At 42.0% G+C, this 53835-nt stretch overlaps 2 protein-coding genes across 2 annotated transcripts; one reads left to right on the forward strand and one right to left on the reverse strand.

Annotated features, from left to right (window-relative positions):
• The first annotated feature begins 7656 nt into the window (after positions 1-7656).
• foxe1 (forkhead box E1) lies at positions 7657-9866 on the forward strand. Its single transcript, XM_084319343.1, has one exon. The coding sequence runs from the start codon at positions 8031-8033 to the stop codon at positions 9156-9158; it is 1128 nt and encodes a 375-aa protein (XP_084175469.1). The 5' UTR covers positions 7657-8030; the 3' UTR covers positions 9159-9866.
• Positions 9867-16085: 6219 nt separating this feature from the next.
• Positions 16086-50956, reverse strand: spag5 (sperm associated antigen 5). The gene is made up of 25 exons (XM_084319333.1): positions 50772-50956; positions 50513-50585; positions 50248-50379; positions 47660-49998; positions 47332-47515; positions 43693-43809; positions 43484-43576; positions 41928-42062; positions 38433-38552; positions 37919-38011; positions 36928-37062; positions 36306-36399; positions 36069-36216; positions 30991-31041; positions 30651-30825; positions 28739-28872; positions 28216-28384; positions 26458-26599; positions 24190-24445; positions 20702-20834; positions 20404-20484; positions 19789-19938; positions 18321-18395; positions 18070-18150; positions 16086-16408 (listed from the first exon to the last, which is right to left on the reverse strand). The coding sequence occupies exons 2-25, from the start codon at positions 50549-50551 to the stop codon at positions 16337-16339; spliced, it is 5148 nt and encodes a 1715-aa protein (XP_084175459.1). The 5' UTR covers positions 50552-50585; positions 50772-50956; the 3' UTR covers positions 16086-16336.
• Positions 50957-53835: the final 2879 nt, after the last annotated feature.

Genomic DNA, 53835 nt, shown 5'->3' on the forward strand with positions numbered 1-53835 from the left:
TCACTCACTCACTCACTCACTCACTCACTCACTCACTCACTCACTCACACACAACAGACTCCTCCTATGAAATAAACAAAACACAAAAGCATACATTCAGACCCTTGAGACAAACACAAAGCATAAACCATGAAAACAACTCCATTATCAATGAGAAGGCTTTCCCTCTGAGGACGTGCTGCTATCTCTGCACAGACCCTGACCACAGCATTTCTATAGGTGCGATGTGGGCATTGTTCTCCAACCCGCTGCGCTCATAAAGCCATATCCCACCTGTCTGAGCGCAGCCACCGAATGGTTAAAAGTCAAGTGTTCAAATTCAAATGTCTGATTTGTTTGCCATTGTTTGTGGAGAGCCGTTCCTCTCTGGCGCCGCCAGCAGTGTGTGTGAGACACAAACTGAAGTGCCCTTCATTTGCCTCGACTGCTGCCCTGGTCTCGTGTGCAGCTGTGCCGGGCTCCAGCGGTCACTTGGGTCTCCAGGCTGCTCTGTGATGCACGGCAGTGTGCAGATGGAGGCCCTCTCAAAGTTGCAGCAGTCCGTGGCTCCAGGGCCCTCGACAGTGGGAGCACTAATGTAGAGCCAGTGATGCTGAACCAAAGTACACTTCACACAGAGAGGACTGAGGGCTTAATTTGCAGCCAGAGGCAGAGCCATTGTGGTGGTGGTGGTGGTGGGGGTAGAGATTTTAAAGGAACATGTCAATAATATGGGGAAATCCCCAGAGTCAGGCAAGAAGATAGATACCAATTTCCTCTCTGTGCGTTCAGTAGAAAGCTATCCTGCTGCAAGCTAGCCTAGCTTAGCACAAATGAATGGAAGCAGATATGGACCAGCTAGCCAAGCTTCTCCCGGAATTTTAAGCTAGCATTAATTTGTGGTTGAGAGCTTTCTACTGAACACACATAGAGGAAATTGGTATCTATCTTCTTGTCAAGTTTCTTTATTAGTTGTCATACAGAAGTACAGAATACTTTTATACAAAATGTCTGACTCTGGAGACGATGGTAATTAGCGAATTCCCCCATAATGTTGGAAACACTTTTCCACACAATTCCACACTTGTCATCTTGCCATGCGATATCCCTTTCAAATGAGGTTTGACTTAGCAGGCTACATACATTTTAGATTTACAATCAATGATTTTCACATTGTGGCAGTGGCTCAGGAGGTGGTCGTCTGGTAATCTGAAGGTCTGCGGTTCGATTGCCAGCTCTTGAGTTCCCTTGAGCAAGACAGTGAACCTGTAACTGCTCCTGTGACTCGCATTGTCTGTGTGTACTTTGGTCACAATAAAATTAGATAATAAGATAATAAGATAATAAGATAATAAGATAATAAGATAATAAGATAATAAGATAGATAGATAGATAGATAGATAGATAGATAGATAGATAGATAGATAGATAGATAGATAGATAGATAGATAGATAGATAGATAGATAGATAGATAGATAGATAGATAGATAGATAGATAGATAGATAGATAGATAGATAGATAGATAGATAGATAGATAGATAGATAGATAGATAGATAGATAGATAGATAGATAGATAGATAGATAGATAGATAGATAGATAGATAGATAGATAGATAGATAGATAGATAGATAGATAGATAGATAGATAGATAGATAGATAGATAGATAGATAGATAGATAGATAGATAGATAGATAGATAGATAGATAGATAGATAGATAGATAGATAGATAGATAGATAGATAGATAGATAGATAGATAGATAGATAGATAGATAGATAGATAGATAGATAGATAGATAGATAGATAGATAGATAGATAGATAGATAGATAGATAGATAGATAGATAGATAGATAGATAGATAGATAGATAGATAGATAGATAGATAGATAGATAGATAGATAGATAGATAGATAGATAGATAGATAGATAGATAGATAGATAGATAGATAGATAGATAGATAGATAGATAGATAGATAGATAGATAGATAGATAGATAGATAGATAGATAGATAGATAGATAGATAGATAGATAGATAGATAGATAGATAGATAGATAGATAGATAGATAGATAGATAGATAGATAGATAGATAGATAGATAGATAGATAGATAGATAGATAGATAGATAGATAGATAGATAGATAGATAGATAGATAGATAGATAGATAGATAGATAGATAGATAGATAGATAGATAGATAGATAGATAGATAGATAGATAGATAGATAGATAGATAGATAGATAGATAGATAGATAGATAGATAGATAGATAGATAGATAGATAGATAGATAGATAGATAGATAGATAGATAGATAGATCCCAGTTTGTGTTCAGTTCTGTCTCTCTGGCTTCTGGTGTAGAGCTGTGGCGTTTTGGGTGTCTTTTTGGTAGAGCTGGTCAAAGCTCTGGTTCGTTGCGCTCTTGGGTTATAGAACCATATATTTAGTGTATATTGTGTTTGTAGAGCTGTGGCTTTTGAGTAGATCTTTTGGTGTAGAGCTGGTGGCAGAGCTCTGGTTCTTTGCGCTGTTGTTTAGTGGAATAATTGTGTCTTTTGTGTTCCATACTATTGCACATTTCTGTTTAAATCCAACCCTTTGTATATTTGTTTGTCATTTTGCCACCCAGCCTACAATGATTACTTTTCCTTGTATTAACCTTTTGTTTTTGCACACAGGGACAATTGAGGACAAGAAGATACCCTGGGGTCTACATTTACATCACATAGGTTGCCTGCTGTTAAATACCCTAACTTAGAGTGAGCACCACCCACTGTACGTAAAGGGGGGGGGGGGGTTTCTTTTCCTTTTTGTGTTTGATTTGGTGCCACTGGTAGTCCTCCTTGATCTCTGTGTTGCCTTTTATGTAAATAAATATTATTATTTTGCAAACTGTTTCCTGGTTTTGTGTCGCTGCATCCTCACCCATCATGTCTGTTGCCTTGTGTTGCACCCCTCAACAGGGGTGCGTAAGATAGAAATAGATAGATAGATAGATATTTTACAGTACATATGAGTTTAAAGCACTTTGAGTCGAAATACGCGACAAAGCGCTATACAAATGCAGTCCATTTACCATTAACTGATTAACCATTTTACCCATTAAAGGACACCAGCTTTCAGTAACAAGAATATTCACCATTAACTGATTAACCATTTTACCCATTAAAGGACACCAGCTTTCAGTAACAATAATCTTCATCAGATCCCTAGATCCTGGTAAATTTCAGTATTTGAAGTACAATAGAACGTGTTGACTATTTAGAGTCACCTTTCAGCAGCCTAAGCCTATGTAATAATCCACCATCATGAACACTGACATGAAGAGATCGTGGGCAAATACGAGAGGTACATGCGATGATGCATAAGCAAACTATGGCAGGTATGAGTTTGAACTCCAACCACAGAGGGCATCTGAGAAATTAGTCAACATTAATTGTTCACAATCATTTGTGCATGAAATGCCATCCGATGAATAGGGCAAGGCCCCAATGCAAACTGCACGAGGATAATATCTGTCATCAGCAAGAGTAGACTAACATCAATATCAACCACTTGCATTAGTACAGGCATTTTTATATGAATGTGTCATATTAAATGTAATGTTTTCTTTTCTTCAGGTGTTCTATTTACTTTGCATCTGGGAAAAAGGTAACGCTCATTTGTTGATTAATAACTTTATGGTGCGAGATGCGAAAAACAGACTAAAAGACATATAATTAAAATGTAAATAAAGAATTGTACTTTGTATTTTCTCTTTTTTTTTCAACAAAAACTGTTCACTTTGTAGGTTCCAAAATATACCAATGTTTAAGGTAATAAGATAACTTTTTAGAACTGACAATATGAGTGACTAATTTAACTATTACTAAATCCTACTGTGGCAGCAGGCAGCAAGCAGCCTGAGGTCCAGAAGTGTGGGGATTTGCACGTCCAAATCCAGCCTCACTGGACAATCTGAGCAGCCAGACAGGGGTGCATGCACTATGAACACACAGACGGACGGACGGACAGACACACACACACACACACACACACACACACACACACACACACACACACACACACACACACACACACACACACACACACACACACACACACACACACACACACACACACACACACACACACACACACACACACACACACACACACACACACACACACACACACACACACACACACACACACACACACACACACACACACACACACACACACACACACACACTTTACACATTGCATCAATGGACAGCCCAGTGCCACTAAATGGCCCGACATAAATAGATTATCAATAAGCATGAAATCAGTGGAAGTGGGAAGTAAGGCTTGAAAAGATCAAATCACCTGTTGATGAACCTGTCAGAAGAAGAACACAATGCTCTGCGATTACTATAAATGTTTAGCTTACACATTTATTTATTTTTTAATGTTGATAGACAATCATTACCAATAGTTTGGCTAAACACTGAAGTGGTATAATAGATAGGCTCATACTGAGGCAAACGACAGTAACTGTGTGAGTAGTCTTGTATTCCTGAATTGTAACGCTGTATTCTCCTGTATCAAAAGTAGACCGAATAATATATACTGCTGATCTACTTGTGTACAAACCATAGGAGATACACTTTGAAGTAATCTCTTCCTGTTTCACCGTTGAGACGGTTCAATCAATCAATCAATCCTGCGGTTGGCCTTCGTATACTAAGTAAGCCCTATCAGTTGACGACAGCCGTATCGTTACCTTCATATCAATCGTCATTATGCAGTATCGAACCCATCAGGTTTCAGGTGAATGTGTCGCTCATCGCCCTCCCCGGACCTCGCCTAAATGCTAAACACGGGCCAGGCGGGCATTGTGAGGTCGTTGGATGCCCCGGATAGCTCACACGAGCTCTGGGGATTACCTGGCAGCTGACAGGTATGTACTCATCATCACACGGGAACACAGAGCGGCTCCACCTCGGTGCTGTCACCTCCCAGCGCCCGTCAGCTCCAGCCCTCCCCGCGGGGACTACCTTTTCATCAGGCTCCCTCCCTCCCTCACAGCGCTCTGACACCAGCCCTCCTCCGTGTTGCCGGGCGTGGTGTTGAGAGCGCTGGAAGTGTGCAGCCATGTTTCTCCCTGGTGTTTGTTTAACAGCTTACGACAGTTAACCCCCCGACCCTTCTGGGGTTCAGGGACTTGCTGTTCTGAGAGGGCTGCCGCTGATCCCCAATCACTACGTTTAACTCTACTAAGTGCACTTTACTTAAGATGGGCACATTTTACAAATTAGAATAGCCGAGAATGAATTGGGTTATTTCAACAGAATTATAGTAATGGAGCACAGCATGCAGGGATTCGCTGGAACTTGACGACGAGCATGCAAAAAAAATTGTGTAAAACAATCATTATCGTGTAACTTGCGTGTATAATCTTAACTACCCACCTCATTCTATAGTCTACATATACTGTGTAGGATAGCATGTACGACAGTGCTGTATATACCCATATTTATATTTACATTTGTATATCTACCGCATATATCCATATTTGTCTGAACATTCCTCTATATACCATAGCTCTGTATGATAGCATGTACACATTTCTTTCTCACCACATAATATCTATCCACACCTGTCTATTTACCTGCACATAGTCCTTTTACATATCTGTAGATACTATCTATATCTTTACATATCTTACTCTTACTAGTTACGCTGCTGGCCAGTATGACTACTACCATACTGTCTTTACACCTGTATCACTGGACATAATATACTACAACTCTGTACATATATTTGATTAGCACTACACTCAGTAGCGTATTTGAGCACCTGGAAAAGCGCTATATAAAATAGATGTATTATTATTATTATTATTATTATTATTATTACTAATTTGTATATTTTGTACCCAGTTTAATCACCTGTACATTGTATATTGCTGTTGCACTTTACTGCTACATTTGCACTCTGGTTGGCCATTGGTATGCCAAACTTATTTTCATTGTACTGTACAGTACTTGATCTGTAACCTAGTTGTACAGTAAATGACCAAGTAAGGCTTTGTCAATATTCCAATGTACAGTGTAAAATGTGTGTGTGTCCCCTTCCCAACCCCCCCCCCCCCCCCACCTCCAATGTACAGCCCTCACCCAACCCACCCAACCCCACCCCACCCAACCAACCTCCTCCAATGTACAGTTTCTATGCCAAATGTATATACACTCCTTTTCTGGACACTTTTGTATCACAAACAGTACTGTATTTGCAAATCTGATATGTCATAAATGTATAGATGTAGCAGTACTGTCTATCTGTATGTCATGTATGTCATATATGTTATGATGAATTGAAAATGGGGGACCCTGATGTAAACAAGACAAAAGTCTTTCTCTGGTCTGCATCCCCTTAACAATTGTATGTATTGAGCTGTACTGTACTGTACCCATTCTGCAATCTGTTAATAAACTTTTCAATCAATCAATCAATACATTTTAATCTAATCTAATCAAATTTTGTTATCACTATTTATTCTTGTATTCTTATTGCTTTCCATATTATTTCATGCTGAGGGAATGAGTGGAGAATAAGCATTCCATTGTAAATGTTACCTATAGCAAAAATACATATTTTGACTTTTAATATGCTACATTATAAGATTTAAATAAAAGATCCGGGGAATTGATTTATGGTGGGCTGTCAAAAATGAATGGGGAAACACTGTGTACGTACAGTATGGGGGGGACACACCAATGTTGTTGGATCCAGGGATTATGTATCCAGGGATTATGGTGATGATGATGGTTTATATTTTGCATGCTGTAATCACAGGCCAGCCTTTGTCTAGACAACATTTACATCTCTTAACACAGCTGGCTAGTCCAACCACTGGCACAAAACAAACAAGGAAGCTAGGAAGAAAAACAACATGTAGGTTAAGTTACCACTAAAGAGAGCTTTTAGTGTTCAAACGTCAAAACAACGAGGCCCATTTGGGAGGTTTTAAAATAAACTGTGGTCTACTTTAGAGACAGATTTGAATAGTAAGAGGAACAGGTGTTTGTTTTTACAGTACCAGTCAACGAAAGTGATAAGTGCCTGGAGAATATGAATCACGATACGTGATAAGAGCCTGAAAAGTATAAATCAAGATAAGTGATAAAAGCCTGAAAAGTATAAATCAAGATAAGTGATAAAAGCCTGAAAAGTATAAATCAAGATAAGTGATAAGAGCCTGAAAAGTATAAATCAAGATAAGTGATAAGAGCCTGAAAAGTATAAATCAAGATAAGTGATAAGGGCCTGAAAAGTATAAATCAAGATAAAGTGATGGTAAGTATACAAAGAAATAACAGTAGGTGAAGACACCAAATAAACACACATAATAAAAACAACAGCAACACCTTTTGAAAAATAATTTACTGATCCGTGTGGTGAAGACATTCACTGCAGTTCACAGAAAAAGAAAGTGTCACTTGAACTTCAAATGACAATTGAAATAAAAAAAAAAAACTAAATTCCACCACAAACAGCGCATGAACATTGTGGAACATGAACAATAGACCCTTATAAGCATAGGTATGTCAAGAGCATGTGATGTGTTCAGGGGAGGTGTGGCCCTTAGGTGCTCTGTGGTGGTATTACAGACTCCAGGTAACTCGCAGTGAGTCATTCTCACCAATACCTTGAGGAACACACACACACACACAGTGCAGTGCTCTCGCCTTGACTCAACATCTGTACCTGACTACAAACTGCTGGAACTACTGGAGGTGCATCACAATTAATGCAACGGCATCTGTCCCGGAGAGACGACTGAATTGATCCGTGGAACTGCTTATTTTGGACTCAAAGCCAGTGAGTTGTTAAGGAAGAATGTTGCAATTTGTCCAACTTGGCATCAGTGTTTGTCAGGTAGATCTCCGTTTTCCTCTCTCCGAGGTCTAGAGTGTTTTCAAGGTGCTTGTTGATATTATTGAGGACATACAGTGATATTATTGAGCAACATTTGCAGTAAGTTGGCTTTGTAATTTGTGTTAAACCGTCCGCGACAATGCCAGTGGTCAAGGTGGAGAAGGAATGTCCTTCAGACAGTTCTCTGCCCTCGTCCAACCCTCCCGCCCAGACAGAGGAGCAGCCCCGGGGGCGCAGGAGGAAGAGACCACTCCAACGCGGGAAGCCTCCCTACAGCTACATCGCCCTCATCTCCATGGCTATAGCCAACTCGCCTGACCGCAAACTGACCCTGGGGGGCATCTACAAGTTCATCACAGAGCGCTTCCCTTTCTACAGAGACAACTCGAAGAAGTGGCAGAACTCCATTCGTCACAACTTAACCCTCAACGACTGCTTCATCAAGATCCCCCGGGAGCCGGGGCGACCAGGCAAGGGCAACTACTGGGCCTTGGACCCCAACGCCGAGGACATGTTTGAGAGCGGCAGCTTCCTGCGGCGCAGGAAGAGGTTCAAGCGCTGTGACTTCACCACCTACTCCGCGTACATCCACGACTCGCCCGTCTTCTCCCCCGTCCAGATCGCCCGCTCAGCGGCGTACGCCAACTCGGTGTACCCCAACATGGCAGTGAGTCCAGCCAACTCGGTGTACCCCAACATGGCAGTGAGTCCAGCCTACGGGCAGCAGCTGCCTTCAGCCTACTATCCCTCCCCGTCGCCCCCTGGGTTCGGCCCGGGCCAGACCCGCATGTTCAGCATCAACACCCTCATAGGTCACCCGGCCGCGTCCAACATCCTGGGCGGCCAGGGGCCAGAGCTGATCCCGCAGCAGACGGGCCGGAGCTACAGTCCTGAAGGGGGTCAGAACGTCCCCTGCGGAGCACCGGGCTTCCAGGGTCAGTCCTGCGGAGGGGCCATGCTGTCCCGCTCCTCCGCCCACATCGGGTTCACTTACCCCGGGCCAAACGGACATCCTCACCCCCACCACGCTGCTACCCAGGGCTCCTACGGACAGGGCCACGGCCAGGGGTACGGAGGGTCAGTGCGTCTCCATTCCTCCCCCCCGGGCTCCGTGGAGTCAGTGGACCATTACGGCAGAGTCTCGCCAGGCCAACTGGGCTCCTTCTCTCAGTATAACGGAGCTCCGGGTCCCATTTCCAGCACTGGGGGGTATCTTAGACACCCCGCCTATGCAGGGAATATGGACAGGTTTGTGTCTGCCATCTGAACTACTGAGCACATGCGGGAAACGTAGAGGACGTGTTTGTTTTGCCATTTCTCGCCGTGTTATTGAGATGTTGAGAGACGTGAGGAGAGCTAGACGGACCGGACGTTTCTGGAAACAACTTTCGCCGCTGTCTTTCTCCCTTTTGTTCCGTTTCTATGATTGGTGATGCTTAACTGAATTAAAAGATGCGCAATGGGATGTGCTATGTGAATATATTGATTGCAGTATTGCAATTTATTTTTATTTTATTTTTTATTGCAGTAAGTAAGGTGCTTACTTTTAAGCTAAAATAATAACTACAGTTTTGACTAAAACACTGTCCGTACTAATGGAACTTCCCATTTTTAAGTAAATACTAAACAATTGAATTTAAAGAGGTCAGACCTCTTCACAGCTACAGTTAAGTGGATCTCAAATGGCAAATTTAAAGCCGCTTGGATTCCATTGCTTGAAGCTCGCGTAGTATCCTTTAATTTCATGAGTGGAATGTGTGTTTAATTCTACATTAGAGTTTAAATGACACTGGATTTAAAACTGTTAGGATAAATTATTGTACTTTGTGCTTTATTGGTTATTTGATAAATGGTGTGATTGAAACAAGTCTGTCTAATGACTTCTGCATGTTGTTTTTTTGTTGCAAAGTTATAATTGCAGTCTTTAAATGTCAGCATTTATGAGATTGCCTTTTTTGGAATTAAATTCAGAATTATACAATTCATTTGTTTTTCCAAGTTCAAAATGTTGCACTCATTCACGCATGTAGTCATTCAAGTAGCCATGCCATTTTCTTAGATTGTTCTAAAATAGATAGTACAAACAGAACCACAGACATATCTTTACCCAGTCAGAAAGACACCCAAGTGTTTCTTCTCCTAAGTCCTTCCTTTGTGTCAGCCTGCCTTGTTCTTTCCTGTGTTTCAGCTCAGCTGGGTTTGAAGTGTTGTCTGGAGCCACAGAACTGTCAGGCACTGTGACCAACCTCAATTATCATGTCCAGACATCAACACAGCACTTAGACAGAGAGGCTCAGCTAATCTACCTCACAGATCCACTAATCAAGAAAATGAATTGACATGGAACCTGATATTCTAACCCGTAAAGCTAAGTAGCGCCAGTCTCTTATCTTGATATAAGTCTCGCTCTGACAAAGAGATACCATTACTTATAAGACATGATGAGTCACATAGGGGAAGCCTTATTGCATTAAATGGACTTATACGTATTTTATTTTGAAAGCATTAACCGTCTGTAGTGTGGTAGTGAAAGGGCTAACATTCGGTAGTGTGGTAATGAAAGGGCTAACATTCTGTAGTGTGGTAGTGAAAGGGTTAACCCTTCGTAGTGTGGTAGTGAAAGGGTTAAGCAAAAATACTGTAGGTTTTGCCGACAAACACAATTGTTAATTTTTTCATTTAGGGTACCACTCTTTTTGGGCCCTGTTGACCCTCAAGTATCTCAATGCAGTTGCATTTTTTATGGTTCATGATGACAAGTCAAGTCAAGTCAGTTTTATTTGTATAGCACATTTCCAGGCAGCGGCAGCTGACACCAAAGTGCTTCACAAGCAAGTTGATAAAAACAAAATAGTGTGAGGCAAGGTATAAGATTAAAAGAAAGAAAAAAAAATGACAATGATGAATGGAGCAAAATGAGAATGATGAGAAGGCCTTTAATGGAACAAGATATCAAAACAACTGGTGAACAACAGTCAGTCTAATGAGTGATAATGGGCAGCTACAGTCTATAGTAAGAATCACTTTATTTTCCATTATATTATACGTAGGTGTCGAACTGGGCGATATGGCCAAAATATTACATCACAATACTTTTCTTTCTTTTGACGGTATAACGGTATATGATTTTACAATGTTACAATTACAATGGGATATGACAATCTTCGTCTTGTCATACAATTGTCATGGTGCTATTTCATTCAAAATCACCTTTTTTTCTATGGCTTTTTTAATACTGCCGTGATCAATCTTTTTATATATATACCTTCATATTCACTATACCTCCCAGCCCTATGTAGGCGCACACAACAACTCACAGTGTAGACACAGCACACACTAACAGACATGGTACCACTGCAAGACCTTCTGTAAACATCTAACTTTTAACATACAGTACTACATGAATTACTCATATCATGTCTAGGGCTGTTCTCCACTAAAGGAATTATTATTCTTTCTTCTTTAAGGTTTTTCGACTCAATCGATTAGTTAATTCAATCTCTGTAAAATAGTCTTTCCTTCATGCAAAAGGACCTTTGTTAAATGTGGTACTTACCAAAGAGGTGCTTATCATTTAACAGGAAATAACTTGTTCAGCATGAAAAAACAACAAGTCTTGTTCGACTAAGACCAAACCGACCAATTAATGGACTAAGATAAAGTCCTAATATTGCCCCTATCAGGTTTGCCTTGACAGCCCCTTGTTTGATGGTGCTTTGAACAAAATGAAACATTTAAATGAAAAATCTTTGTCTTTCAAAGATGTATTACAATACTCTAGTTTAAATAAATATTACACTTGTTATACACTCAATTAAACAACAACTTACCAAACAAGAAGACCCCTGTTCTCAAAAACGTATAGGCCTAAAATGAGACCAGGGGATGTCAATAAACCTTACAAAAGCCAATGGGAAATTTGACACAAAAAAAAACTTGCAAACTGCGGTATAATTAGTTACCATAATGCACTGTACCTGAATGGTACAATAATATTGAGCTATGCATAAACCCGGCCTGCACGCATGACGATTCGGTTGAGTCTTTTAATATTTATTTAACCTAATCAAGATTAGTTTAAACAGCAGTCACGCGTTTCGCCTCTACCGTCTCCTGGAGCAGCTCTGCGGCTCTGCCTGGACGATAATCTCGAGAGGATGGGGGGGGGGGGGGGGGGGGGCGGGTATCTTTTAGACACTAACTAATGCTACAGGTATTTGTTCCACAAGCCCCTCATTAGAGACGGAGGAGAACATTTGTACACATTGAGCAGCAGCGGAGCAGAAACGCTGAGAAAATAGAGAAGATGAGCAGGCAGCATATGAAAGCACCTCATCCCCGACCCCGCCACGTCCTCACGCAAGCGCTGCGATGTTTAATGACAGCATCGACAGGCCCGTCAGGCCCTAAAGCATTTTGTTCATTCCCACGGGACTTGTGAGAAAATATGGGACTTGTCCTAATTTCACTAGATTGATAGTTGAAGTGCTCAGCGTTCAGAAAACCACCATGAACCAAGAATCGGTTAGTGGTGGGACAGTCACAGTCAGACGCCACTGCAAGTGGAGATAAAATTATTTTATCTTACCTTTATTTACCCAGGGTATAGGTTCGCTGAGCACGAATGCCATTTTTCAGAAACGCCCTGCTTCACTCATACATTCATACTCATACTTGGGCGCTGCTGCCCAGTACAGTCTTGACACTGAATGACCACTGACTGAGCAGCTCTCATTGGAACAGTTAGGGGTTAGGTCGGTGCCTTGCTCATGGGCACTTCAGTGGTTGGTATTGTGGGACGTTATTCATTCACTTCCCAGCCCAGTTATTTCCTTCCAGTCTGGGGGGATTGAACCAGCAACCTTGAGGTCACAAGCCCACTTCTCTTAACCTTTAGGCCACCGCTGCCCATGATGCCCAACTAGGGCCGAAATGTTTTGGGAAGTGACAAAAGTGGACATGGTTAAAACATTTTTGATTATCTAGGCAATGTGATAAGACAAGTTACCCATTTCTTTGTTCTCAGATTACTGTAACTGAATTTTCCAACTCTTAGCAGGTGCAGAAAACATTTGGCTATCGTCAAATATTTAGAAAAAATATACTTTTCCAGGCAACTGAGATTTGCACTTTTGACTATAGCATTATTGTTATTGCAATCAGTCTCAAGTTTGAGGCAATCCTGTACGGGTGAATCCATGCCATCTCATGTCTATACTTTTAAAAGGGCTGTAAAACATTTGTTAGTGTTGTTTTTTATATTGTGAAATGGGATTAAATTAGATTAGATTCAAATGTATAGTCGTTATACATTTTACAACTAAATTAAAACAAATGTGAAATAATCCTCTTCGGTCCTCCAGACGCCGTCACCACCCTGACCAACAGTCTTGGCAACCTGTCCTCCCTGGTCAAGCCTAATTATGTCAAGAACCTAGGTGTAATTCTTTATCCACAATTTAAATTCGACAGACAAGTGAACTCAGTGGTATTATTATGCACCATTGCTAAACTCAAAAAGGATAGATTTTAAGGTTCTCCTATTTGTTTTTAAAGCCCTCACCTTAACACATTCACGGCCAGGGGTCGCTGTTTACCTTCTGTATAGAATTCCAGAACTGTAAGTCAATGGGGCGCTTTGTTCACTTGCGAGTGCTTAAAATATATCTTATATTATAGCTATGGGTCTAATTACACCGTCGATTGTCAGTGAGTTGCTTCCAGTCAACATGCACAAAACAGATTTTTTTTATTTTTTCATCCGTACATTTCAGTTTTATACCGTTTTGAATATGAGTATAGTTTGTGATTCTTAGTAATCCCAGGAAAAGACACAATAGCGTTTTAGTGGAATGCACTTATCACGGTCATTTTTCGCCTGATTATCTAATCATCCTGAAATCAATGCTAGATTATCGTTATTATCCTTCCTCATGCAAGAATGAAATGGGCCCTGGAGCTGCCCCCCACCACAGCCAACGGTAAACAGCCACACACAGTCCACAGACCGCTTCAATCACGGGAGAAATTTTTTTCAGATCAACGCAAGATTGGATATAGTGTTCTTACCTTGTCTCTGATGTAATGCAAAAAAAAGTATCCAATTATCTGATCGCCATTTGAAGTACTGGGCGTGGAGGTCTGTGCCACGTTCTCCAGCATTGCATATGGAGGAGGAGGGGGGGGGGGAAGGCAGCCTCGCAGATGTATCGTTGTAACAGGTTACCTCGACAGAGTATTTAAACCCCACCCGCACGGCTCAGCTAACAAACCACAGCGTTTCTAATGTAGTGCAGTTGCTGCCACAATGCGTTAGGGGGCTGTATTGACCGTCTGCAATCGCAGACACACTCAGAACAGTATGCACAAGGTGCCTTGATGGATTATGAATGGCAATAGCGAATAAAAGAAATAACAAGTTAAACACGTATATATGTGATTGGCCGTCAAGCGCTGGCTCCCAACCACGTATAAATACGTGGATGGCCTCGGATGTGTTAATGGTCAGCCCCCCTATCCCAACACCAGGTCCCTCAGGTCAGCCGATCAGAGGCTCCTGACAGTCCGGAGGTCTAACCTCAAGCTCAGGGGGGGGGGCCGTGCCTTTGCTGTCGCAGCCCCTGCACTGTGGAACAGCATACCCACCTCCATTAGGCTTGCCCCCTCGATAGATGTCTTCAAATCTAGGCTCAAAACCCACTTCTACCTACTAGCCTTTCCCGTTCACTGACTCATGCCGTTTTCCTGTGCCCTCCCATAAAACGGAGTTGTGATTGTTGTCTATCTACCCTCTGTACAGCACTTTGATTGACACGTGTCATGTTAAATGTGCTATATAAATAAATCTGATTGATTGATACAGCACAACGAAAAGAAGCTTAGCATCCAACCACAGGGCAAATGTAACAGTAAAGTGCAATAGTAACATACAATGTACAGGTGATTAAAATGGGTATGAAATATATAAATGAGTACTACTGAGTGACTGCTGTACGGCCCGGAATGATTATACTGTCATCCAACTATCCATCACTGCAATCGTGTGCCCGATTGACCAGTACTGATGACGTTTCGGGTCAATCTGCTTCCTGTGCCAAGGCCCGCCTCTGCAGTGCACATCCTGTAGTAGCTGTAGTGTAGTCAGAGCTGGGTCCGCATGTCTGCACTTAGTGTGTCTGTTGCGGCCATGACATAGACCGCTCTCTCATCCGTTAGCTCTCCCAAGTGTTGTCCAGGTATGACACAGACCGCTCTCTCATCCATTAGCTCATACTGTAGCTCTCCCAAGTGTTGTCCAGGTATGACACAGACCGCTCTCTCATCCATTAGCTCATACTGTAGCTCTCCCAAGTGTTGTCCAGCTATGACACAGACCGCTCTCTCATCCGTTAGCTCATACTGTAGCTCTCCCAAGTGTAGTCCAGCTATGACAGCTCTAGACAATGTGTCTGCTATCATACACCCATCTTTTTCAGGGGCGTATGACACATCAAGGTCATACCTAGCTGTAGGAGCATCCACTGAAGTCTGGATGGTGCTTTGCTCAGAGGTTTTTTGATGGTGTACAGAGGTTTTTTGAGGGTGTACAGCTTGTAGTCCGATTGCTATGCTATGTTATTATGTTATTTGATACTATCTTGTCTAGCACAGTCTCTGGAGCGTAACAGTAAGAAGCATTTTGTATGAAAGTATTCTGTACTTCTGTATGACAACTATTAAAGAACTTGAACTTGAACTTGATTGAACCTACCATACCCATATTGATGGAACTTGTTTCATGGCGTACACAATGGCACATAGCTCCTTTTCAATCTGTGTGTATCTTTGTTTGACATTCTTCAGAGCTCTTGACACATAGGCTCATCATCGGAAGGCCCTTCTTGGAGTAAAAATGTGAGATATACAGTACAGTATATATATATTAAAGAAAATTGAGATCACTATAAAACAGCAGCTTTGATCAAGAAAGCAAGGCATTATTCAGTCAGAATAAAACACCACCACTTAAATATGAACTAATGCCCATGCACAAAAAGAGAGCAATCATAAACTACAGAAACAGACACCCAGTCAAAGCTGTGACATATTTCAGCCAACAGCATGTAAATAAAAACACATCTGTCTCGCATTGGACTCTTTTATTGCCACCTGGTGGTTAAAATAATGCATAACTACCTCAAATACAATATCTTGGCTATTCTACTGTAGCAAATAACATATTAGACATTATGTATCAAAAGAAAAAAAACATTTGCATATTTCAAACGTTTTACAAACAAGTTTTTAAAAAACACAAACTTGGACAACCTAAAGATTTACACATAATAATAATAATAATAATAATAATAATAATAATAATAATAATAATAATAATAATAATAATATAACAATATAACATAAGTAACATAATAATTGAATTGAAACATTTACAAGAAAGGTGCACCATTAACAGATGTATTGAGCAAGCTGCTTGAGTTGCTCACAGCTGTTCACTACCTCTGGCAGGGACAGCAGTGTCTGTAAAAAAAAAAGAAAAGAAAGAAGAAAAAACGTAAGTAAGTACCTATAGACAGAATACACACTAGAGAGCGGTCCTCTCTTAGTAAAACCTTTAAGTACCACTACATATACCTATAGACTGAATATACAGTAGAGGACTGTCCCTTCTTAGTAAAACATCCAAGTACCTATAGACTGAATATACAGTAGAGCAGTGGTTCCCAAAGTCGGGGTCGCGACCCAAAGGTGGGCCGCGAGCAGCCACGGATGGGCCGCGAGATGATTTAAATTTTTTTTTTTTTTTAATTAAAATTTTTTTTTTTTTTTTTTTTTTTTTTTTTTGTCAGGTCACTGAACTTAGAAGCAGGCCAGGACAGTGTTTCTAGTTGTATTCTAAAATTCTATTCTATTGTATTCTAAAATGTGACTATATGGTTTTATATTAACTTAATAAATAAACAAAAACGAAAAATCTACTTATTTCAACGAACATTTCAAACTAAATAACAGATTATGCACATAAAACGCTGAAAACAACCGAAGCAACAATAGTATTTTAATGAGGCTATTATTATTATCATTATTATTTTGCAACAAGTTAGCCCTCTCATAAATAGCACATATAAATGAATAACTAACTTGAACTAACTTAATAGGATTGAAGTGATATTTGGCTTAAAAAATCGGTCGCCTGACAAAAAAAAAAAAAAAAAAAGCCAGACGATGTGCATTGGGCCGCGGCTCTCTGACGCCTTATTTTCTGGGCCCCGGCCTGAAAAGTTTGGGAACCCCTGCAGTAGAGGACTGTCCCTTCTTAGTAAAACATCTAAGTACCTATAGACTGAATATACAGTAGAGGACTGTCCTTTCTTTTTTAAAGATTTATTTTTAGCGTTTTTCCAGCATTTTCATGGTCAGACATGACCGACAGAGGAGGAGAGGGTGAACGGGAGAAGAGGTGGGGAAGACATGCGACAAATTATCCCCCGGGAGCGGGAGGCAAACCCGGGACGGCCGCGTGGGTGTGCGAGGCACTATGCGGTGCGCCACGAGGGCGCCCAGGACTGTCCATTCTTAGTAAATCCTGTAAGTACATATAGACTGAATATACAGTAGAGGACTGTCTCCTCTTAATAAAACCTTTAAGTACCTAAAGACTGAATATACAGAGTAGAGGACTGTCCTTTCTTAGTAAAACCTGTAAGTACCTATAGACTGAATATACAGTACTGAGTATAGGACTGTCCCCTCTTAGTAAAACATTTAAGTACCTATAGACTGAATATACAGTACTGAGTAGAGGACTGTCCCCTCTTAGTAAAACCTGTAAGTACCTATAGACTGAATATACAGTAGAGGACTGTCCCCTCTTAGTAAAACATTTAAGTAGCCGTAGACTTGTGAATATAAAGTACAAGGCTGTCCCCCTCTTAGTAAAACTAATACCTATCGAGTATTAGTCGACTAAGAATGTCTTTAGTCGGGGACGACCCGAACATATACATATATAACCTATTCACCTCCCTTGACATTTTATGCGTTGCTAAATTACATATTATGGTTTGGGATTAAATACAATTGAATAACAATCATGACAAAGATATGCTAAAATTCAAGGGAGCTAAATGCTTGTCGGAGACACTAGCAGAGGGAAAACTAGAAAGGATCAACATCGTCACCTTCCTGACTCTGTTGATCATGTCGTCTCGAACACGCAGCTCAGTGTCCATCTTCCGCTCGTTGTCCTGGTGGATAATTTGCTGCAGAGACAAAAGAACATTGTGAAAATATATATATATATATTTTTTTTATCACCTATGTAAGTGTTTTACAGAAGAGCAATAAAACCAAGGCAATAATAGATATAATGATCAATTAAAAATTAAAATTTAATAAATATTAAGGGATTAAACAAGGAAAAGGGACTTACATGTCTCTTGGCTCTCTCCAGGAGCTTGTTCTTACCCTGCTCCATCTTCTGAAGGCTCTCCCTGTGCCTCTCCACCTGGAAGGAAAGAGGTGCCCGTTAGGAACAGTGAGTGTGGAGGACTAACGTATAGCTGGCAAGCCACCCTGAAGCAGGGATCAGTCTGAAAACACACCACCCTAGAGCAGGGATAAGTCTGAAAACACACCACCCTGAAGCAGGGATAAGTCTGAAAACACACCACCCTGAAGCAGGGATAAGTCTGAAAACACACCACCCTGAAGCAGGGATCAGTCTGAAAACACACCACCCTGAAGCAGGGATAAGTCTGAAAACACACCACCCTGAAGCAGGGATCAGTCTGAAAACACACCATCCTGAAGCAGGGATAAGTCTGAAAACACACCACCCTGAAGCAGGGATAAGTCTGAAAACACACCACCCTGAAGCAGGGATCAGTCTGAAAACACACCACCCTGAAGCAGGGATAAGTCTGAAAACACACCACCCTGAAGCAGGGATCAGTCTGAAAACACACCATCCTGAAGCAGGGATAAGTCTGAAAACACACCACCCTGAAGCAGGGATACGTCTGAAAACACACCACCCTGAAGCAGGGATAAGTCGGAAAACACACCACCCTGAAGCAGGGATAAGTCTGAAAACACACCATCCTGAAGCAGGGATAAGTCTGAAAACACACCACCCTGAAGCAGGGATCAGTCTGAAAACACACCACCCTGAAGCAGGGATCAGTCTGAAAACACACCACCCTGAAGCAGGGATAAGTCTGAAAACACACCACCCTGAAGCAGGGATCAGTCTGAAAACACACCATCCTGAAGCAGGGATCAGTCTGAAAACACACCACCCTGAAGCAGGGATAAGTCTGAAAACACACCACCCTGAAGCAGGGATCAGTCTGAAAACACACCACCCTGAAGCAGGGATAAGTCTGAAAACACACCACCCTGAAGCAGGGATAAGTCAAAACAAATCATTTGACTGAAGCACGACAATCGGGTTTGGTGGTAGTGGGAGGAAAGCATTTGAATTCATGACGGACTTTGCATATGCAATTTTTTGTGAACGTTTTACTGGGAGTGTGGTGCTTTGTTTCAAAACAAACAAATTGATATGGAATAGTTTAATTTAATTAAAATCCTAAAATCCAGAGATCGATCTTTTAATCTAGGCCTTTTTTCAGTGGATGTGTGAAGATTTTCACTAAAACTTAAGTTATTTCTAGCGTGCCTCCCATCCTACAGATGCCTCTAGTTAGGCTTTCGCCAAGTTTCTACTGGGCTACTACAGAAATAGGTTGACCAAATGACATCTTTTGAAAACAATAGTAGGTGCTGGCCCCCTGAAACCAGTGCCATCAAGCCTAACTGAATCGATATTGAATTGAAATCGGGTAATCAGTGATGAAACCCAGCCCTAGTCTACACACAGTGGTATGTGAGAGTACCTCTTTCAGCAGGCGAATCTTCTCGTCCAAGAAATGCGCCGGGTTAGCGGATTGGCCACCGGCATTCATCAACTCCTCCCTTAGGGCCGTGGACTCCACTTGTAATTGTTGGAAAGAGCAGTGAAGATTACGCAACTCCTTTCGTAACTCCTACACAGAATGGAGAGGAGGAGCAGAACACACCGTTGATCTGCTGCGCGAGCAGAACACTATCTGGCAAATTAAACGTTCAATAAAATATTGAATCTTGAAGAATTAGATATTTGAAGAATTTCAGTCTCTTCAAGTCAGCGAAACCGGCCTCATTTAAAAACTGGGTTCAGGAAGTGCTTTCTATGATTCCATTGGAGAAGCTGAGATAGAACAAGCTCCAGAGACAGATTTCTTAAAACCTGGGCCCCCTTTATAGAATTTGTCAAAGCATATCCCTCATTTAACATCTACCTATGAAGTAGCCAGTTGGATCCAAAGTTGCATAATGCTTATTGATTATATATTATTATAGATATATAAATATATAATTATAAATTTTTTTAACTATGGCCTTGGGCTGGGTGGGGGGATTCATACTCTACTTGACAACCTATAAATAAAGCATTAAAAAAGGTCTCTTACAGCGTTTTCAGTCTTGTATTTACTGAGAAGCTCCCTGGACTCACTGACTTCAGCAAACAGCTTTTTAAAGGCGTTCTCGTCCTGAAGGAAGAAAAGAAAATCAACTGTCAACAATTCAGGCTCTTATGGCACCTTTACAACCACTCGCTTTAAACGGTGACAAACATCGCACAATGTAGCCAGGGGAAAATGTCGTGTCACTGCACTATTTTCTGAGGAGCAGATAGAAAGGAAACCGTGCTGTTCCTCATTAGTCGGGGCTCCAACACAGTTCCACAAGAGCCCGGTCCAGATGTACCTGGGCTTTCTGCTGCAGTGCCAGGTTGCCCCGCTCTACTAAGCTGCTGTGGCGGCTCAGTTGCTCCTTCAGAGCAGACACCTCAGCCACATGTCTGCTGGCCTGGGCCTGCTGCTCCCCCTGCAGGCGACAGCTAGAACAGCAAGAATATCATCATCAATATTATCACCATCACGCACTATAAGAATAAAATAAAAGTTATATAGATAACATTCAGCCACTATATGTCACACTAGAGCATCACATGTCCTTTATCCAATCAGGTGCATTCCAGGTGGGGAAATGTGAAGTAGGGAGGGGATCCATGCATGCAACATGTAAACAACAACATTCCTTTTGGACCTGCACAAAAATGTTCAATGAACAATTCATTAACTCATTCAGCGCCTAGAGGTCGCTGTTTACCGTGTGGTAAGAAGGCCAGCACTCTGTTCAATGGGGATAATGCCGGTGTTTGCGAGTGCTAAAACTATATTAAATATTATAGCTATGGATCTAATAAACACGTCGATTGTCAGTGAGTTTCTTCCGGTCAACATGCAAAAGAATTTTTTTTTCATACATACATTTCCGTTTTATACCGTGGTGAATACGAGTATAGTTTTAGAGTGATCCTGTCGAATCCCAATAAACTCCAGCAAACGGCACTTCAATGCATTTCCTTAGAAATCGTGCCATTTGTCGCTTTATTTATGAATCATTCTGAAATAAACGCTAGATTATCGGTATTATGTTTCATCGTGCACGCACGAAAGCGGGGGAGGAAAAGTCGCCCCTGCGTGCCCAAGATTGGTAACATAGAGTCCTTAGCTCACATCTGATGTACTGCAAAAAGAATAATCCAATTCCTGATCGCGATTACAAATATTGATCACGGTCGTCTGTCCAACGTTTATCAACCAAAACACATGAATCCACGGTGCTCCCAGTGTCCCCAATCCGTGTGTTATAATGTAGTCATGCCCGAGAAGGAAAACCCGGACCGGACTTCTTAGATCAATGCACAGTAGGGGTGTAACGGTACACAGAAGCCATGGTTCGGTACGTGCCTCGGTATTGGGGTCACGGTTCGGTACAACAGGGAAAAAAATTTATAAATTATTATTAATATAATTTTTTTTAATATATATTATATTTATGATCATTATTCTAATTATTATTATTAAATAGAATAATTTTCTATAGGCTTGCCGTGGTAGTCAGTGATACTGGTGTCATTCTGTGTTCAGGCATCCACTTGCCTACTGCCCCTTTAACAACTTCCTTGCTAAGTTTCTGTTTCACTACTAGAGAGAATTTAACTTCACGACGAGACTGAATACTAGAGAACAGATGACATATTACACCAATGGCAGAGGATTATTTGGATTTAAACACAGTGGAGCTCAGATGATCTGTCCGGAAAAGTATGTTTCTTTCTTTTATTTGATTGTGCCCGTTAGTCCGGCGGGGGAGAATGTTGATGTGTTTGTTGGTGCGTGTGTGTGTGTGTCAGCGACACGTGTGTGTGTCTTTCCATTGGTTTCATTTGGTTAACGTTATTGGGCGAACAAGAAAACTAAAAAAAATTTCCCTGCAGCTGTTCCAATTAGGGATGTCCGATATTATCGGCCTACCGATATTATCAGCCGATATCGGCATTAGAATGTGATATCGGAAAATATCGGTATCGGTTTTCAAAAATATATATATTTTTTTAACATTTCTATAACCTTTATTTACCCAGGCAAGCAAGTAAGAACACATTCTGATTTTATTTATTGTCAAAAGTATGCATAATGTTGTGTTAATTCCACAACAAGAGATATGTAATGTTAACACTTTGATCGCCGGGGTTAAATTCATAATTTACCATCCCTCGCCAGCCCTATTTAACATGGAGAAGTTCCCCTTCTTTGCAGGGCTATAACTTTTTAAATTGTATTGCTAAATTGACATTACTATGGCCCATTCAACGTCCTATATCTATTGTTCAGGGTGTAGCAACGTTATACTTTTTCATTCACATATTCATACTAAAATACGGTCTAAAGTATAAGTATGTTTTTATCGTTTTCTGCAGCTTTCTCCAGAACTTGATTTATAGCCCCAAATGCATTATATTGATGATCAAATACAGTTTGATAGGAATCTGTGCGAGATAAAAAATGTCAACTGGACGTGCTTCTAGGAGTTACTAAGTATGATCTGATGTTGACCGGATGGGCGGGGGGTCGTTTATAATTCCGTGGGAAAGGTTATATCATTCATCTAGTGTGGGTGATATGATCATTAGAGCAGTTAGTAAAGAACACGTTGAAAAATAACGCTGGATCTTACCGTATCTTCCTCGCGCCGTTGGACGATGAGCGTGGAACTGAAATATTCCTATTATGGGATGTAGAAATACCCGATCCATTTCCAGGTTGTATAATAGTATATACGTCCAAATCATGTTGTTTATCGAGTTATTTGCAACCGATCGACATCCAGTGTGTCAAGATGGAGTCCTGCTAACGATAGCGAGTGCCCGGACGAAATATGGGTGAACACCACTTCATCCGCATCACTTCCTGTTTGGGCGATCGGCCGATCGGCCACCAGATGGCGCTCTTGAACCGTTGGAGAGTTGAGAGGGGCTCACCAGTACATATAATGTCTCCGGGGGAGAAATATGATTTCGATCACAGATTTTTGAAATATTGATATCAAAGACGCTGTCCAGCGTCTTCGGCAGAATAAGCATGGCGGGGAAAGCCGCTGCACAGCGTCTTCGGCGATTAAAGTGTTAATTACCTGAAATGTTTCCATTTTGGGGGGGGGGAACCCTGCATATATCGGTATCGGTTGATATCGGTATCGGAAATTAAGAGTTGGACAATATCGGTATCGGTAAAAAAGCCAATATCGAGCATCCCTAGTTCCAATGTATGTGCCTTTCTCCGTGCACTTTCGCCGCTCTGAAGTCGGACTCTGTGTGCCCGGCCACGCACGCTGTTCTCGCACGGACCTCACGAGTGCCTGCTGCATGTGCGACTTGTGCATTTGCGCTGTGGGGCGTATTCTTCAAATGGCTGCGCGTACCGCACCGTGGCGGCCGTACCGTAAATTCGCGGGACGAATACACGTACAGTTACACCCCTAATGCACAGCCCAAGCCAGAGGGATTCCAATGATGTGCAATACCGGCCGCAAGGCGTTAGTATTGGCCTATTGCGAGCTCAGACCCATTCCCAATGATAACATCAGGCTGGATGGATGAAAAATGAATGGATATAGCGATTGCGAATAAAAGAAATAACGATTAAAACTCGACCTTTCTCGTGTTTGGCAATAATCTTTTGGGGGGGTTTCAACCAGTCTGATTTTCTCAAGTCTGAAGCTTATTTTTCAGTCATATTCTCCTCCCCTTGCTCAAACAAATGTCACATAACATGGACAGGTCTAATTGCAGGAAATCTCTCTAAATCAGACAGACCAACATACAAAAGTAAGTTTGTTTGACATACATGGTGTTGTGCAGCTCCTCCAGCTGGGCGTTCTTGTGCTGTTGTACCAGTGCGAGGGTGGAGACCAGCTCAGAGACGGTGTTTCCCAGGTCAGCCAGCAGCTGCACCACGTTCCTCTGTTCCTTCTCTGAATAGGCCTCCTCCTCCTCCTCCAGCTCCCCCAACAGGCTCTTCTTAGGGGTGATGGGAATACGGCTAAAGGCGCTCGTCCCCGTGAACAAGCCCTCACACCGAGGCTCTGGGACGTCCAAGGAATCTATAAATGGTGAAGTACAATTTAGTATTAACAACATTAACGTATACCATCGCAGATCCATATAAGTTATGGATTTTCACTATACTGTACTATGATATTTGGAAATCATAACTGACACCAAATCCTGGCACCACATCACCCCAGTCCTAAAAGACCTCCACTGGCTTCCTGTCTCCCACCGGATCAACTACTAAATCCTGGTGCTCGCCTACAAAGCCCTTCACCAACTGGCCCCTCATATCTCACTGATCTCGTCTCCCCCACCAACCCTCTCAGTCCCTCAGATCCCTGCCTTCTCTCCACCCCCAAGTCCAAACCATATCCAGTTTTGGGGAACAGAGCTCATCTACAGAATAGCTCCCAGGCTCTAGAACTCCCTCCCCCAAGAGAGCTCAGTGAGGATCATGTTCTTCGACTTCTCCAGCACATTTAATACCATCCAGCCGCTGCGGCTAGAGGAGAAGCTCACTGGGATGCAGCTGGACCAGGGAATGGTGGCCTGGAACACCGACTACCTCACCAGCAGACCTCAGTACGTGAGACTACAGGGCAGCCAATCGGAGGTGCTGGTGAGCAACACCGGCGCTCCCCAGGGTACCGTGCTGCCTGAGTGTCACCCTTCTTGTTTACCCTCTACACCTCTGACTTCCGCTACAACACAAGGACGTGCCACCTGCAGAAGTTCTCCGATGACTCCATCATCAGCTACATTGTGGATGACGATGAGGCTGAATACAGGGCTCTGGGGGAGAGCTTTGTAGGATGGTCCGACAGTAACCACCTCCAACTCAACGTGAGCAAGACAAAGGAGCTGGTGGTGGACTACCGGAGAGGCAGGAAGGGACCTCCTTCTCCCATAATCCTCGGAGGGGAGGAGGTAGAGATGGTGGAGTCCTACAAGTTCCTTGGAGTTCACCTGAACAAAAAACTGGTCGGACAACACTGATGCCCTCTACAGGAAGGGACAGAGCAGGCAGTTCTTCCTGAGGAGACTCAGGTTGTTCGACCTGTGCAACCGACTGCTGCTATCTTTCTACCAGTCTGTTGTAGCCAGCGTCCTCTTTTTTGCTGTGGTGTGCTGGGGGGACAACATTAGCTTGAGGGACTCCAGCAAGCTGAACAAGCTGGTGAAGAAGGCTAGCACCGTAGTGGGTGGTGAGCTGGATAATCTAGAGGTGGTGGGTGAGAGGAGGATGAGGAAAAAGCTAGAAGCCATCCTGGAGAACCCCCCCCCCCCCCTCTCCGACACACCACAAACCGCCTGGGCCGGTCCTTTATACCGGCAGCCATCAGGCTCTACAACAAAGGGATCGGACGGCCGGCTCTGCTGCCAGAACTATCATTGTCAGAACAATGGTACTCATATAACTGGACTATCTTGTATTTTGTACTTTATATTATATTTATATTTTATATTGTATCTATAGTGTATATAGATACTGGACTGTGAAGCTCTGTATCCCCCACCCCCCTGTACCCCCCCCCCCATGCTGCTTTGACAACCGAATTTCCCCAAGGGGATTAATAAAGGATCATCTTATTTGCCAGTATTATAAAGATTTTAGGATAAAATTGGGATCAAAATATCCTTTTTAATAAAAAGGAGCATGACAGTAGTATTACAACAAACATAACAACAAATATGGTCAAATATTATACCATAAAAAAATAGGACAAATATTGTGATGATATTTTGCCTACTGTATATCAACTCTTCATAGGATGGGAAATAAACGCAGAGCATAAAGCCTCTGGAAATTCTGACTGTGGCTTCAGATTTAATTCTGAGATGAATGCAGGAATACCTGCCATGGCTTCATTGTGTTTCAGGTATGGATGCAGGAATACCACCACGGCTTCATTGTGTATCAGTAAGGCATGCCAATACCAATACCGGTGTTTGATATCGGGCCAAAACCAGGATAAAAACAGAAATGCCCCAATACTAAAATCTGATACCAAGACACATGTACTGTCATAAAACAAAGAAACGTGGTGACGCAGGAGCCTACCTTGTCCAGGAAGTGTCTCTGTGTCCTCCCCCTTCTCACCACTCAGGGCTACCATGATGCGGTCCACGAAGGAGGTCGAGCGGTGACTACGGCCAAAGCCCAGGGATGGCTGGGCCGCTTTATCCTTTATGGGATCTGGCTTCTGAAAGATAACCCCCATGTAACCCGGCATGTCAAAACCCACCTCAGATCTAAATGGAACGAATGTGTACAAGTGTAATTGAGGGAGTGCTTCAAAATATGACCTTGAATTAGCATTTTATGCCTAAGCTAAGGGATATTATTTCAGCTCTGTATTGCACAAACATTTTTATAAAAGAAGTGATCAATTGCAATATGTCGCAGAATGGAATCACCTTACTATCGGTATTGTAGAACAGTCCGAATGTAACCATTATCATATCACGGCCCAAGTATCATGATCAGGGCTCGATATTGAGGGCCTCCCAACATCATGGGAACAACAGAAATCTGGGACGGTACAAAACAGATCTAGAGACGGTAGATGGGCCGAATTCATATACAGGAACATATTCTGAATTTGCGCCAGAATATATGTCAAAGTTCACCATTCTGTCTATGCTCGACTGTGTAGGGGCATCCCTCTATCTTAACACTTTCAGTGCCGGGCCGTGTTTTCCTTTTTACCCCGTTGATGCCACGGTCCACGGCCCATGTAACGTTAATATCGCCTAATCTATGTTTTAAATTATGCTATGTGTCTAATCTGCCCATCGCTTATCAAAGAATCATTTTCCAGTCAACATTGGCAAAGCAGATTGTGTTTTTATCGCTTCATTTCCTTTTTATAGCATTTTGAAAACCACTCGGTTTCGAAGAAAAAACAACACATTCCATGATAATCGCCTTTTACTGGAATATTCCAGAACGTTATCATTTGTCGGTCTATTTATGAATCGTTTTCAAATAAACGCTAGATGGTCGATGTATATGTGTGCGCACGCACGCTCGTGCCGTGCGCTGGTAATCGCTGCTATTATTTCCTCATGGCTTTTACAGTGAAACAGCCATATCACATATAGTGGAAACGCTTATATCTCCATGAAAACGAGTCTGATTATCCTAATACTGATAACATAGATTCCTTACCTGACATCAGATGGTATCCAAATGGTATATTCCAATTCCTGATCACCATTCGAAAAAATCGATAAGTATATTGATCCAACGTGTGTATAACCCATGATCGCCGCGGCTCAGAGGCTCCAGAATGAACTCTGGTAACTCCGGCTGCATGGGTGAGAAGTAAAATGTGGACTGGAATTTTTTTTCCCCCCCATCCATTTTCATTGAGTCCATTCCAAAAGGGTGATTTACCATCTGGGAGACGATAGGGGACGCTTTTTTCACATCTGATCGCCGGCGGCCCCTGGATCTCCAACGGTAGGCTCGCGTGATGCAATATGATTTCAGATCATTAAAATTAAAATAAAATACGAGAAAAGCCGTGACGTGGCTTTTAACGTCACAATCGTAAACCCGAGATTAGCCGTGAGTGGCGCTCAAAGTGTTAATAATAATAATAACTTCATTTTATATAGCGCCTTTCAAGAGACCCAAGGTCGCTTTACATAGGGGGGGGGATAACAAAGTAACAGACAGTGGACAGACACAACATATACATATACATATAAAGTGAGAGATTAGAGGTTAAAGGCCAAGTTGAAGAGGTCTTTAGGGGTTGAGAACTACTGGTATAGACAGTTGAGGCCAGGCAGGTCTCTGAAAAGCCCTCACCTTGTCGCTGAGAGCAGAGTGGAGCTCGTTGGTCAGCCCCTGGAGTGTGTGGTGCAGAAGGGTGACGTCGGTGATGGCTTGGGCCAGCTGCTCTCCCAGGTCCAGCTCCAGGGCCTCGGCTCTGGACCGCATGGTCTCCACCTCCGCCCGCAACACTACCTTCTCCCCCCTGGAAATAAAGCTCTCAGTGAAACGCAAAAAATCGCCAAAGACTTCGCATCACGGATATCGATCAATTAACGGATATCAAATTAATATTTCACAATGATCAAGTGTTTTATTTTAAATTTGATTTAATTTGATTTGATTCGATTTCTCATTGCCACAAGGGCATTTCAGGCAAAGACACCTTTCTTCAGCATGTTTTCTGGCAATCTGTCCGAATGTCAGATTGACTAGATTGACTTATTGTTCGAGGGACGCAACAGTTGTGATTGGAGGATCAACAAAAGAGCATGGGGCTCGAGGGGTCAACTGTGAGTTCAGAATGAGTGTTCCGATTGCTGTGTAGTGGGGGCCTTACTGTAGTTGGCTGAGGACTCCTTTAAGGTCCTCGCACTGTATGTTCCTCTCTCTGAGAGCCCGCAGGTTGGCCCTGAACAGCGTCTCGCTCTCCACAACCTGCTCCCTGGTCATCTCGTTCTCCATCTGCAGGAACTGACAACAGACACAACAAGAGACTGAAGAGAAATCATCAAGAAGAAATCGACTTTGGCGACTCCATCAGCTTTACTCTGGCCAAACGTTCCATTTTATCGAATGAGCGGATCTCCTGACCCCTTGACTCTTTCATGGTCGGTTAGTTGGTAGGTGGTCTGAATGAATAACAAAATATTTGGTGTCACATTCACAAAGGCTAGAATAGATGACTGTTAAAGAAAATAATTGTTACAGAGGCATCTGGCACTCTTCAATCAAACTTGCGCTCATCATGCTAGGCTAATCTGACTAGCCAGGTCCCTCGTCCTCACTTGTTGCATAAACAGATCCTTTGTGCTACATGGTGCCACAGCAGGACAGCTCTAGGCCACATATCCCACACTAGACAGACAAGCAGGGCTACGTTGCAGCCAGCTACTGAGCCAAGAAAGAATAACAGCGCATGCAGGCCAGAGGCCTCAACTAGGGATGCACCGATCCGATATTGGTATCGGCCACCAATTTTATTTTTTTTATAATAAATAAAATAAGAAATAACCATTCAGTAAATTTATATCTATGTGTTAATTTGTTACATTTAGTTTCACTAAGTTAGGAAAGTAATGTTTTAAGTCAAGCCTGATGTTGCCTTGCACAAAAGAATGATCCCAGTCTCTTCCACACAGTGACAGTGAGGCATACAGTTTATTTATTTTTTTGGATCTACTTTTTCTCCCCATTTAAAAAAAATTCTCCCATCCCAATCCCCTGTCTCGAACGTTGTTAGACCATGCCTCCCACTGGTCGGCTGCAATGTGGATGAAGCCTTGCATCACGTGTCCCCTCCGGTACACGAGGAGGCAGCCGTCGCATCTTTTCACCTGCATAGCGCGATCTCTCAGCGGCGAGGAGTAACGCGTGGGAGGCTCACGCTGCCCCCGTTGCTTCCCGATTCTGCTGTACAGGCGCACCAACCGACCTGTAGGAGTCGCTGTCCACAACGTCCGATCCCCACCCACCGGCTTTCCCACCCCCTAATACTGCCAATTGTATTAGTATGAACGACCAGCCAAGCCGGAAGCAACGCCGAGAGCTGGGCTGGAACCCAGCATCTCCTGCGTTAGTGGCGAGCGCCTTGCCCACTGCGAGGCATACAGTTTATTAATTGAATGAATGAAGTTTATTTTCCGTCTTTGTTTACAACAAATCAAAAACACACTTGTGATCCTTTGTAATTCTTAAAAACTAAATATATTTTAATATAAAAAAGAAAAAGAAATGTGGATAAAAAAAATTAACTTTTTTGGAAAAAATATTTGGACAATGGGTATCGGATCGGTATCGGTATTGGCCGATACCCAAACCCAGGTATGTATCGGTATCGGTATCGGGACTGAAAAAGTTGGATCGGTGCATCCAGAGCTCCAAGGTCAAGCTAATGACGCAACACTGAAATTTAAAATAGCTTTTCAGTCAACACAGTTCCACCAATGAAATTCTCAATAACCTGCATATAAAAACAATAACAACCACATGTACAGAGTGCATTCTTCTAGTTAATAAGTCAATCGTGTCTTTATTTTGTCGTAATATAACAGCTCGCTTAAGTTGCATTTTCACTTCGTAATGTAAAGACTATGATGACAACGTAACAAGGAACCGCTAGGAAGATTGTAGCCTAAATCTGTGGTCAGCGAATCTGTTAATTACCAGGTTACTGAGTGAGTGACTACCGGTAATTGAATGCATGGATTAATTAAATCAAATAAAAACTACCCTCACACACACACACTAACCTCGTTCAGCTCATGGACATTGTGGAGCTGTGCGCAGCGCTCCTTGAGCTCCTGGATCTTCAGGCTCTGTGAGTGAGAGTGGGCCTGCAGCTGGCTGAGCTGCTTCTCACTATGAGCCAAGGCCAGACTCAGCTCACACGCATGCTGCTCTGACTGGCCCAGAGACACCTCCAGCCTGGACACCCAGACAGACACAAAAACATACAGAGACAGTGGTGGAAATTTTGTTCATTACTAATGAAACAATGGGAATTACTGTGGTCCACACAATTGGATAATTTTGTAAAGCAGCAGTCAGGAATCGTTACTTATAAAGTAAAGATAAAATATCATCACTTACTCTGTTGCCTTGTCAGTGGCTTGCTGGGCTTCTTTCCATGACTGCTGCAACCTAGAACAATATACAGTGTAAACCGTAAGTTTGAGTCCAGTCAAACGTTTATTTGTTGTTGTTGTTGTTCTGACTGTGCTCCAGCACATTTGATTTGAAACGTAACAATGACATTGAGGTTAAAGTACAGACTTCCAGCTTTAATTTGAGGATGTTTACATCAGGTAACCTGTGTAGAAATACACTGTTACAATATTTAACATTTGGTTGCAAATCCTTTGCCATCACTGACGTCTGCAACCCTTAACACGGTATACAGGCCATCACGCACGTCGCAAGCCCACTTTGCGAGCGTCTACCGGCTCAGGGCAGCATTTTTCGCCAATCATGTAATATACTGTTCGAAAGTTGAATTTGCCGCCTTTCGAACGCCACCTCACTCGACCAATTGTGTGCCACGGTTCTCGAGTTACATGACGATATGTCAAGTGAGCGCCTTTTTACAGGCCGCGCGTCAAATGACCACGTCTGATTGTATACGCTCTAGAACTGACCAATCACAGCTGATGGCGAAAATTATTGGTCAGCGTTGTAGCCAACGAGCGTCCGCTTCCAACGAGCGTCCGCTTCCAACGATACCCCACGTGGATGGGTGCGAGTGGGGGAAGTAGGTGAAAGTTGACGAGCGAAAACTTGTTGCGACTGAAGCTTCAGAACACATGAGGTGGATAGCCATTTAGGATTTTCACGCTTTTTTTTTGTGGGTACACTGTTTACTAAAACATTTCTCAAGATTTTTTTATGGATTTTTTGTGGACCTGTACTACATAAGACTTCAGGCTATGGAACTGCTGTGTTTTCCAGCTCATACCTCTATGCAGGAACTTAAAAACAGGAATCTGGCAACCACTAAAGAGAAATGAGAGTACAAGTTCAAGTTCAAACCTCTGTTACTCTATTTCATTACCACTAAAAGTGATTTTCCTTTTTTGCTTTAGTAACTTCAGAATGTTACCTTTCAAAAGAGACCAGGCTCATGCATGTGCTATAAGTATAAAGCTAAGCTTTGCAATTTTTTTTGGCCACTTGTTAAGAGGTTTTAAGTAGGTCAGTCCAGTGCGCGTTAGTTTCTTTGATCCTGAGGGTTAAACAAATATTAGATTTGATTCAAATGTATCGTCATCATACAGCACAAGTCCAGTACAACGAAAATAAGTTTGGCATTGAAACTCAAAAGTGCTGTGCAAATGTAACGGTAAAATACAATAGTATACAGGTGATTAAACTGAGTGTAGTGCTAATCAGATGTATATAAGAGTTGTAGTATAATATGTACAGTGATACAGGTCAAAAGACAGTATGGTAGTAGTCATACTACCTTCAAGCGGACCTGCTCGAAGTGCCTACAATGAAATATAAAAAATATGGCGAAGCAGCTTTTTGTTTCTATGGGCCGACGGAGTGGAATAATCTCCCACTACATATAAAACAGGCAGCCTCTGTGGATAGCTTGTGTGAAGCACAGCTCAAGACCTATTTTTATACTCTTGCTTTTAGCTGATTTTAAAATCCCAATTAAAAAAAAATTCATTTGTTTCTGTGACTTTGACATGCTGCGTGGTCGGGTTTCCCAAGCCAGCACTGTCACTCACCTATAAGGAAACAACCCCTCAAAACGTACAGAAGGCCTCTCATATCTGTACTCTCTGTCCCTGACATGCTGCGCGGTCAGTCTCATCGGGCCAGCAGTGTCACTCACCTACAAGGAGGTGAGTCTAACGCCTTTCCCGTCTCCCTGTCTCCCTGTAAGTGGCTGTCCTGGAGTGATGACCGGAGTGCTGGACGTCCCGTGATGACACCCACCCAGGATGCGATCCCCCTCTGCGTGCCCCCCTGTCTCCCTATCTCCGGACGGAGTGATGACTGGAGTGCTGGACGTCCCGTGATGACACCCACCCAGGATGCGACCCCCCTCTGCGTGCCCCCCTGTCTCCCTATCTCCGGCCGGAGTGATGACTGGAGTGTTGGACGTCCCGTGATGACACCCACCCAGGATGCGACCCCCCTCTGCGTCGCCCCCTGTCTCCCTGTCTTCGGTTGTCTCGGAGTGATGACCAGAGTGTAGAACGTCCCGGGAGGACGCACCCCTGTGCCTCAACTAGAGCCGCTATCAGTTCTATCTTTAATCTTATAAAATGTTCAGTTGTTATCACTATCAGCTCTATATTTAATTTTTCAAAATGTTCAGTTGCTATCGCATGCACTCATCTGTGTTTCACTACACACATGGGTGCATGCTTACCAACTGTTCGCCTGTTTTTAATGCAACATGCAACACTAATATCACCGACATCTAAGAAGGGAGATCCCCCCTTGAATTGGCCCTTCTAAGGTTTCTCTCCTCCACATTGCCTGTGGTGCATTTTTTCCTATTGTTAGGTTTTAGTGAGTTTTTCCTTACCTTCGCGTGGGGTATGTCTGGGAGTGTTGCATGCATGCATTTATAATTTATTTTGATTTTATTATAATTTTTTGGACCTTATGGTATTCTTGTTTTTTCTTCTTGACTTGTTTAAAGAAGACGTGTCTCTGTTAAGCACTTTGAGTTGCACTCCGTGTATGAAAGGTGCTATATAAATGAAGATTATTATTATTACTGGCCAGCAGTGTAACTAGTAAGAGTAGGATATGTACAGATATAGATATAGTATCTACTAGGGCTGCCGCGGTTACAGCATTATCGTGTTCACGTCACGCCCACCGCAGAGTCAAGCTGATTACCGCATCACCGGCTGTTTTTTATTTTATTTTATTTTTTATAATAATAATAATTATTATAGTTGTGTATAGCCTATTTTCTTCACGCCATGTGTTCGAAAGTTTCCACTCGCAGTTGCGCAGTTAACATTCTGATTGAACCCCAGAACTTGTTTTGCTGCTACGGAAAGTTTTCGCTTTGAATCTGCTAAAAACATGGATCTTGTAGCAAAACCCAATCGAAGGGCATTCGGATGCCGTAAATGCTGCCGTTTTGATCCCGAGAGAAGACGGAGTGGTCACGGTTAGCGAGGACAGGTCAGTTCTGGAGCAGTAGATATGCCATATTGTGTGTGTGTGTGTGTGTGCGTGCGTGTGTGTGCTGAGCGCAGTTGCTTTAGCTGGTGTTAATTCGCTGGCCACTGGGTTGAACAAATGATTCCATGACGTTATTATCTGTTATGCAGATAGATAGGACAGTCAATTAATTCCTAGTTGGTTATTGAACCAAGCGTTTGGTTAACGTTAGCTACCGCGAGCAGGCATGCGTTGTTCATGGGACGGGGTAGCACGGTGTGCCACCCCATGATAAGTACTCGCTATTTGCATATCAATAGCGCCGGTCGTCAGGTGTGTTAAATACGTTCTCAGACACATTCACACCTAACTTGTTGTGAAGACGTGTTACATTCCATTCGTAGAGGCAATTAGGCACTGTCTTTAGTCTGTGCCCTAGCGAGGGGACATTAAATGCGCATTCGCGGGAGCGCGCGTGCACGTGGTGCGTGTCACCCCAGATGATTTCAATAACGCACCACTGACCGCGAGTCGGACTCGCGACCAGCAGTTTCAAGAACAGGCTGAACAGCCAGCTGTTTTCAACCAACATTCCTGCTGCAAAGTAATTCTCTTTAATGACAACACTGGAATAAAGATAGACATTTAACGTTAGACTAGAGGCTATAAAGAATAGACTACCACAGAAATAAATGCATTCGAAAAGTTTATTTTAACATTACCGGTACATAAAAAAAAAATTAAAAAAATGTGGTTACCGCGACGGTTTCAATGGCTTCACTAATTTGTGCGGTAAGGAAAAAATCAATACCGCGGCAGCCCTAGTATCTACAGATATGTAAAAGGACTATGTGCAGGTAAGGATGGATATACAGTACGGTAAATGTGAGAATAATGGTTAGAATAATAAATAAAGCTAGTTATCTTGAATCGACAAATCCATTATTCATAAAGTCCTGCACATTAAAATGTGTAGATATGGTTTACATAAAATCCTTGGAGATAATTTTTCGTGCTAAGAGTAAGAACCTACCAGCTTGTATTCAATGTCTCTTTCAACCAAGAGAAGGAAAGTATAATTTAAGAGGGTTGTGTATTCTTAAAACATATAAAAAGGTAAGAACTAAAGTAAAAGCTAGATGTGTTTCAATTTTGGAAGTTCAATTGTGGAATAGTCTTAGTGACGGGTTGAAGTTGTGTACCTCTCAGGGGAGATTTAAAAAAATTATATTTTGCAGCATATTTTAAAATTGTCTCTTATATTAAAGTATATTTAGTTTTTAAGAATTGTAAAGGATAGGCATTGAGTTTGGATTGTGTGTGTGAGCTTACTTTGAATATGTACATTTGTGATTTTTTTCTTTTTTTCTTTTCCTTTTGAAAGTCCACATGTGTGTTTTTGATTTATCTGTAAACAAAGACCGAAAATAAAACTATTCATTCATTCAGAATAAAATAACCCATAACCCATAGAATAAAATAACCCATTAAGGTATACACAGCATTATTGTACATGCCATCATATAGAGCTATGGGTTATATGCAGGTGTATTATAAGTACGGTAAGTATATAGAGGGGTTATATGCAGGTATATTCAGACAAATATGGATATATATACTGTATGCGGTAAATATTAAAATATAAATGTAATATATATAATATACTATATAAATAATCACCCTCCTGTCAGTATAAGTGAAAGTACAGATTGATGATATTTCAGTGACCTTTTCCTGTCCCGATTTTTCCATTGTCTTCCGTAGTAAATTTGGACACGAGTCTTGAACATGCCACCCCTGAGCCCACCAGAATGGTAGTGTTAACACCTGAGCCCACCAGAATGGTAGTGTTACCACCTGAGCCCACCAGAATGGTAGTGTTACCACTTGTCTGAGCCCACCATAATGGTAGTGTTACCACCTGTCTGAGCCCACCAGAATGGTAGTGTTACCACCTGAGCCTCCCTCTAAGCAAGAGGAAACCCTGTCTGTAGCCATCAGCATCAGAGGCTCCACTGTTATGCTGATCTTACTTGGTACTCTCAGTGTTGAGGGCCTGCTCCAGGAAGGCGTAGGAGGCCATGGTGGAAGAAATTGTGGCAGAGAGCTCAGTCACCTTCCTCTCCAGCTGAGCTCGCTCCACCGCTCGCCCACTGAGCTTCTCACGAAACACACCCATCTCTGACGTAAAGGAGCGGAAAAAGGGAATATCAAGGAAGGAATAAGTAAGGAGAGCTCTTTTTAATCATTGTTTTTTGTTTCCATCTTACCTGAGTTAAGGATGGTCATTTGTAGATTCAAGTCCCCAATCTGTTGTTCGGCATCATGGAGATTCAAATTACTTTCGTTCAGCTCCTCCTGGATCTGTTGTGTACATGCCACAGTTAGTTCAGATCTTACATTGTGATTGGCTGAGCAACATTCCAATGAGAGAAAACACCTGATTATGCACTCAAAATCCTTTCCTTTACTGCTACACTTCAACAGCAACACAGCTTTTTTTTTTTATTAATAAAATTGTTAATAAAAACACAATTACGTGAAATGCATAAAGCAGGCTTTCCCAACCCTGATGACAAGGGTTCCTTAGAAAACTTCACACAACACAACACTCCCTCCTAGTGGCTGACATTTAAAATAGCAGTTAACACAGTCCGACCAATGAAATTCTCAATAACCTGCACATTAAAAAAAGACGTAGATCTCAGCAAACAATTATTTGTTTTTTTTATGACCCATCCCCAAGCTGTACAGTCACAAAATTTGCTGTGAAAATGCATGACCCCTAGAGGGAGAAACATGTTGATTTTGGCGACTCTCTCCCCTCCCATGCAACTAGTGCCCTTGAGGAAAGTGCCCCAAATGCTCCTGAGGTGCTGCTCAGAGACCGACCTGATCTCTCTCCTCTACAGCTTGGTCTCTGTCAGACATATGTTGGTCTCTCTCTCTCAGGGCAGCGGCTGCCTTCTCCTTCAGCTTCATCAGCATGGGAAAGGTCCGGTCCAGAAGGCTCCGGACTGCTTGGAGCTGTCCAGGTGACATAACATGCAACAGGCGTTTCAACTGTTCTTTTCTTTAAAAAGGGAAGATTAGTCAGTTCAGGTATACTTTCATTGTTGATATTGTAAAAATAAGAAATGTGCTTTTAGAAAGGTGTGGAGTAAAAATAAATCACTTTCCCACAAATAAAATATTATGATTGTAAATTAATCATTTAAAACATTTAGTTGTGTCCAAAGATAATAGTTTACCTCTCAAACCGGAAGTCTCAATAGCTGAATGTCATCTATAGCACCTTTAAAGTGTAACAGCTACTCTGACATCACAGATTGGTGTGGGACAGAGTGTACAGCATGGTAAAAATATCAACCACTAGGGTAGTAAAATGATTACTTAATTAATTGTATTAAATATTAATGTGTAATTACTCTTTAATGACGATACTTGATTTGTGAATTTGGTTAATCCGTTATAGGGTGGTCACATGATATTTGTATGTATACAGATACCACAGCCTTTTATGCTCCATGATGCTAGTGTTGACCTTTTTATTTTTTAAATGCAACTACCACATATAAAAAACATTTCTTCAATCAATATCTGAAATGAAAAAATAAATATACTAACCTTTGTATTGTCTTTTACTAGTATCAACTCTGCTACTAAGGAATCTACCTTGCCTATATTACTACCTACTATGCACTCAAGTCTGTAGCACTCAAGTTCAACACTGTTTGACAAACAATGTTCCTTACCCTTAGCTGCCAGAGTTGTACCCTTCCTGCTGACTTGTTGTACAGAACTTGTAAGTTGCTTTGGATAAAAGAGTCAGCTAAATGACTAAATGTAACAACAAAATGAAGGAATAGTAAGGTGACCTTACCTCTTCCGCTAAACATGCCTGATCACTCAGGGTTCTGGTCAGAAGTTCAGATGCTGAGTTGAGAGTTTCCACATAGGCCTTGTTCAAGGAAACCTATACCAGGATACAAAACACTGAATTACAGTATTGGCCGGAATATCAGATGAGGATTGTTGCAGAAAGTTAGATCCAGGGACTTTAACGTTAATGTCAGATGATCCACTGGCACATCATTGGGTTTAAGAGGGTTAAAAGTAGGCCAGGTTAACCAAGGACTGAGGAGGAGTTATAGCTTTAAGATCATGGTGATCAATGAGGCAGAATCTAATTGAAATATAACATTATGGTTCAGTTTTTCACTTTAGAATATAAGCATACCTCGTTTTATTAATCATGTTGTTATTACGGGTATATTTTGATCAGAGGTTGTTTTATTATCAGAGTTGTCTTATATACTTGAAACATGCAAGAATATGAAATATGAGTCAAAACATAATAATATTAACAAAATTAACACATAGACATGTATCAACACCTGTTCTGGGTAGGCCCTGGTCAGGGCAGTCATGAGTTCCTGGTGAGAGCCCACACTCTCCTCCAGGTTAGAGATTTGCTCGTCACAGTGCACTCTCAACTGTTCTGTCACACTGAAGGCCTGGAAATCAATCAAATAAATCAGGCAGGACGACACACATTATTTAGGTCATTTTCAGTGTCTGGAAGTTTCTAAAACTGGAACAAAAAGCTTTGCTCACAATGAATTTGTACGCTCCATTTATCACAATTACATGCTTCAACTGGCTTCAAAGGCACGATGGAAACAACACCCCCTTACCATAAAGGTAGAATCTATAATTTCTTCAAACAGTGACCTTTAGGCAAAATATGACAACATGGTACTGTGCTTTGTTTACAGTTTTTGTTTGATGTGTGAATTGCATTTCAGTGGGTATAGGGGGGGTTTGCTACTGCTGGCCACACCTCAGGCTCTGCCAAGAGGGGTCTGGAGAAATCCACAGTATGATTTTACTAAGTTACTAAACTCCAACCCACACGTCAGACCAAAACAAAAAAGTAAACCAATACCAAGCGGGGCTCTTTTGCCTAGAGGTCGCTGTTTGGCGGCATTACAGGTTATACCTTTAACTCTCAGTGAATATAATAAAAACCTCGCACCAAAACTTAACCTCTTAAGCCATAGTTTCAGAAGATTTGCCTAAAAGTACATACCGAAGTAAATGGAAGATTGCTCCACTTCTACAAGGTCCATTTGCATGTTCTTGGTATCTAGGGACATCTATGGACCTCATGGAATGTATTCCCACTAATATTGTGTCTGTTACTATGCTTGAGTAAATTGTAATGAACCAAAAGGAGAATATCCATTATTATTATTATTATTCGTTTCCCCCCCCCCCCCATCTTTGCTAACATTGACCAAAAGTGAAAAAATTCACTTCTTGAGATCAAGTGTACAAAACAAAACATCTAAGCAAATGAAAAAAGGGCAGATGATTTACAGGTTTTTTTGTAGATACAGTACAGAATTTTGCCATCTGGACACACGCAATTTGAAATATGAATATAGAATATCAGGCCTATAAATTACCTTTTTATGGGCAAGTCATACATCTATGGATCGGCCCAAATCTCCTTTCCAATGGCAGAGTTAAATCTGGATTTAGTACCACCAGGCGCCCGTTACAGGGCAGCAAAGACAGTGAATGAAATCTACTGTAAGTACAGTTACTTTTGTATAATGTGTTTTTTTTCCTAGACGTTCACAGAAAGATAAAGAAACAATAGACGTTGTATTTTATGGCAATAATGTTCAGGTTTGTTTGAACCGTGAGATATAATCACGATTTTCAGGTCAATATTTATTTTTCACGTCAATCACGTGGCTTTGACTGCGACTGGTGTGAGCTGGGTAGTGTAGTTTTATGAAAATTCAACATCCATCGAAAGCCCTGGGGTCTCCTCTTTCTTAGGACTACAACAATTTCATGACGCAGCCATGTCTCGCCATGTCTAAATCATCCGGTTTCTGATGCAATGCACTGAGATTTTTTATTTTCTAAACAAACGTAGTGCTGAAAATATACACTGACTGCTGTTTTGATAGGGTTAGGGTTATCGAATAACGCCAACCAAGTATATATACGTTAGGGGTGTAACGGTACGCGGATACGTACTGTACCGCCTCAATGTGGTCCTCCGGTACAGTACGGGCTGTGCACCGAGCGATTGCAACGGTATGGAACCTTTTTTTGCTGAACTTAAATCCCCCCGGCCCTAATATAACGTGCACAACTAACCGGATGTTGTTTGTTCATTCCACGCAGCGCGCAGCTACACTGAACGAGAGCTGTAATTCAGCATAGCATATTAGCCTTAGTATGGCGAGTCAATACTAACTGACAAGCCAGTTATTGTTCAACTTTATTGCGAACTTTATCACGCATTTGAAACGGCATCACCCGAATGTGAATATCACTGTCTGGTACACGGAAGAAACATATCCTAGTGCAAACCCAGCTCCCCGTTGCAATCCGTTGCATTCAAGCAGAATCTCGCTATTAATTCACACCAGGCCAAAGCAATAACAAACGCCATATGTGTTTTTATAGCAGCAGATCTGCGACCATACTCCGTTGTCGAGAACACTGGGTTTAAGCACATGTAAAAAGTAATATAGCCCACTACCTAGTTCCCTCTCGTCATTAGGGGGACCCTGATGTAAACAAGACAAACGTCTTTCTCTGGTCTGCATCCCCTTAACAATTGTGTGTATTGAGCCGTACTGTATTGTACACATTCTGCAATCTGTTAAATAAAGTTTTTCATTCATTCATTCCGTATTTCAGCCAGCAAGTCATACCACCAGCTCTGTATAAACTAGGGCTCCCCTTTCATGACTGTGATGCAAGCCCTGCCCCTGTATTCAAGCATCAGTCATGAAAGGGGTTATGTATAAACAAGCACACGCTACAGTTGTCCACGACTTATCCTCCAAGGCATCTGCTATATAATAATCTTCAGATTTACTTACCGGTAAGTGTTATTAGTAGGTTACAACAGTAAGCATTAGTTTGCTCAGTCAATTATGGCCAATTCGTTTTATATTGTTTAATACAGTTAAATAAATAGATAAATGAAAAGCTATTTTTTTTTGTATTTGAGTAACGTGGACCAGGGGGTATACCCGATCGCATTGAATCGCTTTCGGGACGCCAGATTCATTATGCTGTGGGGGGTTATGGCGTGGGCCAAATGGACATACGATCTAGCAGATGGCAATCAAATAATTGGAATATTCTTTTTGTAATCTCACCGGCCACAGGTAAGAGCAATTTAACGTCAATTTCAGCTTGGTTGTGCATTTTTTTCATAGCCATCGCCCTCATCAGCGTATGCTGTTGTACTAACGAATGCCGTTATTGACAATCAATTAATCAGAAACCCCCCTTTCATGCATGCATGATGGAACATAATATACTGATCATATACATTTGAATTTTTTATTGTAGCGTGTATAGGGACGAAATGCCAATGGATTAAGTATAATATGCGTCGTGGCCTATTACTGGCCTTCCAGGAATTATCTAATTATACCGCTCAAAATCCACTTATATTCACCACGGTATAAAACGGGAATGTATGGATGGAAAAAATATTCCTTTTTCACATCTTGAACGATAGATACTCGATGCCAAATGGGCCATAGTATTGCATATATAGCTATAATATTTAAATAGTTATAGCCCTGCAAACAAGGTGAGCGACTCCATAGGTTTAATGCGTTGGCAGCACATCATATCCCGTTCAAAACGTTAATACAGACTGTATTGATCCATTTGTGATGTGAAATAGATTGGGCTTAAGAGGTTAATAGCAGAAAGAATTATTGAAGAAATCTCAGAGGGGCAATTCAAAGGTCCAACCAGGATGATCAGGCAGGTAACAAAAATAACATGGATTTTCAGAGTAAAGGTTGTCGTCAAGGGAGGTTTAAATGCTGCATGCTTACTGCCTGCTTGGCTGTCAAGGCCTCCTCCATCTGTTCCCTCATGTCTTCTCTCTGTTGGAGAGAATCTTTAACCTTCTGCACCATCCTAGCCTGGGTCTCCTTGAACTTCAGATGGAAGGACTTCATCTGGTCATACTAAACAAAAAAAGGCAAAGGGAGGAACAGAAGTGGTTAACAAGAAAAACAAGATCTTTAAAAAGGCTTTGTGTAAAAGGGGTTGTTAACACATTCGGGACGGGCCACGTATAAATCCGTGTTTCGAATCCATGCGTTGTGGACAGAGGCACGGATAAATCCGTGGCAAATTGTTATTGCTTTTATTCCATTTTAATAACCTATTCAAGGTCGCCGAGCGGCACTGCAGATTTACCCTACTCTATGAATTCGACAAGGTGCAATACCGGCCAGATCCTCTTAGGGGCGCTATCGCGATAATGCAGTGTGCCCTGTGGCTGAACGGATCAGTCTTTTTTTTTTACTTTCAATGGAGATTTCAGTTAGCAGGATTCTAGATGTGTAGCCTGTAGCTTGGATTACGTTTTGGATCGCAGATCTCACCATGCAATAAGGGGATTTATCATCAGCCAATGGACATATCGATCTACCAGATGGCGATTGATAACGGGGAAATGCTCGGGGACATCCCACCGGACCACGGTAAGATCTTTTTCACGTAAAGTACAGCCCAATCGGGCATTATTATGATACTCAACCAGGCGTTCGGCCAATGAGGCTAATGCGGTTATTGGTAATCGATAATCAGAAACGACGTCCCCCCCCCCCCCCCCCCCCTTTCATGCATACATGCTTTGGGATCGTGCCAATCATATGCAGTTTGAGTTATTTCTGTAGCATCTGTAAAACGGAAATGCCATTGGATATAACGTTAGCAGCTATTAGCCCTATATCTAGCCTTCCAGAAAATATACTAGACCAAATCCCCTTTAACGCTTATATTCACGGCGCTATAAAATGAGAACCTATTGATGATTTTTTTTTTCTTTAAGCCATTTTGAAGGGACGGTTTATGGACAGATAGCAATACTATAAAGTATAGATTTAGCTCTACAAACAGCCCCACGTTTGTTTACATTTCCCGGTCCTCTTGACATTAATTAGACTCATCCCATGGCCGCGATTGTGTTAAGAGGTGATTTAAAGGGACTGGTATAGACAGAGTGAGCTCCTCTGAATGTAGCTTTGACTGTACACAATAGCTAGATGAATGAATGTATGAAATAGCTGCAGTAGAAAGAATTGTTGTAGTCAACTCATTATCAATTTAGATTTTGGTCTCCTACTTGTGGCACAAAAAGGTTGTACTAACCAACCTATTGGGAATTAATTCTCTATCAAATAAACGACAAATAACAATAATTCGCAAATATGGAGATGGTGCATAAACAGCCATTTCACATGTTGGATATTTTTGCATGTTACCAGTGACCTCAACCCTGGTATACAAACAAGGCTACATCATGTCTAATGGTTAATGAGACAAATTTAGGGGATAAAGGACACATTGGCAGCAAGAGACATCAATAAGACATTTGTACCTGGTTAACGAGGCTATCTTGCTCCTCTCTGACCATGTCTACCATCTGCTTCATGTTGGAAAGAGTCGAGTCTGTGTCAAACCTCAAGGTAGTCTGTTGACACAAAATTGAACATTGAACAGAAAACATAACCCTGCAGAATGTGGTATTTCATACAACGTCTGAACCATCGTGAAGAATCTGTCTCGTAGAAGACGTGCAGTGCTCACCATAGTGGCCCTGGTGTCCTGCATGCACTGGATCAGGTTCCGTAGAGATTTCTGGTCCAGCTCCAACTCATCAATGGTTTCCAAAGCCGTCAAATAAAGGTCCCTGTATGTTGTCGTCTGACAAAAACAACAAAAAACAACATTCATTTTGACAACTCGAATGAAGGAACAGTATGATTGCATTCAAGGTGCTGTAAGTGGTATTTTTTTGTTCAAATAAGTGTTAAATAAACTAAATAAATTACAATAAATATAGTTACAATAAACACTAGAATCTAAATATATACTCAGAGTGTGTAAGTAAGTATACACAGGTGCAGTATACGGTATACCTGTACAGTGCGATGTCGCCCGTGCTATGAAAAAAATCAGTGTGTGCGATGAATGAATTTACTGCGTGCGTGTGAAGTGAATCGATGGGCCTGGGCCACGCTATTCTACTTTGTAGTTGTAGTCTATCGTGCGATTAAAGACCATGTCCCCATAGAGTCCATACATCCAACACCAAATCCCATAATTCCTAGCAAACAATCTAAACGAATCTCTGAAGTGAAGATGAATGTGGCCTATTGCATCGCCAAAGAAGAACTTCCTTTCAATAAGTTTAAGTCGCTAATTTTGCTCTGCAAGAAGAACGGAGTGGATATCAGTCCATCTTATGACAACCACATCCGATGTGGAGAGATGATAAGAGACCATAGCCGATGAAATTAAGTCGGACCACCTGGCACTGGCAGTGATGATTGACGGGGACACGGACACTTCTAACAAATAATGTGAAACCTAAACACTGTTGCATCGCAACACTGCAACACGGTTTTCAAAATAAAGGTCACATATACACATACCTTAGTAGGCCTCTTATCAATTCTTATAATAAAAGTCCTGGATATACGTAAACATGAATTGGCATACCGTAGATCTCTATAAACCGCCCAACACATTGATCACTTTAGGCACACACTGAAACCAGTAACATCACAAATATGAAGCAGGTAATTACCCATAAAAATAATAAACCTTTCATGGGGTTATTTACAATAATAATTTAAAAAAATGATAAAGCACTTTTCATTGTGAAACAAAGGTGTGCAGAGTTCCTTGTACTCCTGATTAATGCAATGGTGTGTGTTTGATGATCTCATTCAAGGAGTACTACAAGCTAATTTGAAGCGTAACATATTGATGTCTTGTATACAGTTGTTATGTCCCTGCAATTTACCGTTATGGGCAAATAAAGAGAAAATGTTTGTCTGAAAACATTTCTTGTTATGGTTTGGATTTTGTGTGCCCTGTATGCAAGATTCATGTCCTTTGCCAGTCACATACCTATTTAAGTCATGAACTGTACTACATGTGGTTGTTTTAAGAGATTTTAGATACGTTTTATACTCATGCTACAAGATTTGCCTGTGCTACAAAACTATCAACCTCTGTAGCACCAATGCTATGTGCAAAAAAAGTTAACGTACAGCCCTGCCTGACTGTCTACGTAAGGTAAGTATGCCATGATATACGTCATAGTCTGTGCCGAGAAGAGGGAGAAACAGAGTGTGAATGCATTAAGAGATTTTGTGTGTGCGCGTGTGTGAGTGAGTGTCTTGTGAGTTTAGATTCTGTAATTGTTTGCTAGGATGTGTGATGGAGAAGATTCCATTTGTAATCTTAAGTGACCTCAAACCATGTCGATCCTATTTGAATCCTACGTGTTTATACCTTGATCTCGTGGATTAAAATAAAGCCTTCAAATGTGTGTGCATGTGCCAATCTGTAAGCGGCTTTTTTATTTTATTTTTACAAATTGTAAAATTGTGTATTCCCATTTCAATGCCTGAGAGTTAAGAGAACCCACAGACACTCTGTATGGAGCCTCTAGTGTTTGTACCGAGCACAGACAGCCTGGCACAACCTCCGAGCAGTGGAGAGGGACCATATGAAAAGGGATCACAAAAAATCAGGCATCTCATGTACTGGTCAATGTACCTCGTCCAATGGGAGTTTAAGAGAGTCCTGGCTTTTAGGGAGTCCTACTGTGTAATAGAGGGATCAACTCTTTACCACAAACTTCACGTTAATGTGCTGTAAGTGGAATTATTTTGTTAAGATAAGTGTTAAATAGCTCTACATTCTGACAGCCATCACTGATGCAGTGTTTGGTCAGTAACATGGGTCTCCCAGTCCCTCCCAGGAGAGAGAATTGTTTTTACTTATTTCAAGAAATCTTTCAATATTAATAATTTCAAGATTATTTAAATGGTTTTGACCCTTTTTGCAGTGTGGAGTTCTCTCGTCTGATAAGGTGGGAGCTGGATTCCAGAAAATGTATTTTCTGTTTACTGCAGAGGGACAGGAAGACACATGTTACTGACCAGACACTCTATATCAGTGACGGCTGTCAGAGTGTAGAGCTATTATTTTAGGATGTAGACCACTTATTTTTTAATATCACTTACAGCACCTTTAATCAACGTCATTATACTGTTAACTTTTAATTTCCCATACACAGATATTTTTATTTTAAGTGCCTAGTGTGTCAAAACTTATCTAATTGGTCTACAATGTTTTTTTTTGTTTTTTTTATCATCTTCTTAATGCTGAACTTTGTAGAATGACACTAAAGGTCCAACCAATGATCAAAACATAAATAAATGGTTAGCCCCACCACCAAAAATACAACACTGGAATGGAGACAGTCATTCTATAGGTGATTAACTGAGCTCTTGACACAAGGACGAACACTAGACAACAGATGAATCCGAGTTTTAAATAGGAATGTATAATTATACCCCACACCCATATACCGGTAGTAAAAAAAATTTATCACAGATTGTTAAAGGGGAAGTATTTAGCTATTTCTTTCACTATTTGGGCAATTTTACACAATTCCTGAGAGTCTATGGAACACATCTGTATGTTTTTTTTTCAATAAAATTCATTGTTTTGTATTTAATCAAGTACTTTGGTGCACCACTTTCTACCCTTACAAAATCCAAACTGTTTTTGGCTGGGCTCCGTCCATACTCGCAATGCGCTTTGAGTGACAGTCACCCACCTGCACTGGCAAGATACCTTTGGGGAAGAGAGAGAGAGAGGGAGAGAGGTAGAGACAGAGAGAGAGAGAGAGAGAGAGACGAGAGCACAGAGCGCGACGCGCGTGTGTGCTCGAGTCGTGAGTGTGTGTAAAAAGCAGGGGGAGAGAGCTGAGGAGAGATCGCTCAGAGACTCGCAGCGTATGAGCCTCTCCCTCTCTCCCTCCCTCTCTCTTTTTCTCTCTTTTGGGGAAGTGCAAGTGTCTGACAGGGAAACCGCTTCCGCATTATTTCCACTCGCTCCGTTTTGGTCATAACTTCAATGTTACACTAACTTCCTCGAATTGTTGATTGTGGGCGGTGGCTACAACCACAGAAGGAGCTGAGGTTACGCAGATCACTATTCTTACATGTCAGATTGACGTAAATTCAGAATGGCTTGGTTTAGTGGGGGAGGATCTTGTCTCAGCTGAACTGGAGGAATGCACCTGAAGAGAATTTCACACCTAGTCAGTGTTGGTACAACCCCACATTGCTAGAAAACAATGCAAACCACTGAAAAAGGCCATTTATAAGATAGGGGCCCTTTAAACGACATTTGGTATCCTACCTGGTCGAGTTCAGTGTGGTCCGTCTGTACCAGTGCGTCCCTGAGGTTCGAGGGTGCAGGGCCCACAGTAGGGCAGCTCCCTGTGGCCCGCTGCTGCACCAGAGCCTCCACCATGATCATGCTGGACCTCAGCCTCTCTTCAAGCTCCTGTTTGGAGAGACTCTCCAGGCTGCCTGGGAGTATACTGAGACCAGGTTGAGAGAGCGAGAGGTTAACAGTGCAATCATATACATTTCAAGTTAATCCCACATCATGCACTCAATCACGAATTCTCACAATAAGCAATATAAACATATGATCAAATATCAGAGTCATGGCCGACACTCACCTCCATAGGGGGTCGGTCATAGTGCAGGAGTCGACCACGGAGAACTCCCTCTTCCTCTCAAACTGTCCCGATGTATTGAGGCTGTGGTCTACCAGTTTCACAGGTGTGATGCCCACACAGACACTGTGGTGCTCTGTGGGGGTGGTAGAAACGGCAGCAACGGGAAGTGGGCCAGGAGCAGCACCCACCTTCCCCGCCGCTGCAAAGAGGAATTCAGCCATCTGCCGGAGCTGCTGCTGCAGGGGGCCGTCGGGGATCATAGGGATATCAACAACAACTGCATTCTCCACTTCACACTGGGGTACGACACAGGGCCTCTCGTCTGCGGCTGTCACTCTGACCGGGGATGACTGGGGTTGGTAATTGGATTTAGTGCAGAGTACTGTATAGGGAGTACTGAACATGGGCAGAGGCATGGTGCTCTCCAAGGGTCCAAACTGGGGGAGCAGACTGGGGTCCAGTTTAAGAGCTGCCGCCAAGCTCTTTTCACCCTCCAGAGCAGAATCGTCAGTTAAAGCCAGAGCCAAAGCAGACTGCCTGCGGACCCGTATTCTGGCGATGGGGGCTCCTCTAACAATTGGACTGAGCAATTCAAACTGCACAGTGTTCGGTACGGAGGGAAACTCTGGCAGAGCGGTCAGAACATCCAACGTCTTCTCAGCAGGCAACTCTTCCAAAGAGATAGAAGGAACCTGGCCGGTCTCAGTTGAACCGAAGGCGCTGTCTGTTGCACCACTGGACTCTAGCACTTCTCCTCTGGAATGCAAATCAGTGTTGCATTCTAGCCCCTCCTGCACTTCAACAGGCGGGGAACTCCTTCCTAAAGCCCCAACCTCATCGCAGTTAGAAGAAACGGTGTCCTGAAGCATGGAAGGCACTGCACCATCTTCAGTGTGTAAGGAACCTTGCTTGAGGGATTCTTGGACAACTTCACAGTTGCCGTCTAGATCTTTCACCGACTCTACTGATGTAGTCACCATTGATGGCTCACCGATAGCTGGTGGGTCAATACCGGACACAGCTCCATCGTGTTCCACGTGGTAATAATGGTGTTGAGAATTATCTTCGATTTCACCCTGCATGATGCTAGCATGCACACTGTCGCTGCATGGGAGAAGGCAAGCCCGGGACTGGTCCTTGGGCAGAGGGGTAGTCACCTCCGGCAGCCCGGTTGCATCTGAAAGTTCAACTTCACCTCCTGTGCAGATGAAAGATCTGAATGTTATATCTCCCCACCTGTCAGACTGGCAACCAGCTGAAGCCAGATTCCTTTTTTCTTCTTCATTCATAGCTACAAGTCTGCAAGGTAAAGGTTCACTGACAGAGGAAAGGTCACCACTTGCAGATACAGAATCTTCAATATTAAAATAAGGGTGATCCGCGTGGTCACAACTGGGCTGCAAGTTGGAGCCACTCAATGCAATACCTGGGTTTACACGGTCATCACATAGAAAAGTGCTCACAAACTGGTCACTCGGTAGAGGAACAGTCTCATCTGCTATTTTGGTGGCATCTGAAACTTCAACCTCACCTCCGGTGCAGACAAATGATTTGAAAGTAACATCACTTAGTCCGCTGGTGGGTTTTTCAATACCAGTTGAACTCTCAGAGGTGTGGCTGAAATGGGTTCCAGAAGAAGCCAGGTTACTTCCATTGTTACAATAGGGGTGATCTGCATGTTCATCTCTGCACTGTTGATGACCATCATCTATAAGAATGCTCGGAAATACATCTTCGTCTGGTAAGTGGCTCCAATCTTCCGCCTCGGGTAGAGGGATCGTCTCCTCCGACAATCTGGTGGCTTCTGAAACTTCCACCTCAGCCCCGTAGCAATTAAAAGATTTTAACGTGACATCCTCTTGTCCACTGCAGACACTCTGGACAATTCGGGACTCCTCTGTCGCACATGCATCATCATCCGCACTCTCGGACACCGGCCTTGTATTTGAAACCTTGTCGAGAGATCCGGTGTCGATATCAACTGAGGTAGTGTCCCGTTCTGCATCACAGTAGGGATGCTCAATGTGGTCGTCGCATGACTGGTTGATCATGCTGTCAGTGATGAAGGTTTTTTCTCCATCACAGGTGTTGTTTGGAAGCTGACCCTCGGGTAGATTGATAGTATCTTCTGCTACCGTGGAAGGCTCAGGAATCTCAACTTCTCCACCGGTACAGATGAAAGATTTTAAAGTTATGTCTCCAAGTCCACAAGCCGTCTCGGGAGTAGCTGCATCGTGAGTAGGAGCTTCGTCACCTGGCTTGGGAAAAGTGGCGTCTATTACTTCAGTTGGTGGAGCCCAGTGCAAATGTGGGACTGGATCGCAGACAGGAATATCACCCTGTTGGAAAGAGTAGAGGGTGAGAAAGAGTGCTGAAAAGAGTCATAGTAGGTCAACAAAAGGGCAGAGCCTCTCAAACAGGGTTGCCAGATGTACGATAATTATCGTATTTGTAGAATACATTTGCCATCTGTACAATCAACAATGTCAAAAATCCCATAATGAATGATCATTTTATCATAAGCTAGTCATTATCACAGAGCCTCAGGGACGATAAGACGGCTCCTAAATGTGGTACTCTAATCTTACCATGGTCATTTTGAGGACATCGCTTGTGGACAGTGGTCTTGATTTGAGCCTGGAGGATGGACTTGAGTGATGTAGCATTTCATTCTGGACACTTCTTAAAGGGGTGCGCTCTCCAGATCTAGTAGGGGAAAGCTAATGAAAGAGAAGCAAAAATGTACTTTCTCAGTTATTACTGGGCAGTTTGTGTCATCGTGTCCATAACAGAGAAGATAGATTGATTGATTACAGATTGCAGAATGGGTACAATACAATACAGGACTCTTACCATGTCTTCCCCATTTGAGTTGGACTTTCTTGAGAACATTTAACCTTGAATGCTAGACAAACTAGCTTTACACCTGCAATTTGAGACAAAACAAAAGGCTTTAGTAGTAGTCATTAAATGTCCTGTGCTTTTCACTGTCAAATCTCAAACTGGCTGATGATGCCGTTTTGGAGCGGACTCTGACGCAACTAACAAGCTAATCTGACGTATTTTAGGCAACCAACATTTTGTACAAATAAATACTTATTGGGTTACTTACTGAGATGACGGGGTAACGTTAGTGAAAGCTTGTCTTCTCAATTTTGCCTATCGAAAATGTGTTGTCGCATTGGCTGTTAGATTACACAGACGTCACGAAGTAAAATGTGCATTTGCTTTCAAAATTAGCTAACAACACTAACATTAAGATGTGAAACGTTTCGATTCCAGTTGCTGCGTTAACTATATCCATATATAACTATATATCAAACTTGTATTAGGTCCAAAACAACAATCCTACCGTTAAGTCTGTCAAACCGCCTCTCGTTCAAAACACAAATGCTGCCCTGCTATTGGTTCAAAAAGCTGAACCTTTTCCGGTTGAAATTAGAATGTACTGCCCCCTGCTGTTGACTATCTTTTGATTGATTGATTGATTGATTGAAAACTTTATTAACAGATTGTAGAATGGGTACAATACAGTACAGCTCAATACACACAATTGTTAAGGGGATGCAGACCAGAGAAAGACTTTCGTCTTGTTTACATCAGGGTCCCCCATTTTCAATTCATCAGGACATATATGACATACATGACATACAGATAGTCAGTACTGCTACATCTATACATTTATGACATACCAGATTTGCAAATACAGTACTGTTTGTGATACAGAAGGAGTCAAGAAAAGGGAGTATATACATTTGACGTAGAAACTGTACATTGGAGGAGGTTGTGTGGGGGGGGTTGGGTACATTGGGATATTGACAACCATACTGGGTAATTTACATTGGAGGTGGTTGGGGGGGGGGGGCCGGGGGGCACACTGTATAAACAAGTAATACTGTACATTGAGGGGGGGGGGGGAGGAGACACTGTACAAACAAACAAAATTGTACATTGAACTATTGACAAAACCATACTAGGTAAATGACTGTACATTGGAGGGGGTTGGGTTAGGATATTTACAGGGGCCAGTGTTGAATTGCAGTCTCCCGTAGGTGTCCCTTGAGAGAGGTTTTGAAAGTGGGTAGTGATCCACATTCCTTTACAGCTTTGGGTAGGGCGTTCCACATTGATGTGGCATAATTGCGAAACGTGTTTAGTCCCTTATTTGAGCCGAATCTGGGTTTAACATGATTTGTGGAGCTCCCTCTGGTGTTGTGATCGTGGTATTCACTGACCTTTGGGAAGTATTTTGACATGTACATGGGTACCTTGGTCGTGTAGTGTATCTTGTAGACCAGGCCCATTGCAAGTTGTTGTACTCTGTCGTCTACTCTAAGCCATCCTAGGTTGTCAAAGTGGGCAGGGGTGAGGTGGGTTCTAGGAGTAAGGTCAAGCAGTAGTCTGACCAGTTTGTTTTGAGATGTTTGTAATTTTGTTTTTAGCGCCTTTGAGGTGCTTTGGTACCATGAGGTGCAAGCATAGTCGTAGTACCCCTGAATGAGTGCTCCTGCCAGAGTCTTCAGGGTGTTCTTGTTTACCAGAGAGGAGATCCGGTACAAGAATCGAGTTCGTTGGTTGACTTTTTTTATTACATTGGATGCCATTTTGTCACAGGAGAGATTAGCCTCTAGGATGGAACCCAGGTAGGTAATTTCATCTTTCCTTGTGACAATATTGTCACCCACTGTAACTGAGAAGCCGTCGGTCTTGCTGAGTTTGTTATTTGAACCGAAGAGAATGGACTCTGTTTTGCCCATGTGTAATGATAGTTTGTTATCAGCGAGCCATATGCAGATTCTGCCTAGTTCCGAGCTGAGGGTTTTTTCAACCTGTAACTTGTTCTTGTCACAAGAACTTTGCTGATAATCTTTAGTAAAATATATCATGTAAACAGCAATAAATAACATTACAATGTTCATTATAATTTAGTCAAAACATCAAACATACATGTACTGTATGAATACTCAGCTTTTCTATTTGGGTAAAATAAAAAAGTGCAAAAATACACAATGAATCATAATAAAAATAAAAAAGAATGTTTGGATTATAATTTTAAATGTCGGTTGGTGAATCGCAAAATCGTCCCAAAAAGGTCTCAAATGGCCCTAAGAGAAAGCCCCTTTTGTCGTAAGTCCTTGGTGAATGAGACCCATTAAAAGTATCTTCCCTTTAAAGAGTTTAAGTGTATGATCTATGACCATTGTGCGACTACCAGTAACTGTTTTGTGAATATTGCTGCTTTATTTGTGTCAGTTCTGTATTTGTAATATCGTCATTTCTGTAAATGAGGGAAACCTCAGAAAATCACGATTTTAAATAACAGTTGAAATTTTAATTATATATATATATATGGAAAAAAGCCCTTCTGAATATTGTTTTTTTCCCTCTGTATCACCCAGCCCAAGCTACAATAGCAATCTATGCGTTCACTCTGTACCATACTGGTTAACATGTCATTGCTCTTGAAATTAACCATATTCCCATATTTTCCAACGGTTATGTAAAGTTATGTCTAGAAGCGGTGCTTTTAGAAATATGGCAAGATGGATTGTCACAGTAAAAATGGACCAAAGATTGGATGACATACAATTACTAATGAATGAATGAATGAATGAAAACTTTATTTAACAGATTGCAGAATGGGTACAATACAGTACGGCTCAATACACAATTGTTAAGGGGATGCAGACCGGAGAAAGACATTTGTCTTGTTTACATCAGGGTCCCCCATTTTCAATTCATAATGACATTTATGACATACACAACATACATGACAATTATGACATAGGGACATACAGGTATATAGTACTGTTACATTTGTGACATATTCGATATGCAAATATACAGTACTGTTACCCAGAGATCCTAACAGAAAATATATACATATGATGGTGAGGGCCAAAAAGTTGATAGCGTCACGCTGGATTCAACCGGATAAAATGTGCCGGAAGGTGTGGGTTCTTACCTATCTCGATGTGATTTATCTAGAGATATCTACTGCACGAATTTTAGGTGTTAATGAAGCCAGCATAGCAATCTGGTTGGCTGTGGTGGAGAAGATAAAGGGAAGCATATCAACTTGTAATTTCGGATGTTAAATGGAATAGTGGATGTATAGCCCAAGAGGGGGTCATGAGGGGGGGGGGGGGGGGTGGAGGGGGAGAAGGGGAAGGAAA

This window comes from Notolepis coatsorum, assembly GCF_963971535.1.
Source record: "Notolepis coatsorum genome assembly, chromosome: 7".
NCBI lineage: Eukaryota > Metazoa > Chordata > Actinopteri > Aulopiformes > Paralepididae > Notolepis > Notolepis coatsorum.

Excerpts from the sequence above, each read along its gene's own strand:
- foxe1 (XM_084319343.1), top strand. The coding sequence starts at position 8,031 with ATGCCAGTGGTCAAGGTGGAGAAGGAATGTCCTTCAGACAGTTCTCTG.
- spag5 (XM_084319333.1), bottom strand. The coding sequence starts at position 50,551 with ATGTTCTCAAGAAAGTCCAACTCAAATGGGGAAGACATG. Across the intron at positions 36,217-36,305 it reads AATGACCATCCTTAACTCAG|AGATGGGTGTGTTTCGTGAG; the intron begins GTAAGATGGAAA and ends CCTTTACGTCAG. Across the intron at positions 30,826-30,990 it reads GCCACTGACAAGGCAACAGA|GCTGGAGGTGTCTCTGGGCC; the intron begins GTAAGTGATGAT and ends CTGGGTGTCCAG.